The following is a 72,089-nucleotide window of genomic DNA, read 5'->3' as shown; positions in this document are numbered from 1 at the left end:
CTCTAGAGTCACAATTGTCACTCCTCTAGTGGCTTACAAACACCAAATAGCAAGGAGGATGATTTGAGAGAGAGGAGAGGGGAGGAATTCGGCCAGGGGTTCTCTACTTTTGATCAAGTGCCGATTTCCCTTTGCCATAGGGTCTATTTATACTTGTAGACTCCTTAAGGGTTACAGCTTAAACCCTAATTGGATAATCTTTTCTTAAAGCAATCCAAATCCATTCCTTAGATAGACTTGGACGATTTTAAGCTATCCTTAGCTTCTAGAATTCGTTCAACCCCTATCCAATATGGATATACAGTCTAAAGTTTAACTATCAAACAATTGACAGTTTATACCCTCTTATTTAATTAATCTCTTTAAGTCACCAAATTAATTCTAATTAATTCTATGACTTATATTAATCAAATAAAAATATTATTATTCTTTATATTATTCCCATAATATATTAATAATATTTATTCTCTCTTAATAAATCATCCTATCAAGTTGCTATGGTGAAGGCAACCCAAAAGGACCATGCACAACCGGGTTAAATATTTGCCTAATATAGTTGTAGCCTTAGAAACTATTCCAACAGGATCGTGATCCGGAACATACAACATACAGTGCCTAAGGCTAAACTTTGGGTTTTCCTACTATATACAAACATAATGGGCCGACATTATAGCCTTATACCCATGCACACAGTGAGTAAACTCACCTTGCACTGCTGAAGTACTGCTAATTCCTCTCTGGCTGCTATCTGACAATCCCCGAACTGCTGATCCTTCGGCTCCCCGAGCTACCAATACCCAAAATATCACTTAGTCCAAATCAATAATCCTTCTTAGGGTAAAATGACCATTTTACCCCTAGTCCAGCTTGGTCCATATCTAAGGCCCAAACCATGCTCTAAAAATGGCTCAATGCCAGGTAGGCTTCCCAATCCCACTAGTGGCCCACTAATGGCCTAATTTGCCAAATTGGGCCCAAACATCTTCTTGGCCCACATTATCTGACTTCTGATGACCCATTAAGGCCTAGAGAACGAAAATCCCATGCATGGCCCAAACCGAAGCCCAAAACAAACCAAGCCTATATCTGATGAGTACGTAGGGCGTATTCCTCTGTACGCTAAGCATACTAGCTGAAGGTGGTGTACGTTGCGTGTACCTACATGTACGCCAAACGTACTCCTCTGTTAAGCTACTTTTCCCATTAAGTGGTTAATACTCCATTCCAGAAGCTACAATTACATATCCAAGTCCTCTTCGACGTCTTAATCTATAAAGTTGATTAATTGGTGGCTTGCAACCCACCAAATGAGCCCAAACTTGAAATATGACAACAAACTCCCATGGAAAGGGCTAGATCTCATTTATGGTGTAATGTCTCAAAAATACAGTCTAAAAATTTCGATTTAATTTAATAATAAAACCATAGTCATCAAACATCATATAAAAATCATAAACATTGTATCTCAAAATATCGTAACGATCGTCAAAATATAAGAGTATAAACATTCCAGGCTGAACATATGGTGTGTGCATTGCAATCTTCCCGAACTCCTCTTTTAAAAACTGAGTACCTGAAACCAAAACTGAAACTCTAAGCACAAAGCTTAGTGAGCTCCCCCAAACTACCACATACCATACAATAACATATAAAGCACCTACTAGGCCTTGTCTACTGCATCGGACCGAAGTCCGGACTAACTGGGTCCTTGCCCCCTACATCAGACCGAAGTCTGGACTAACTGGGATTTTGCCCCTGCATTGGACCGAAGTCCGGACTAACTGGGGCATTTCCCCCTACATCGGACCGAAGTCCAGACTAACTGAACATAGCATAACATGATCATAGCATATAACATAAGCACATATACTGCATACTGCATCGGACCGAGGTCCGAACTAAATAGCACATAAACATGCCTGAATCACAAAGACATCAAGCATACTGAACTACTGCATCGGACCAAAGTCCAGAACTACTGCTATCTAATCGGGCCGACATTGTGGCCATAGACCTATTCCTACTGGAAGGAAAACTCACGTGTACTGCTGAACTCTACTGATAATCCTCTGGCTGCTAATCGACTATTCTCTGAAGTGCTGCTCTCCTAGCTCACCGAGCTACTAACACCAAATAATAGAACTTAGCCTCAACTGTCTTACAGAGGTCAACTAAGTCAACTCTGGTCAAGGTCCTGGTCAAAGTCAACTTTCCAATTGACCTGACTCACCGAGTTGTTCTACCAACTCGCCGAGTCCATGCCCCTCTATCTCCAAAACAACCCCGACTCCACTCGTCGATTCTGGCAATAACTCAACGGGTTCTCCTTCAACTAACCCTTCGGGACCATCTTCAACTGACACGCCGAGTTCTTCTTCGAACTCGTCAAGTTCATCCTCATCGCATGAAAGTCTAGGCTTTGACTCGCCGAGTTGTATCAACAACTCTTCGAGTTCATCTTCATAACTAAGAAGATTGTCTTGGACTCGTTGAGTTCCTCATTGAACTCATCGAGTGCTATGATCTTCATAACCATTATGTGTCCTGACTGACAAAATCCTCCTTAACACCACTCATTGATCCGACTTATAAACATAAGGATTTGGGATAGCAACTCGACTCTCCGAATCCATAAACTGACTCGCCGAGTCCTCCCTGAGACATCTCTACTCTGTCGATTTCAGTCCATCCCAACACCTCCAACTCATAGATCTGGACTCCTTATGCTAGCATTGCACGTAAAGTTGCTAACTTTACATGCATGCAAGGTGTTATGAGGCTAGAACACCAAATCCAAGATAATTATGAAGGTCAAGGCCAAGAAATGGAGCCCTAACTAGATAAAGCAAACCATTTTGAGCTTTTAAAGCTCAAAAGTTTCCAGATCTACAGTCCAATCCATCCTCAAAGGCTTATCACCCGAATTCTACATGGAAATGGTCCAATTGTGACAAAAGGCAAAGCTAGAAAGAGATCTATCAATTGAAAGCTGAAGATTTAGACTTTTACCTCCTAATAGATGCCAAATTGATATGGAGGCTGGATCTGCTCTTACTTCCTTGCCTTTTTCCCTCCAAGCTTCAAAGATGCACTCCAATGGCCCTTAATCTTCTTCAAAAGCTCAAACAATGGAGTTGGGTGGCTAGGGTTTTGGGTTCTGGACGAGAGAGGCTTAGAATGAACCCTAGGGAAGAGAATAAGATGCTTAAATAGGGTACCAAGTCCCAGAATTAGGGTTTCCCAACCCAGATCAGACTCGCCGAGTCCATTTGCCGACTCGTCGAGTCAGTCACTTACTTTTCCACAAGGATCCCGCTCCGACTTGTCGAGTTCTTCCTTGAACTCGACGAGTTGACTCATTTGACTAAGGGCTTTTCTTTCCTTTCTTGGTCTCTCGGATTCTGGGTGTTACAAATCTCCTCCACTTAAACTAGACTTCTTCCTCGAAGTCCGCTATGTCCAACTATTCTGCAATCTACTTTCAACACTCCAGTCGAAAGAATCTAACTCCCGCTGGCCACTTCCTTTGACCTTTCATCCGGTCATTCGGAATAAAACTATTCCTCGCAAATAACAATCCTCAAGTGCACTCTAATTCCCCTAACGATCCTGGGAAATCATTTTACTCAACTGGCCATCCTTCGCAAGGCCCTAAATTCTACAGATGAACGAATTCCTTGCAACAAGATCACATCTACTCCGTCTGAAATCTGTTGTCTCAAGATGGTCTGAATCCCCGACAGACCACTCATACTAAATCATTATAGATTAACCCCGCGGGGGTGACTTAGCATTACTCAGCAATCTGTTACGCTTACTGAAACAACCCAAAAATACCACCCAAAATTTTCGATTTTTATTATAACAAAAACCACGAGACTGAGTATCACATAATAAAACCATATGCTGCGTGTTTCGAAAACCATAATAAAATACTGTGAGAAAAACTGTATCACAACTGTTATCCAAACATATCAAGAAAACTAAATCAACTCCCAGGACAAAACTGAAGTTGTGGTGTGTGCGATGCCATCATCCCGAGCTCTTCCCTTTGCTTGTGGAAGTACCTGAAACCAAAACTGAAACTGTAAGCACGAAGCTTAGTGAGCTCCCCCAAACTACCACATACCACACAAACATATAAAGCACATACTGGGCCTTGCCCACTGCATCGGACCGAAGTCCGGCTAACCGGGGCCTTGCCCCCCTACATCGGACCGAAGTCCGAAGCTGACTGGAACATCGGACCGATGTCCGAAGCTGACTGGGACCTTCGTCCCCTACATCGAACCGAGTCCGAAGCTGACTAGGACATCGGACCGAAGTCCGAAGCTGACTGAGACATCGGACCGAAGTCCGAAGCTGACTGGGACCTACGTCCCCTACATCGGACCGGAGTCCGAAGCTGACTGGACCTCTGTCCCCCACATCGGACCGAAGTCCGAAGCTGACTGAACATAGCATAAACATATCAACTGGCATAAACACATATATCCTGTCTAAACCACGAAGGCATCAAACATACTAACTACTACATCGGATCGAGGTCCGAAGCTGACTGCTAGCTAAACGGGTCGGCATTGTGGCCTTAGACCCGTTACTACTGGAAGGAAACTCACCTCGTGAACTGGATGTTGTGTGAATGGCTCTGGAAGCTAACTGCTGCTGCTCCGGTATCTCCCCGGCTACAAGTCCGTAAACACACTCAATCAAATGCTAAACACTGCACTGGGGTAAAATGACTCTTTTACCCTTGGTCAAAGTCAACTCTCTTGGTCAAAGTCAACCCACAATTGACCTGACTCGCCGAGTTGGGCCGCCAACTCGCCGAGTCTCTAGTCTCACTTCTCAGCCCTACTCGTGGCTACTCGCCGAGTATGGCATCGACTCGACGAGTACCCTCTCGATCCAAGAACTCAGACAATCTTCATCTGACTCGCCGAGTCATATGAACAACTCGACGAGTTGTTCTTGAGCTAAGAAGATTGCCTTGGACTCGCCGAGTTGTATGAAGAACTCGTCGAGTCCCTCCATTACTGAGCCTGCCCTCCAACTCACTGAGTCCACTCTACTACTCACGGCTTCCACTTGACAACACTCAAAAAGGGGAAAAACGGGACTCGCGACCTGACTCACCGAGTCGTTCTTCCGACTCACCGAGTCACATCCATGCAACTACTCTAAACTCGATTCTACTTGATTCCAACGCATGCAAATGATAGATCTGAGTCCAATAAGCTGATCCACCACGTAAAGTTTCTAACTTTACGTGTACATACACATGAAAAAGGAGATATAGGCTAAAAAGGCACTTAGAAGAGTAGATCTAGGGTTCTTATGCAAGGCATCTCCAAAAAGGCAACAGATCCGGGCTCTACAACTCCTAAATGAACAGATCTAGGGATATCTCGTCCCATAAAGGCATCCATACAACTATAGGGCTTAGAAAATGCATCAAACTAGCCCTAGAAGAGTTCTAATGAAGATTTAAAGCATAAAATAGAAAGAATCCGAGAAATACCTCAATGAACTCTGATTTTGCCCTTGGATCTTTGCTCCACACCTCTTCTCCTTGCTCCTTTCTTCTTCTTCTTCTTCAAGCCTTCAAAATCCACACAAAAGCACTTAAAACCAACAAGGGATGGATTAGGGTTTTCTCACAGCTCTCTGAGGGTGAAGGAGGCGAGTTTGGGGTACAAAGCATTGCTTAAATAGTGAGCAACCCGGGGATTTAGGGTTTCTTCCAGGCAGGCAGACTCGCCGAGTCGCCAACTAACACGTGCACGAAAACTCGACCCTACTCGACGAGTCAGGCCATAGACTCGCCGAGTCCCTCAATAAAACTTCTAAATAAAAGCCACGAAAGCATCATACCAAAGACGGGGCGTTACACTTACCGTACATGAGATCCTCAAATACCATTACCGCTGGAGACCCAAAACTGTCTGAAACACCGAACTGCCTGAAACACTGAACTGCCTGGAACACTGAACTGCCTGAAACACTGAACTGCCTGAAAACACTGAACTGCCTGAACACTGGACTGTCTAAAACACTGACTGCCTGAAACACTGAACTGCTTGAACCATCATGCTGCTACATGGCTGCTTTCCAACATCTATCGAGACCTTCCTAGTCTCAATTCATTCGTCAGTCATCTGAAATATTGGGTTCCAGCTCGGCTATGGAGCCAAAGGACTCCCTATTTAGTCGCCTCACACGACTTTTGAACAAAATCCTTCTCTGGAACTAGTTGCTACTAGTTATCATGCCACTGAGGCTCTAACAACCTCCTGATCCAACCGATCGGGTCCGTGCGTCGAATCCTGATGTTACCCAAACCACGACTAAACGTGACTGCTACATGACCAATTGTAGCCTTATCTAACGAGTAACCTGAAGTAATCCTGTAACGCCCGCAAATCCGGGCTAGTCAATTTAGAGGCAATAGGGGTCGAAAATGACTTTTCGAGAAAAGATTATTTAGAATAAATAAATCTTAACCAAGTTGTAGAATATGTCACAATGTTCCCGTACATATAAAGAACGCCGAAATTCGAGGAAGTTATGACCCGTCGAAGTTTCGCGACGGAATCGGCACGGCACCGGGAAGCGTAAATAGTGAATTTACGATAGAGCAAGATTTAGCCTTAGCGCTCTAAACAAAAGTCGTAGAATATGTTAAACTAAAAACATCGATAAAAAGAACGCCCGAATCTGACTTCGTATGAAGAAGTTATGATTTTTTGAAGTTTCGGACTAGCAGTGTACAGCCCGAAATTCGAATAATAGATCGAGCGATTTTTAGCTGACACGACCTAAACGGGAATCAAAGATCTCATTAATAGTAGCATAACGAGAAAAAGATGGGCAAAAACGGACGTCAGATGAAGAAGTTATGAGGATTTAACGGATCAATCCTGTCCCGGCCTGTTAATAATATAAAATTTAAAATCGAGCCAAAATTAGCCGACGGAGTCTAAACAAAAGTTGTATAGTACGTTCCCACCTTCGCGTGGATATAAAGAACGTAAAAAACGAAGCTCATATGCGAAAGTTATGATTTTTAGAAGTCAGAAAGTAAATTTGTGAGACCTGTTGCGAGGTTGATGACGTGGCTGCATCTGGGCCGTTGCTTGTTGACCGAGGCTTCGCTTCGGATTGTGACACGCCACCCTCGCAGTACGCCCCGTGTCCAAAGAAGTTATGCCCCGAGTAGGTCCGATCTAATCCATCCGACGGTGCGAGACAGCTGGCTTCGGCTGGCAACCTTATCCGAGGCTACTGCACCTATAAAAGGGGTCCGAACTCCTCCGAATTTCTCACACATTTCTCATATCTCTCTCTCTCTAAACTTTCTCTCTCTAGCTCATCTAAACACCCTAGCCCTAGTTAAACCCCTTAGCTCCCGAGGGAAGCCCCGAGGCTCCCGAAGTCCCGAGAAAATGTGTCTTTCGGTTTCGAAACGCTGCTCCAAATAAGTTCCGGTTTTCGATAAAATTTGCTGTAAGTGTGCTACGCTTATGCAATTTTTAATATAGCTTTCAAATAATTATAGGAATGTTATTAGGTCCTTAAAATAATTATTTGGGCTATTATTATGAGTTATATTGAGTGTTATTAACGCTTATATAATAATAATAATAATAATAATAATAATAATAGTCAGACTATTAATTTGTCGCGGTTATCGTTAGACTAAACCCTAGTGGTATTGGTACTAGGTTTTATCGAAGGAAATTGTTTTGAGAGTATCGAAGCGCTGTCCGAGTGCTGATTCACCACCTTTCAGGTGAGTGCATGGTCCCTTTCATCTTACACATAGATATGAAGTATTTTATATAAACTACGTGCTATGTGTGCATATTATCTGAATACTTGCTGTCTATGCTGGATGAACGTTTTATACATGTTTTAAATGATTTAAACTGTATACATATTTTATATATACGAATATGTTGGGTATGACATGGTAGATGAATGATGAGAGATATAAGATGATGAGAGTATACATTGGCAGCTATAGACTTAGTGCCTATTGGACAAACACCGGTAGCTATGGACTTAGTACCTGTTAGACGTTGGTAGCTATGGATTTAGTACCTGTTAGGAATTGGTAGCTATGGACTTAGTACCTATTAGTTAGACGATGGTAGCTATGGATTTAGTACCTGTTAGGAATTGGTAGCTATGGACTTAGTACCTATTAGTTAGACGCTGGTAGCTATGGATTTAGTACCTGTTAGGAATTGGTAGCTATGGACTTAGTACCTATTAGATGAACACTGGTAGCTATGGATTTAGTAACCGAAGAGTAGACTATAGCAGCTATGGAATTAGTGCATTACGAACGAACATTGGCAGCTATGGATTTAGTGTCAGTCCTATGACCCTGGAAGTAAGGGACTTCGGAATAAACGAATGCAGGATAGATGACTCTTAGGTTAAATCCTTAAGAGTAAAGAAGATATTGGGGATGGGTAATTGGGTTGATTGTTTGAGTGTTTAAACATAATAATTATATTATTGTGGCTTGAAACCCCTATGTACTCACCAGGTTTCCCAACCTGACCCACTCAGTTTATTTATATCACAGGTGTTGATATGAAGTCACATTACACTGAGAGATTTAAAGAGATGTAGATCACTAGTGTAAATAAATGTAAGTTCTGTTTATGCTTATGTTTCTGTATTAACGATGACATCCCAAACGTTTTAAAATGAATAGAATACGTTTCTTCGAAAATGTTTTAATAACGTATTTGATCATGTTTTTCTGGGAACAAATTCCGCAACATTTTTATTAAAAGAAGTACTTTGATTTTAAAAAGCATAAACAAAATCGATCTTTTCTGGCCGTGATTTTGAGGATGTCACAAATCCATTGCTTCCCCGATCTCAAAACTGCAGTGACATTCCTAGTGTAACAACGTAAATTTTGCAAAACAATTTTTCACTTTTAAAAATATAATTTCATTCATAATATCATCAAATCTCAATGTATCATATGACAACTCCATAAAACAAATCCCAAGATCAAAATACATAAAATCCCCCAGTGTATACGACTCATGCCAGTGCCTTCCCGTGATCCTTGCTGGTACCTGAAACACATATCACATAACACGGTAAGCATAAATTCTTAGTGAGTCCCCTAAAATACCACATACAACACATACGCCACTCAAGGCTAGAGTACGAACCTCTATTCAATGTGTCTCAGCGGGACCCTCCAGTCCCGTAGTTCGTTGGACTGTCTGGTCCGGTCATAGCTCGTTAGAGCCTTCGGTCCGGTTTGTATTGTTGGACCCTTCAGTCCGGTCTATCTCGTTGGACCTTCCGGTCCAGTCTATACAACACATAACATACATATATCAAAATGCACATAATCTCATACATACACATAGCACACAAGACCCTCCGGTCTACACATAGATACCACTCTAGGTAATGTATAGTGAGAAGGCTCACCTCGAATGAAGTCGGATAAACTCTCGTGTTCGACGTCTCGACCTAGCCTCCTCCTATCATCCGAATAACATTCCTGATCAATAACCTCTCATAGTCTCATCTCTAAAGATTGGGTAGAAGGCCATTCTACCCCTCCCTAAACTCTTTTGAATCAGTCTTGACCACTAAGGTCAACTGAAGTCAATGATCAAACTTTGACCCGACTCGTCGAGTGCACATGGGCGACTCGACGAGTCCATGCGGGGTCCTCTGAATCCTTCTAGCCTCACTTGGCACGTTGAGTCATCCCTTCACTCGACGGATTACTCCTGAAGAATCGTGGGGCAACCCCGACTCGACTCATCGAGTCCACTTATGAACTCGGCGAGTTGCTTCCATGACAGCACTCAAATGACCTTCTGAGGTCAGATCTGCTTCTCTATCCTATAGATCTGACCTTCCCAAGCACGATAATCACGTAAAGGTTCGACCTTTACATGCATACAACATACATAGGGCTCCTTTTGGTGAAATCTTCTATAAAATGGCCACCTAAGTTCATTTCCCCCATGGAACAACATAAAGAAGGAAGGATAAGGCTCTCTGGACCTCTAAAGGTCCAGATCCAGAGTCTAACACTCAAAGGGACAATAAACCCAACAAATCAAGCCAATAAAGGGTATAGAAAACCCTAAAAATCAAGGGTCTTAAACAAAACAGAGAAAAGATCGATTTGCTACCTCAACACTGAAGATCTAAGCTTGGAAACCACAGATTAGCAACCCTCTTGACCTCCTCTAGCTGGAAACACCTTCTTCTTTTGCAAAGCAACACCAAAAAGGATTAAAATAGCTTTCTCTCTCTCACACAACTTGCTCCAGCTCTCTAGGGTTTCTCCCTCTGGATTGGTAGCCAAAAATGAGGGCTATAAGTGCCTTTAAATAGGCCCCCAATCCCCGGGATCTAGGTTTTCCACTTACAGCGCCTACTCGACGAGTCTACTCTTGGGCTCGTCGAGTAGTTCATTAAACTCACGTGGGCACCCCGCTGCTATTCGACGAGTTATGGCACCAACTCGTCGAGTAGATCAATGATTCTCAGAATAAATCATTTAAAATAATATACCTGGAGATCTGGATGTTACACCTACAGTCTCATCACTGGCTCAACTAGGTCTAATCCATCCAGATAATTCCGAAATCCAATCCACGGATTTCCATATCCTTACTGCTATGCATGAACTGGTGGGTACTATTGTCCTTCCTGCGTTCTAACAACGCACTCACGCTATCTACCAACTTAGTGAATGTTGCGGCTACACCCGCAGACTTACAACACTCTATCACTACCTGGCTGCTAGTGAATGCTACGGCTACACCCGCAAACTTACAACACTCTAACATCATCTGGCTGCTAGTGAATGCTACGGCTACACCCGCAGACTTACAACACTCTAACACTATCTGGCTGCTAGTGAATGTTATGGCTACACCTGCAGACTTACAACAATCTAACACTATCTGGCTGCTAGTGAATGCTACGGCTACACCCGCAGACTTACAACACTCTAACACTATTAGGCTGCTAGTGAATGCTACGGCTACACCCGCAGACTTATAACACTCTAACACTATCTTCATACCATACAGCTGCCTGGGCTGTCTTCTTTTCTGACAAGGGTGCGAAACTTAATCCAGTTTCAAAACTACTCCTACTTCTAAATCCTTGGATGAATCTCCCCCACTTAGATTCGACTAACGTCTTATAGCACACAATACTGGAAGGATTCTCAATCCTTCTTACCATTCTATGCGCAATCTGCTGAAAACCACGCTTGTAACGCCCGTAGATCAGGGCTAGTCAATTTAGAAACAATAAGCGTCAAAAATGACTTTTTGATGGAAGATTATCTAGAAGGATTAATCTTAACCAAGTTGTAGTATATGTCACAAGGTTTCCGTGCATATAAAGAACGCCAAAATCCGAGTTATAACGAAGAAGTTATGGCGCGTCGAAGTTTCGCGACAGAACCGGCACGACGCAATGCAACGTAAAAAGTGAATTTACGTTAGAGCGGTATTTAGCCGAAGCAATCTAAATGAGAATCGAAGATCTCATTGTTGGTATCGAAGCGATAAAAAGTTAGGCGAGAACGGACGTCAAACGAAGAAGTTATGAATTTATAACGAAAGTTTATGTCGCGGCCTATTAAAAATAATTAATAAAAATAAAGTCAAAATTAGCCGACGGAGTCTAAACGAAAGTTGTAGAGCGTAGTCTCACCTTCGCATGGATATAAAGAACGTCGAAAACGGAGTTCGTATGAAGAAGATATGAATTTCCGAAGATTATTAAATAATTTGTATTTATTTTTAATCTTTAATTCGGAAGCATTATCCGAAGGAGTCACCGGTCTGATCCGAGGTACGCGCCGCGTACTCGAGTACGCCCCGCGTACTCCGAAAGTGTCGACATCGCAGCAAGTGGCTTCGGATGACGAACGCAGTGACGTTTTTCGGACCAGTACGCCCCGCGTACTAGCGTACGCCCCGCGTACGTGCGAGGCTCAGCCTCTATAAAAGGAATCCGAAGGCAGCCGATAGTTTTGCCAATTTCTCCTCTTCTTTCTCCCATTTTGCATCGGTTTGCGTGCCAGAAATACCCCGAAGCCCCGATATTGTTCTCAAGCCCCAAAGCAAGTCCCGAGATCCCGAAGATCCCGAGAAGTGCGGTTCCCGAGCCGAAGCTCTGCCCGCGAGAAGTTCGATTTTTGAAGAGATCTTCCAGATCTGCTGAGGATTACTACTTCTGCAAGTCGTAGTGCTGTCCGATCATCTTCTGATCAAGTGAGTGTATACTACCTTTCATAAACACAATAATAATACGAGTTTGGTTTGAGTGTATTAAGAGTATTGTTGTTTATAAGTGTGAATGTGTAGTTATTTTCTTCTAACGCATAATTATTAAGTATTTTCGTTGAAATACGTGCTACGTGGATAATATAAAGTTGTTTATATGGATGGATGTATAGTCCCTTTCATAAACACGGGTATAATACAAGTATTGTTTGAATGTATTAAGTGTACGTTTGGCAGAGTGTATGGTTACTTTCTTCTAACACATAAATATGAAGTATTTGGTATAAAATACGTGCTATGTGTTTATATATTGTTGTTTATTTGAGATGAGTATGGCATGAATGTTTTATATAGTTTTAAAATGAGATAAACTGTATGTGTATTCTAGATCTACAAATATGTTGGGTAGAACATGGGTAGATGAGATAGTTGGTATGTGATGAAATGATGAGGTATGAAAGATGATTAAGAATGATATTGGTAGATGCACCAATTAAAGAATGTCATAAGACTAGCAGATGTGCTGTAGAATAATATCGGTAGATGCACCAAGTAGTGAATGTCGTAATCCTAGCAGATGCGCTTATAGGATAATGTCGGCAGATGCGCCAAATAGAGATTGTCATAATAAAAGCAGATGCGCTTATAGAGTGATCCTAGCAGATGCGCTTATAGAATATTGTTGGCAGATGCGCCAAATAAAGATTGTCATAATAATAGCGGATGCGTTTATAGGGTAATCTTGGCAGATGCGCTTATAAGATAATGTCGGCGGATGCGCCTAAAAGAGAATGTCATAAACCTGGCAATCGCGCCTCATAGTGTATGACGTAATCCTGGCAGAGGCGCTTAAAGGATAATGTTGGCAGATGCGCCTTATGTAGCAATGGAAGTTTGTGTAAATCCCTTAGGTCAATCCTTAGGAATGAAGGAATGACGAGTAGTTGAATTCCTAGGGTAAAATCCTAAGAAACATAATAGGGATGAATAATTGAGTTGATTGTTTGATGGTTGAATATAATAATTGTATTATTGTGGGTTGAAAACCCTATATGCTCACCAGGCTCCCAAGCCTGACCCACTCAGTTTTCTTTGCATTACAGGTAATGGCACAAGAGTATAAGTTGGTGGACTTGACGAGAGATTTTGGATTATAGGCCAGTAGTTATGAATAACTGTTGTAAGGTCTATTTATTATTGTTTATGCTTTTGGTCTGTATCGGAACATGACATCCCGAGGTTTTATTATTTAATGAAAATACATTCTCTATGAGAAACGTTTTGATAAATGGTTATCATATTTTATTTTGGGAACAAATTCCGCAACCGTTTTCTTTAAACGATCACTCTGATTTATAAAACAAAGCATAAACAAATCGGTCTTTTCTGGCCGTGAAAATGGGGATGTCACAGTTGGTATCAGAGCATTAGTTTAAGCGAACTAGGAATTTGTAGGAAATTTCTAGACTTAAACTTAGAATGCTAAGTAATGATTGTGAGGAGTGTGTCTAAAATATGTTAGGTAGTACACCTAAATTGACACAAGCACTAGTTCATTTTAGGAATGATGCCTAAAATGCTTTTATGTGCTAAATGTTTTGTGTGATAGCTAAATTGATGCTATTATTTGTTCGGATCTATGGTCTGTTGCCGACCGGATCTGGAAACCTTATGTGTTTAGGATTCTAAGCGTACGTCTACGATATTAGAACTAGCATGTAAACGTTTCGGAGTGATAAGGGCGATGTGAATATCTATCGTGATTGAGGATATAATTTCACCTTATTTGGTGTGTAGAACAAAAATGGTGAGAACAAGAAGTGGAGTTGGAAATGCTGATGAAAACAGGAATCAACCACCAGTGATTGAGCAAATACCTGTCGTAGCAGCAGCACCTGAGCCAATAACCATGGCTGGTGTGCAAATGATGATTCAGACGATGTTGGATCGTCAGATGGATGAAACTAGACGGTTGCTTCAGCAGAATCGTGAAGAACTGTCAATTCGAGTGGAAGAGCCTGAATTAAATGAAGGGCACTCGGAAGGTGGAAACTTCAGTGGGTCTGTTGGTCAAGCCAACCCACCGATAGTTAGGCAAAACAACCAGAATGGAAGGAACGATGGAATGGGATGCAAGTATAAGGATTTTCTGACTTGCAAACCATCGACCTTCACTGGAAAGGAAGATCCGATCGGAGTTATGGATTGGATATCGGAAATGGAGCTAGCCTTCATGACTTGTGGCTGCAGAGGCAAGTTGCAGACTACCTATGCAGTGCGTCAGTTCAGGGGTGGGGCTGTTCGTTGGTGGAACACTTTGGGGAAGATCCTAAGTCCTAATGAGCCACTGCAACTGACCTGGGCAGAGTTCTTGGTGCAATTCAAGCGCAAGTTCTGCTCTGCTCAAAATCTATTGGAGTTGGAGAATAAGTTTCTGATATTGAAGAAAGGCAGCATGTCAGTGGATGAATACACTAATGCTTTCACAGACAAGATGGAGTTTGCTTTACGCATCGTTCCAGACGAACTGACAAAAGTCGATCGGTATGCCAAGGGACTCCCTTGGGAGTATGCGGTGCCAGTGCGTCAGGCACCTACTCTAGAGGTAGCTATTTGGGCTGCCAAGTCTGTTGAGAATATGATCAAGGGGAGGACTGACAGTAAGGTTGAAGTTGGTGAGAAGAGAAAGTTAGAAGGAACTTCAGGTTCTAATGAGAAAAGAAAATCCTCGAAGTCTGGAGGAGGAGGAAGGGATGAGGCACGGTGGTGCGATAAGTGCAAGAAGAAGCACTCAGGAAAATGTGGCGTGGAAGTGACATGTTTCAAGTGTGGAAAGCATGGGCATTACGCCGATGAATGTATTTTCAACAAAAAGGTATGTTACGAATGTAACGAAGAGGGGCACTTCAAGCAAGACTGCCCAAGGAAAAATCAAACAGCAAGGCTAGAGGCGCCGCCAAAGCTAAAGGCAAGAGCATTTCAAATGATCCTTGATGAAGCAGATGGCAATGCAAGGAATCAGGAATAAGGATCTTATATCTAAAGATCAAGTTATAAAGTAGCGTTATGAAAAGTAACATGTGGTGTAGCCTATTAGAGGCATAGTATAGGGTGAACTTGAACTTTTGTGTAACCGTTTCAAGGAATTAATATAAACCCTAGTTTTGTTAACTGATGTGTTGAATGATTGTCTGATTTTCTTGCATGGTGACTTGGTCGACTACGAGGCAATACTTGGGACGAGTATGAGTAGGTGTGAAAGGTAGTAGATGCATATACTACCGGAAGCACAGGACTCGCACTTGGATCAGGGAAAGTCGCAAGGTTACCAAGAAACTAGTGATTGATTCCATTTTATTCTGGTATGTCATTACCATTGTTTCGGTGATGACTAGTAAGATGGTTCTTGTTTCGACCCTAGTGGTCATGTTTAATTTGAGTTCGACGGCGAGGAGTATGTACGTGGTCTAGAGGACCGAGTTAGATGTAACATCTGACTTAAGTCAGAAGGTTGAAGTTAATGCGATTGATAGTGTCGCTCTCGTTGTTAAAAGAAGTTTGTAGGCAAAAATGCTACATGCTGAAATGTGATTATATCGCATTAGAATATGAAGGAAGGTATATTCCATTCTGGAATTTAACTTTATTAAAGACCGAGTCTAAGCGTCGCATCGTGCGATGAGAGGTCAATAGAGCACGACCCATCGGTTTGTTACATTGGATAAAGGAATATATTTATCCTAAGAAGAAGAAAGAGTTCGCAATAAGGACTTATTTTGTAACTCGAAGGTTATGATTGAAAGTCCAAGATAGTACGAAGAGCAGATGCAGGATTGAGCATCAAGGTTATTACTTAGAATGGAAAGATAACTTATGGAGTCAATATGCGAATCCTATTTCGTTGATGATTCCGGGATGTAATCATCCTAAGGGGGAGATAATTGTAACGCCCGTAGATCAGGGCTAGTCAATTTAGAAACAATAAGCATCAAAAATGACTTTTTGATGGAAGATTATCTAGAAGGATTAATCTTAACCAAGTTTTAGTATATGTCACAAGGTTTCCGTGCATATAAAGAACGCCAAAATCCGAGTTATAACGAAGAAGTTATGGCCCGTCGAAGTTTCGCGACAGAACCGGCACGACGCAATGCAACGTAAAAAGTGAATTTACGTTAGAGCGGTATTTAGCCGAAGCAATCTAAATGAGAATCGAAGATCTCATTGTTGGTATCGAAGCGATAAAAAGTTAGGCGAGAACGGACGTCAAACGAAGAAGTTATGAATTTATAACGAAAGTTTATGTCGCGGCCTATTAAAAATAATTAATAAAAATAAAGTCAAAATTAGCCGACGGAGTCTAAACGAAAGTTGTAGAGCGTAGTCTCACCTTCGCATGGATATAAAGAACGTCGAAAACGGAGTTCGTATGAAGAAGATATGAATTTCCGAAGATTATTAAATAATTTGTATTTATTTTTAATCTTTAATTCGGAAGCATTATCCGAAGGAGTCACCGGTCTGATCCGAGGTACGCGCCGCGTACTCCGAAAGTGTCGACATCGCAGCAAGTGGCTTCGGATGACGAACGCAGTGACGTTTTTCGGACCAGTACGCCCCGCGTACTAGCGTACGCCTCGCGTACGTACGAGGCTCAGCCTCTATAAAAGGAATCCGAAGGCAGCCGATAGTTTTGCCAATTTCTCCTCTTCTTTCTCCCATTTTGCATCGGTTTGCGTGCCAGAAATACCCCGAAGCCCCGGTATTGTTCTCAAGCCCCGAAGCAAGTCCCGAGATCCCGAAGATCCCGAGAAGTGCGGTTCCCGAGCCGAAGCTCTGCCCGCGAGAAGTTCGATTTTTGAAGAGATCTTCCAGATCTGCTGAGGATTACTACTTCTGCAAGTCGTAGTGCTGTCCGATCATCTTCTGATCAAGTGAGTGTATACTACCTTTCATAAACACAATAATAATACGAGTTTGGTTTGAGTGTATTAAGAGTATTGTTGTTTATAAGTGTGAATGTGTAGTTATTTTCTTCTAACGCATAATTATTAAGTATTTTCGTTGAAATACGTGCTACGTGGATAATATAAAGTTGTTTATATGGATGGATGTATAGTCCCTTTCATAAACACGGGTATAATACAAGTATTGTTTGAATGTATTAAGTGTACGTTTGGCAGAGTGTATGGTTACTTTCTTCTAACACATAAATATGAAGTATTTGGTATAAAATACGTGCTATGTGTTTATATATTGTTGTTTATTTGAGATGAGTATGGCATGAATGTTTTATATAGTTTTAAAATGAGATAAACTGTATGTGTATTCTAGATCTACAAATATGTTGGGTAGAACATGGGTAGATGAGATAGTTGGTATGTGATGAAATGATGAGGTATGAAAGATGATTAAGAATGATATTGGTAGATGCACCAATTAAAGAATGTCATAAGACTAGCAGATGTGTTGTAGAATAATATCGGTAGATGCACCAAGTAGTGAATGTCGTAATCCTAGCAGATGCGCTTATAGGATAATGTCGGCAGATGCGCCAAATAGAGATTGTCATAATAAAAGCAGATGCGCTTATAGAGTGATCCTAGCAGATGCGCTTATAGAATATTGTTGGCAGATGCGCCAAATAAAGATTGTCATAATAATAGCGGATGCGTTTATAGGGTAATCTTGGCAGATGCGCTTATAAGATAATGTCGGCGGATGCGCCTAAAAGAGAATGTCATAAACCTGGCAATCGCGCCTCATAGTGTATGACGTAATCCTGGCAGAGGCGCTTAAAGGATAATGTTGGCAGATGCGCCTTATGTAGCAATGGAAGTTTGTGTAAATCCCTTAGGTCAATCCTTAGGAATGAAGGAATGACGAGTAGTTGAATTCCTAGGGTAAAATCCTAAGAAACATAATAGGGATGAATAATTGAGTTGATTGTTTGATGGTTGAATATAATAATTGTATTATTGTGGGTTGAAAACCCTATATGCTCACCAGGCTCCCAAGCCTGACCCACTCAGTTTTCTTTGCATTACAGGTAATGGCACAAGAGTATAAGTTGGTGGACTTGACGAGAGATTTTGGATTATAGGCCAGTAGTTATGAATAACTGTTGTAAGGTCTATTTATTATTGTTTATGCTTTTGGTCTGTATCGGAACATGACATCCCGAGGTTTTATTATTTAATGAAAATACATTCTCTATGAGAAACGTTTTGATAAATGGTTATCATATTTTATTTTGGGAACAAATTCCGCAACCGTTTTCTTTAAACGATCACTCTGATTTATAAAACAAAGCATAAACAAATCGGTCTTTTCTGGCCGTGAAAATGGGGATGTCACAACGCTTACCATTGCTAGTGTGACAATACTAACCAGTCCAAAAGATCACACCACCTCCAAGGACCCGAATACATCTCCGAAAATAACCCGCTAGACCCAGGAAGCTTCGAATCCTAATTGGATACCTCGGAAACTCCCACTATATCACAGCTTTTATCTTAGCCGGAACGACTAGAATACCTTTCTGATTGACAAGGTACCCAAGCAATTGCACCTCACACAACCAGAACTCACATTTGGAGTACTTTGCAAAAAGTCTTTCCCTCCTCAAAGTCTCTAGCACCACCCTCAGGTGCTCCTCATGCTGGTATATAACCAATCTATACCCAAACCACACCTTCCCGAAGGTAGTGAGATGCTACCGAGTCTCACACATACTTGTTTCCGCTACTGCGTCCGAAGTAACCTGCTCTACAGGGGACGTCCTCTAACTATCATTCTAAAATCCAAGATATGCAGATGGCATATCACTCAATCACAAGCAGACCACAAAACTCCGAAGTATCATTACCATTACCGATGCAGAACCTTAACCATAGAATTATTACAAAAGGGAGAATTCAAATGACATACCTGTGATCTAGTGCGGCTCGATCTTGACTTCCTGCGGGACAATGGGCACCTGAACCTGGACTCTCTCCACCACCAAAACCGGACAGCAAGACTTGAAATGACCAAGCTGGTGGTAATGAAAACATATATGATCCTTCTTACAATCCCGATACACGTGCCCCCTTTCCCCACACTTGAAACACCTGAACTTGTGACAAGCAAACCCATGAGTTCCTCCACACTTACCACACACCTCAAGGTCCTCCCGAATTCCAACACCCAAGTCAGCTGAGTATGACTCCTCACTTTTTCCCAATTGTCCTGAAATAAGTGCTTGCTTCCTTTTACCGCGCTGCCCATCCAAAATAATCTCCTTCTCCCGAGCTACTCGACTACCTCATTAATCGATTGAGTAGTCGCTAACTGACCCTGGAACTTAGCTGCTAGCCTAATATTGTCGGGTAGTTCTTCGCGTACTACTCGCGACTCCACTACCAACAGCTGAAAAGCCCTGCTTCCCACCGTAGGCGCCTCTACCCGACCCTGATGGCTGTTGGTGATCCTTAAAGTGGAAGGGACAGGTGATATCATCTATACTGCCAGAAGCAAACTCGGACACTGGGCCTTCCTGTGGCCCCACCGACTGCAAAGGAAACATATCAGATCTGACCCCTGAGTGGTGGTAATAGTACAATCTCAACTAAAATGACCAGTCCGACCACACCTGAAGCAGCCAGAATCACCACCACTACCACTCTTACATGCACCCTCGTGCGTCTTGCCACACTTTCCGCATCGGCTGTGGATCTGGTAATCCCTTGATCTCGAATCTGACCCCTTGGGCCTTTTGCCCGAACCCGTGGTTACCTGAACCTCATCCGGATTCCTCTTCCTGATCTGCTCCAGATCAATTTCCTTTTCTCTGGTCCAAGCAATCATACCCTCTAGCGTTTTGCAGCCGGACCTGCTTACAAACTGGATGATGTCATATCTCAGCATTTCATGATATTGAGCTTTCTTCATCTCCTCGTTCGCCACATACTGCGGAACCAAGAGAGCCCTCTCCCTGAACTTGGCGGTGATCTTAGCCACCGTCTCAGTAGTCTGCTAAAGATCCTGGAACTCTCGTGCCAACTGTTGCACCTCAATAACTGGTGCAAAATCAGCCCTGAACCTAGCCGAGAAATCACTCCATGACATCGCGTCCAACACGGAATCATCCCCCAAGGCATGAACAACCTCCTCCCACCAATCACGTGCTCTGCCCTTCAGAAGACAAGAGGCGAGTCTGACCTTGTCCCCCTCGGGACACTGGCTCGTGCGGAAAGCGTTGGCAACATCTACCAACCACCTGCTGCTAGCAATGGGGTCCCTACCCCCATGATAATTTGGTGCTCCTCAAGCTCTAAACTCTTAAAATGTCAACGTACGCACTCCTATCAAAGCCATCATCTCTGCACGAAAGGCTCAAAGCTTCTTGTGACAACCTATAATTTTCATTTGTACAAACTCTAAAGTCAAGTACTTCAATTAAAAGTCAATTACATTTCTGATAACTGTTAGCCAATTTGAAATCCATTTGAGTGTTTTTAGTAATTATTCTTCAAATGAACGAATGAAAGGAAGTACTATCTCGGGTCTTGGAGTTGCAAAACCACACATACCACCCTAATAAGGAGTTCACGGCCAAACTTTTGGAGTTTGGGCCGTAAACTCCCATGTGGCTATGAACTCATGGCTTAGACATGAGTTTACTGCCCAAAACCCACATTTCTCACTTCCACCCTCAAGTTTACTCCCCATTCTCTCTCTACTATCATCCCGTTCTTCGCCCGATCTTCTGAAAACGTAAGTATTTCTCGACTTGACTTGTTGTTATAACCTAATATCTATTATTTATACATCATTTCATCCATTCATTATTTTTTTTTCACTTAGATCTTCAAAACACCAAGAACACCAAGCACGCACACTAGTGTTCTTGGACCTTAAACACCCAATCGAGCTTCTATCTTGTAAGTACACTTGCCCTAGCTTCTTGTGTGCTTAATATGAACTTGATAACACTTGAAAATCATCAAGAATCATAAGAACAAAGGAGTTCATGGCCAAGGATGTTCTTGCGCCGTGAACCCCTCTTAGGGTGGCTAAATGGACCCTAGTTCCTTCCTAAGCCTTGGATGCCAACCTAGATCCTTCCTAGAAGTGTTTAAGACTTAAACAACAAACAAAACAAGTCACCATGAGAGTTTACGTCCGTAAACACCTAAGGATCGAGTGGGGTATTGTTGCTGCGAAGGCCGTGAGTGACCGGAAAAATCGATGGTAAGCACATCTACCGCCTCTCCCTCTCCCCTCCTTCGTTATTCCTGGTTATCCAGCGTCGTATATATCGATTGTTGCCGTTGGCAACCTTGTGGTCGTCGTTTTGGGTCGCCGCCGCCATCTGTCGCCACCTCTGTGCATTCCGGCGATGTTCTGCCACCTTGTAGGTGGCTGATTATGTGTGTGTTCACCTTTATGGGCTGATTTTGGGGCTAACAGTGGAATGTGTGTGTTGTTTTGGGTAGGGAAGCAAGGTAAACCGCCACCACCACCACGTGAGGTGTTGGCTGTCATCACAACTGCCGATGCTGCCGCCTCGAGATGTGCGTGTTGGTGACTTAGTGTGTGTATGAGCGTTTTTGATGAGTGTAATATTATATGTATTAGTTGGTTGGCTGGAAAACTAAGAACCGCCACCACCACCACCATGATGTGGTGGCTGCCACTATGCACCTCTGTGTGTATGTGTGTGTGTTTATTTGAGATTTAGCATTGTAAAGTGTAATTACAAATGGGAATAATGAAAAGAAATTGAAAACCACCACCTTAGGGTGGTGGTTGTCGCCTCTTGCCACCACCGGGCGTCGTGTCGGGTGGCGGTATGCTTAGTTGTGTTGGGATTGCTAGTGTGGGATGTTTGGTCAAGGGACTAAAACCCTAATGGGCCCAATGAGGCTTAATGGACATAAAAGCCTAAACATGTGATCGATGGGCTTAAGGAAACCCTAATGGGTCTAATGGACCCTAATTGACCCAAAGAGACCTTAATAGGCCCAATAAAGCCCTAAATGACCTAAAAGCCCAACAAATTAATAAATGGGCTAGTATTTGGGTTGGAAAACCCTAATGCCATCAAAACCCTAATTTTGGGGAATTTAATCGGAACACACGGGAATTATTAATATCATGGAATAATAAATAATAATCATTGGCCGAAATTAATATAGGCAATATTCGGCTTAATGGATTAAGTCCCTAATGGGTTAAGTGAGAAACACTTAACCCTAATCATCATTTTATGTGAAACCCTAATTTCTCTTGGGTTTATTGTTGGGTCTTGATGGTTGGATTATTATTGGGTCATCCAAAGTCAAACAATTGGACTAGAGTAATTAGTTGGGCTTTCGGGTAAGGCCCATATGAGGAGTTGGGCCCAATTTAGAAAATTGGGCCATAGATGGGCCATAGTTTGGGCCTTAATGATTATATGAGGTTGGGCTTTAGAATAAGACCATGTGTAGGCCTGGGCCCAATTTGGAAAATTGGGCCATGTGTTGGGTTTTGATTCCTAGTTAAATTTGGGCCTATGGATTGGGCCTTGGGCTTGAATAAAGCCAACCTGGGGTAATGTAGTAATTATCCAAGTATGTGTTTATGATTATGTGCTAGGACCCAATTATTAATTGGGTGTTATTTTGGTATTGACAGTTTGGGAACCTGTCATCCAGCAGCTGGGGTTGAGTCTGCGGGACTACAACATTGTGGAATTGTGTCTACGGGACTTCAGCAGTGTAAGGTGAGTTACCTTCCAGTAGGGGTGGGTCTAAGGCCACAATGCCGACCCACCAACGTGGGTAGTTGGTTGTCTTTGTGATAATTATCTTGGTCTGTTTATGTGATATGATCATGTGATATGCTTATGAGATATGCTTATGTGACATGCTTATGAGATATTCTTATGAGATATGATTATGTGATATGCTATGTGTGTCAGTGGTAGTAGCAGGGAATAGTCCTTCCTTGACTCGGTCGTTAGGATCGAAGGGTAGGTCAGTACCCCAGATATGCCTGACTGTATGATTATATCATGTTATTATATGATAGTGGTAGGTGGTGAAATAGTCCCCGGTTAGCGGTTGAAAGATACCGATGGCAGATACCGGTTAAAAGATATCGATGGCGGACACTGGTTAAAAGATACCGATGCCAGTTACCGATTGAAAGATACCGAAGGGGTATACAGAACCCATGCAATGCTTATCTGTCTGTTTATGATATGTTAGTATGTGATCAACATGTTTATGATATGTTAGTATGTGATCAACATGTTTATGATATGTTAGTATGTGATCAACATGTTTATGATGTTAGTATGTGATCAATATGTTTATGACATATTATTATGTGATAGTGGTAGAGGTGAAATAGTCCCCGGTTACCGGTTGAAAGATACTGATGGCAATTACCGATTGAGAGATACCGATGGTGTTATGTGGTATGTGGTATGATGGGGGAACTCACTAAGCTTCGTGCTTACAGTTTACAATTTTGGTTTTAGGTACTTTGTTTCAAAGGAAAGGAGCCGGCTTGGTCGCAGCGCATCACACTATGTTTTCCGCACATGAGATCCTTGGGATTATACTCTGATATGGTTTCATAATATTATATTCTGATTATTCACACTTTGGTTTTATGTAATAACCTAATTAAAAATGAAATTTTTGGCCTTGAATTTTTGGACATTACAAGTTGGCATCAGAGCCTTGGTTTGAGGGATTCGGGCACACTCTCGGGTGTGTCTGAACTCATACTGAGGGCTTGGCATGAAAATTTTCAAAAGAAAATCATTTTTATAAAAGGAATTTGAAAAGAATTTGGGAGAAAAGAACTTTAAAAAGAACAAGGTGTGTGATGCGTGCAATCAGCCGAGCTCAAGTAAGTTTCCCCAAGATACCCATACATGTTGTGTTATGATATGATATGATTATGAGAAGTGCATGCTAGACTAGGGCTAAGGATCTAGGAAGATGCCTTATGTGTCTGTTGTATGTGCTTGTTGAATTACATGATAGTACTGATCAGTCAGTGATAGGATAGCCTGTTTAGGTTATGCCTGATTGTATGAGCCTTTGGAGTTACATGCTAGTATAGATTCCTGATAGGAGGATAAACTGATTTGATTGGAATGTTGTCTGAATGTTGCTTGCTTTGTGCTTCGAGGGACTCTTGGTAATGTGAGTTAGATACTAAGTGAATATGCTAAATCGCGTGTGGCTGTATTCATGAGGTAGCTAGTTGACATTAATGGGAATCTTTCAGCAGCTGAGGACTGGGTGAGTGTGGAACCTAGGAAAGCCTGGGATATGTTTCAGTGAGTTAGTAGTGAGGCTCAGTGAGACTTGGGTGTACCAGTTTGAGGAGGTGACTTAGAGGATTCAGGAGGATTGCTGAGGAAAGTATGGATAGGTGTGGAAGGTAGTATTGGGCTCGTACTACTGAAAGCACATGGTCCATACTCAAATCAGTGAGAGTCTTGGAGAATATGAGAAGCTTTGGGGAGAAGTTTGTGACCCAATTTAGGGACAGAGGATGTTCTAGTTGTTGCAGATTAGCCATTGGCAAGTGAGCTAGTGAGCGTGGTAGGGTGTTAGACCCTGAATGATATGATTTCCAGGAAGTTGCAGATGCGAGATCGATTTGGAGCACCCTGGAAAGAGAGGGTTGTGCCAGGTGCGTATAGTAGAGGGTCTCAGGAAGAGACCCATGACTTCTAATCATCGGGTGAAAGGCCAGCAGGGCCGGAGTCAGTGCAGCACGTACAAGAAAGTGCACAAGGGAATTTGTCACTCCAAGGGTTTAGGCTGCTACGGGTGTGGCAGGGTCGATCATGACAGTTGAGGGTGATCAATATTCCTCCATATGTTGTGGGTATGTCATATTCTACTGCTAATAAATGGATGATGGGAATACGTATCACTGTGGGATTATGAACGAGTTTGGGTAAGTCAGATCTCGGGTTGGTTTTCTGCTAGTGTTTGGGTTATCAAGGATCACATACGCCATCCAGCATGCTGAAAGGTCCTTGATGAACCCACAGAGGGACGCACCTTGTGGAGTGGGTTCCGCGTGTACCGTTATCATTCCGGATCTTGTCGAGATCTGTGCAGGTGTATTATTTGGAAGATCCCCGGTCAGGGTTAGAGTGATAGTTCTCCAGTGGAGTTAGTGTTCAGTGGTAATGTGAGACTGGAAGTGGAAACGAGGACTCGTCAGCTAGAGTGAAGATTAAGGTCTTCAACTGACAGCATGTGAGATTGATTGAGGTCTCAGACTGGATCAGATTTCAAGAGTACTCATCAAGATTTCCGAGGATGGGAAATCTCAAGGTTTAATTGGTGTTTAAACGCTAGCATTGGCAGGCTCGGGTTGTCAATAGTGGGATATTAGAAAGCGAGAAGGATTGGGAATCCTTCCATTCTCGTGCGCTGTGAAGACTTAGTCGGATCTAAGTGGGGGAGAGACTATTTATAAAGTTCTCCAAACGTGAGTTCTGGTTGCGCAGGGTGCGATCTCTTGGGCACCTTGTCAACCAGAAGGGTATTCTAGCTGATCCGGCCAAGATAGAGGTCGTGATGTAGTGGGAGATTCCGAGGTCTCCATCAGAGATTCAGAGTTCCCTGGGTCTAGCGGGTTATTACCAAAGATTTATACGGGAATTCTTCGAGATTGAGGTTCCTTTTGACCCGACTTACCAAGAAATCGGTGGCCTTTCGCTGGAGGCCTGAGCAGCAGGCAACCTTCGAGACTCCTAGACAGCGGTTGTGCGAGGCATCGATCCTCACCCTGTTGGAGGGTGTAGATGATTCCATGGTTTACTGTTACGCTTTGACCACGAGCATGGGTACGATACTGATTTAGTGGGGTCATGTGATAGCAGGTCTCGGGAACCAGGGTAGAGTTTGGGTTAGGACTCAGGTTCAGTGGTGTGTTAAGTCGAGTGCGTGTTCGACCCGGTTTGGAAAGTGTTGTACGACTACGGAGGTAGTCATAGCATTCACTAGCAGTCAGTTAGTATGGAAAGTGTTGTAAGACTACGGGGGTAGCCTTAGCATTCACTAACAGTTAGTTAGCATGGTAGGTGTTGTAAGTCTACGGGTGTAGCCGTAGCATTCACAGGTTGGCAGAGAGTGTGAGGAGTGTTGTAAGTCTGCGGGTGTAGCCGTAGCATTCACCAGGTTAGCGGATAATGCTAGAGTGTTGTAAGTCTGCGGGTGTAGCCGTAGCATTCACTAGGTTGGTAACTAGCATGAGCACGTGGTTAGTGATGGGTTTTGGTCATAAGACATCCTATGTGCTCATACAAACCCTAATGCTTGGATCTAGGTTTCTCTATTGTACATGCTTTGAATCCAAGACTATAAACCCTAATTCTAGCATATGGAAATCGATATTAACATATAATTAGGTTTATGATATTACCTTGATTGTTATATAGCAATAACAATCCCAATTCCTCCTTGAATTGACTTTGGATGGCTTAGAGTCACAAGTGTCACTCCTCTAATGGCTTACAAACACCAAGAGCAAATGGAGAAGGTATAAAGAGAGAGGAGAGGTATAAGAATTCGTCTTTAGGACTTCTTGGGAAGGCATGGACGAATTCATGAGCCTTGGGGTCTTTATATAGGTGTAGAGATTAGGGTTTTAGTCCTTATCCTTATCTAGTTGCTTGCCCACCAAGTAACCATAAGATAAGCCTTTAAAACCCTTATCCTAGTAGAATTCTAAGGCCTTATCACCTTAGATTCGTCCAACCCATTAATAAGATAATCCTTACCTTATTTTGTAACTATCACATAATTACAATTCAGCCCCTCTAGTTTAATTAATTACACTTGATCACAAAATTAATTCTTAATTAATTATTGACCAATATTAATTAAACAAATATGATTTCTACTTTAATATATTATTCTTATAACATATTAATAAATCATAATAACCTCTCTCTTAATTTATTTCTCCAATCAAGTTGCTTTGGTGAAGGCAACCCAAAAGGACCATGCACCATCGGGTCAAGTACATACCAAAATAGTTATGGACTTAGACACTAATCCAACAGTCTCCCACTTGGATAAGTCTAACAACTATTCTTTGTATGACTTCAGATCCTGATCTGCAATCGTAGCTTTCCAAAGCCGCTGTCAACTCTGATCCTATCAGATACGCGTGTCCTTAGATAAGGGATCATATATTCCTCCATTCTAGATATCATATGATTTCAAATCATTCTCTTTTTACTATATCTCGATTCCCGATTTATGACGACTGACTAATTGAACAAATCAAATTAGCCCTAGCTCGGCCGAGCATTTATGTTTGTCATCACTAAATCATCGAGGGGCCCAAAGATATCGCTTTTATCCTACTTTGGATAAAAGGAACGGATAAACTTTGATACAATGCTTGCTTTCACTCACTCATCGAATCACACACAACAATATGTTTTATAACACCAAGTTACTAGTGCGTTTACATATTATCAATGTGCAACTGATTTGCAAGATATAACTCACACATCTCGGTTTCAAGAATATAAGATGTTATCGTCTCACCAATCACTCGTGATACAATTCATGGAGTGATCCAAGTGAGTGTGGGTTTGATCCAATGCTCAAGTTCATATTCATAAGCACTCATGAACGTTGTAGCAAACGTTTGCTTATGTCTAATGCTCTTTAGACAATCCACACACCAATTCACGACAGTCTTCATTCATATCTACTTCCAACATATGAACGACTGTGGCCCGTTTGAATAATTCGATTATTCTTAATAAACTCAATTATTCTGGAAGTCAAAACATGCACATGTGAAACACAAGAATAATACTAATCCCATATGGCCTCAAACCTTTGAGTATAAATAAAACGCCTTTTATTTATCACCATATTGATTACTCATTATTTGTCGTTTCGGTTAATCAACTTCTTACTTGAATTACAACACTTGTCCCATGCTCCTAGCATGCACACAATGTTTACCTATGGTTCTTACTTTGTGAAATAGATCACATTGAACACATTTCCAGTCATTCTCATTTCACAACTCCAAATCCTTTTTCCATAAGTTAAAGAATATCAAATTCTTGCTACTTATAGAATATGCCAGATTCTAACATTCTATGCAACTTATACTTTCGTAATGTCACTGCACCAAAGTCACAAAGACTATTTCCAATTATATTACAAAGTCTTCTATCGGAGATTGTTACAAGACAATTCCTTAGATACGATGTCTCTCACTCAAAGTACATTCCTTTGAACATCCTTTTGCATAAAAGTTTCTAATCTAGCCATAGATTTTTTTCAATATTCAATTCCCATTATGGACACGCTTCCATATTTTCCATATGACAACTTATTCTTAAGAGAATCTTGTCTATTCATAATAATGTCGATATGGTCCATCCAATACGGAAACATTTCCATATTTTCCAATACTATACTTCCAACTACTCATAAGCGACCAATCCTCGTCGAACTTTGGATTGTCCTTTGATAGTTGTTTAATTATTTTAGTCAAAACCAATTCTAGTCCCTTTTCCCTCTAAATGCGCTCGACATTTGGAAAATTTTAGAATGGTCAAATATCAAAGCATTTGCAATCGATCCTATACCCGAAGCGTATGGGACACGACGCATAATGTTTTATTTGCTATGTTCTCAAAATTCGAATTGTGAAGAGGAGTGCCGTAATCATAATCAAAATCTTAAGAACACACTATGTACCCTTGACTAAATTTATTAACATTTCTCAGCCTAATCCTTTAGATTCGAAATGAAGCATAATATTCTCTCCCTTAATTATAGCAAAACAACCTTACAACCCTTACGACTTTGCAAGGTATAACTCTTGTTTTCTATAATTAATATTGGCAACTTGCAATACGTGCCTTAATAATCATACAATCATAACATTTATGCTCCCACTATCATGATGATTATTATAAAACATAACACTTATGCTCCCACTAGCTTCGACATGTATTAATAAACATCTTAACTTTCAGAAAAACAATACCTATTGAATTTCTTAAGTCCATGTTTCTAATACTTAATGCTTTGATAATCTTTTATCAAGGCTTCTTGAACTTATACACCTTTTCCTTAGATAATTCATATGCGTGTCTAAACAATTAAGACTAATTGCCAAACCTCACAATTCAAATCATGGAAAGGGATACCGTAACCATAATTGAATTCGAGAATGCAATTTTACAATCACTATCTTCTTAAAATCTTTCTTAGTGAAAGCATTTCCTCACAATCATTTTCATGAAGGAGGAAATCTTATGACACTTAGATTTTAAACAGTGTATGTGTTCCTATCCATGTGAATTTGTTGAAACTAAGGTTTACGACAAATTCAAACTCATATGGACCGATCTTTCGTAATCTTGATTTCTTGCCTTATGGTAGCACAACTGCCCACCATGTCTTCCAAGTAGTTAAGCAGCTCACCCTTTCCTATCAATGTACCTTTCATTGATTAAGGTGCTTTGCCTTTTATGCGTTCAAAATGAGAACGCATAGAACTCACATGCATAATTAACTCAATTGGAACAGCACAGAAACAAAATAATGTCAACACGATAGGTTGTAAACCTCAACTCGTGTGCTAGTGATGATCGATAAGGTTTATTTGATTTGTTCTTGAAACCTTTCAAGACCATTAAGACTCCCACTTACTCCTTGTCATATAAGATTCTCTTGTCAATAAACATTTCTTGACAAACAAATATTCAAGAGTTAGTGTAGTTTTTATCAAACACTTCATAAATTGGTCCTAGTTGGTCTTTGTCTTATCCAAGACATCACAACTTTCCACATTTGATGAATGTTATAAACCTTTTAATACTTGTCACTCATTGTCACAATCTTAACTCTAAGACTTGTTTTGGAACGAAGTATGATTGACTTCTTGATTTAACCATTTCTTCAATTCTTGATTCCTCTTCTTAGACATACAATTGTACTAAGACTCATTTAGAGGATCAATTAAGATATGGTTCTTAATCATTAAGACCTATCATAAAGCATAAAAGGTACTCTCCCATCTTCTTAGAATGGAGAAACTTTTATCTTTCTGCCTACTTGATTCTTCTTATTCGTTCTGCTATTGATTTAAACCCTTTAATCGATTCAGAATTACACTCAATCTTGTAAGTATAATCATATTTACTAAACCTTTAGTAAATCCTGACGAATATCTTTGTTACTCTTATGGTGGACTTGATCAACACATAACATTGTGTACTCGATCTCCTAGTCCTTCACTTGACACTTTGTCAATGAATTAGTCTAATTATCAAATATGAGATTTCTCATTCATCGTGCAACCAAGTTGCATGATTCCAAATTTCTGTCAAATTGAAACTTGGGCGATGAGAAACTCTCCCTATTTGGTAAATTCTCGACTTTTCCATAAACACCATAAATAAGAATCATATCCATTTGTTGTTGAAATATGCAAACACCAATTTTCATAATGATTTCATTGCAAGGAAATAAACAAATAAATAAATAAGTCAAACGAAAATTTATTTTATTTATAAAAGCAGCGGAAAACATTTGTCCTTACAATGCAAAATCCATTGAAAACTATGTATTTCAAAAGAAAATTTCTAACAACTCTATCATAACTATCTAAGCTCAAAATCTAATCTTCAAGTCCATGCGATCAAGATCCATTCCTTGTGATTAGATTCATCTTGCTCTTTCACCAAGCTTCCTTTCTTTTCACCGATCCTGTAAAACATTCAAATGCAATCTTATTACATTATGTATTAAGAATTAATGAATAGGAACTTAATGGAGTTAGATAGTGGATTTTACCTGAAGCGCAACCATACTCTTTGACTCTCCCATCTTCTGGACTCTTTAGGCTCTTTAGACAGACTTGTATCCAACGCCCTTTCTTTTGGTAGCAAACGTAGGTCGGTTCTTCTAGAACGTCCTCGGAAGCATGGTCGGTTGACTTTTCCAACAGATACGCTCCATTGTTTCGCCAAATCATTTCTGATTTAGCAGCAATGAGCATGTAAGTTAGGTTAATGAGGTTGTCGTCATGGTCCATCATATAATACTTTCTTTTGAACTCATTATATGATTTAGGAAGTGACTGCAAAACCTAATTTACAGCCAACTCATCTGGGAATGACACACCCAACATTATCAACCTATCAATGTGTGATTTCATTCCTAGAACGTGGGCACACACGGGTTTACCATCTTCATGTTTCATTTCTAATAGGGCCTTAGTGATATTGAACCTTTCAATTCTTCGATCTTGTGGGTTGGGGAGAACAATGGGAGGAGGAGGAGGAAGTGAAGCATGATTTCTCGTTCCTCGATTGAATCGTGGAATACCATCTTCATGTGGAATGCTTGTTCCACGGGATTTGGGAAGACCATAGTTGTCGAACTTTGACATCTACAAAACGGGAGAAAAAATAAATTCAAGTTAGTTGATTGATTGAGTCCTTAGTAAATCACCCAAATGAGATACTAAGGCTAGGACCCAACACAATATTCTACAACTCGGGAGAGGGATGCCGTAACCCTAATTGAAGAATATTTGAAGGTAAGTGAATGACGATTCACTAATTTCCACCACGAAAAACGAAAAAGAAATTTAAGTTTTAAATCTATAAAAACTCCTAGATCCTTTGAGATTCATTGAACTTTCAATGGCATGTTAATCTCGATATGCCCCTCTTGTTTGTGACTGGGATGCCGAGGATCACAAAGCGGGTGTGAATAACCATGCAAACTTACGTGGTGCCCTCACATGTTACAGTTACCTATTCGATGTGCCGGTAAACCACACACGCTCCACCGAACTATGACAAACATTGAGTCACCCTTTGCTACCTTTGCTTAGAACCATTTAGTGTGCCGGTAAACCACACACGCTCCACTAACGTCTTCGCAAGGGCACAAAGTGTAATTTCATGGAATTGCATCAATTCACTTTTGCCTAAGTAACTAAGATTGGGAATTTTATGAAAACATTTAGTTACTTTGATAATTCATTATACTTATAATGGAAGGTTTCGTCCTATCCTACCTGTTTGGCTAACAACCCTCCACTAGTCAAGAGTGCGGTGGGTAAGAGTGGACACCCATTCAATCGCCATTTTATAGGCAATTTCCTTAAACACCCCTTATAGACCAGCTTCGTGAATGAGGCCTACTAACGGTAAGACTGACTTTTACTCATACATATATATAATGTTAGACCTTTAATGCTATATATATAGTATAGGGTGTATTTTACACTTTTAAAAATATTAGGTGGTCTAATTTAATAATCATACTTTTAATTCAATTAAATTATAAACCTAAACTTTTATGGATTTATTAAACCTCTTTTGATTATACACCTTAATCAATTAATAAAACCATAAGGGTGTGATTTGAACATTTTCAAAACTATACTAGAGTTTTAGAATTTAACATTCCTAATTAAACTTTTAATCAACTTATAAATTCCAAAACTTGAGGGCAAGTTTTGAAACATTTCAACACATTAGGGTTTAGAATTTAAATATACATCAAAATTAAACTATTAATCAAAATTTAAATTCCAAAACTTGAGGGCAAGTTTTGAAACCTTTTTCAAAACATTAGGATTTTAACTATTTAAATTTCAAAACAACAAAACTATTGGGTTCAAATTTAAACTATAAAACCTAAGGGAAAAATATGAAACTTTTCATAACAACAAGGATCAAATAACAAATAATCTAAAATTAACATTTAATCACATAATTATCCATATTTGATTTATTTAATGATTTCTTGCAAGACAATTTATCAATTTAATCAAAATAATTAAACAATTATCACATAAGGAAACAATTATTTTATTAATTGATAAATATCTTCAATTAGATCAAGAATGTAGTCAAATATATCATAAAATCGGATTTATATTGATCTAATATGATAAGGTAACTATCCATAAGCAAAAATAGCAATAAATCCTGAAGTTTGCTCCATCTGACGCTCGAACCCGCCGAGTACCCCCATGGACTCGCCGAGTAGGGGCAACTCGCCGAGTCCACAGTGGGACTCGCCGAGTCCATCAAGCAGAACACCAAAAAAATCGAGTTTTTCAAACATATCAAGCATCAATACAATAGAAACCAATCAAGGCTCTGATACCACTGATGGGTTTTGGTCATAAGACATCCTATGTGCTCATACAAACCCTAATTCTTGGATCTAGGTTTCTCTATTGTACATGCTTTGAATCCAAGACTATAAACCTAATTCTAGCATATGGAAATTGATATTAACATATAATTAGGTTTATGATATTACCTTGATTGTTATATAGCAATAACAATCCCAATTCCTCCTTGAATTGACTTTGGATGGCTTAGAGTCACAAGTGTCACTCCTCTAATGGCTTACAAACACCAAGAGCAAATGGAGAAGGTATAAAGAGAGAGGAGAGGTATAAGAATTCGTCTTTAGGACTTCTTGGGAAGGCATGGACGAATTCATGAGCCTTGGGGTCTTTATATAGGTGTAGAGATTAGGGTTTTAGTCCTTATCCTTATCTAGTTGCTTGCCCACCAAGTAACCATAAGATAAGCCTTTAAAACCCTTATCCTAGTTGAATTCTAAGGCCTTATCACCTTAGATTCGTCCAACCCATTAATAAGATAATCCTTACCTTATTTTGTAACTATCACATAATTACAATTCAGCCCCTCTAGTTTAATTAATTACACTTGATCACAAAATTAATTCTTAATTAATTATTGACCAATATTAATTAAACAAATATGATTTCTCCTTTAATGTATTATTCTTATAACATATTAATAAATCATAATAACCTCTCTCTTAATTTATTTCTCCAATCAAGTTGCTTTGGTGAAGGCAACCCAAAAGGACCATGCACCATCGGGTCAAGTACATACCAAAATAGTTATGGACTTAGACACTAATCCAACAGTTAGGACACGAAAGGAACAAGAGTACACACCAGTCAGGTGTAGCAGTGAGGGTGTGGCAAATCCACGTATTGGTTTATGGATTTTCCCAGACGGAGTAGATCTGTTTGGACCAGTGATAAGACTATAGGAACTTCACTATATTTATGAGATCAGGGAAGTAATGGACCGAATAAGGTCATTTGTGATATAAGGCTACCTTTTGGTCAGGTAGCAATCACTTTTAGCCTTGGATTCGATGATGACAGGATTCGACGCATGGACCCGATCGTTGGGTCGGGAGGTTGTTAGAGCCTCAATGACATGATAACTAGTGGCAACTAGTTCTCGAGAAGGATTTCGTTTAGAAGTCGTGTGATAGGACTATGTGGGAGCCCTTTTAACTCGGCGACTGGGCTGGAACCCGGTTAAGTTCAGAAGACTGACAGATGAATTGAGACCAGGAGGGTCTCGATGGATTTTGGGAAGCAACTATGTAGCAGCATACTTCTTCATGCAGTTCAGTGCTCGGACAATTTTAGCATTTGGGTAGTGTTAGCATTTACATTTTAGGTTGCATACGGACGGAATAGCTGGTTGATTGGGAAGTGGCAAGTCACTCGTAGCGGGATTAATTGAGCCTTAGCCGAGTATAAGTGACCTGCAGAGATAATTTGGCTTGTGATCTTGTTTTATAGTGGGAACCTCGAACTATCAGAAATTGAGTGAACAGTTGAGGAATAAACAGACTGGATTTGTCAACGATGATTCAGTATGAGCGGTCTGTCAGGGAATCAGACCATATCATGGTAGTAGATTCAGACGAGTGGATGTGATCCTGTTGCGAGGAATTCGTTCATATGAGGATATTAGGGCTTTGCAAAGATTGGTCACAGCTACCCTGCGAAGCCTATGGTGTGCCCAAGATGGTGATCATTTTACTAGAAGTGGTTTGGCATATAAGATATAGTAAGAAGTGATTTCGAGGACGAAATCTAATTTAAGTGGGGGAGAGTTATAACACCCGTTTATTTATTAGTTAAATAAATAAATTAGTGAACGAATGGTAGCCTAAAATAAATAATTATATATGCAGGGTGTTGGGTTCGAGGAGTTAATTGCCACATTTCTAGAAGTCGGGGGTTAATAGTGTGTGTTTGGGACTCAATTTATAATTATTTATGAAGACAGGGGTTCCGTGGTAATTATTGGGAATTAATTTAAAAACAAATGAGGTAAAAGGGTTGAATACGTCATAAATAAGATATTGGGGGCTAAAGGGGTAACATATGAAGCTGAATTGTCAAGATTTTAGAAGTTGGGGTTGTTTGGTAATTTATGGGACTTGATTTGAAAGGGATTTTCGAGGTCAAGGTTTAAAAGGTAAATATGGGATTTATTTTGAGATGATTTCTGGATGGCGGGGCTAGATGCGACATTATGGAAGTAAGTTTAGGGGATCGGAGTATATAACCGTCACCCCTCTCGCTTCCACCCTAACCCTAATGACACGAGTAGCTGCCACCCTTATACCTCCCACCTTAACAGTCGCTATCTCCGTGCTGTGCTCAACCCCCCCCCCCCCCCCCCCCCCGATGATTCCATCGCCGGCGAAGATGTGGACAATGTAGCGGCCGTCGGGAGGAACCGCCAAGACCGACGATCGAGTGGGGTATTGTTGCTGCGAAGGCCGTGAGTGACCGGAAAATCGATGGTAAGCACATCTGCCGCCTCTCCCTCTCCTCTCCTCCGTTATTCCCGGTTATCCGGCATCGTATATATCGATCGCTGCCGTCGGCAGCCTTGTGGTCGTCGTTTTGGGTCGCCGCTGCCATCTGTCGCCACCTCTGTGCATTCCGGCGATGTTCTGCCACCTTGCAGGTGGCTGATTATGTGTGTGTTCGCCTTTATGGGCTGATTTTGGGGCTAACAGTGGAATGTGTGTGTTGTTTTGGGCATGGAAGCAAGGTAAACTACCACCACCACCACGTGACGTGGTGGCTGTCATCATAACTGCCGATGTTGCCGCCTCGAGATGTGCATGTAGGTGTTTTAGTGTGTGTATGAGCGTTTTTGATGAGTGTAATATTATATGTATTAGTTGGTTGGCTGGAAAACTAAGAACCGCCACCACCACCACCATGAGATGGTGGCTGCCACCATGCACCTCCATGTGTATGTGTGTGTGTTAGTAGGTGTGTGTGTGTTTATTTGAGATTTAGCATTGTAAAGTGTAATTACAAATGGGAATAATGAAAAGATATTGAAAACCACCACCTTACGGTGGTGGTTGCCGCCTCTTGCTGCCACCGGGCGCCGTGTCGGGTGGCGGTGTGCTAAGTTGTGTTGGGATTGCTAGTGTGGGATGTTTGGTCAAGGGACTAAAACCCTAATGGGCCCAATGAGGCTTAATGAACATAAATCCCAAACATGTGATCGATGGGATTAAGGAAACCCTAAAGGGTCTAATGGACCCTAATTGACCCAAAGAGACCTTAATAGGCCCAATAAACCCCTAAATTACCTAAAAGCCCAACAAATTAATAAATGGGCTAGTATTTGGGTTGGAAAACCCTAATGCCATCAAAACCCTAATTTTGGGGAATTTAATCGGAACACATGGGAATTATTAATATCGTGGAATAATAAATAATAATCATTGGCCGAAATTAATATAGGCAATATTCGGCTTAATGGATTAAGTCCTTAGTGGATTAAGTCCCTAATGGGTTAAGTGAGAAACACTTAACCCTAATCATCATTTTATGTGAAACCCTAATTTCTCTTGGGTTTATTGTTGGGTCTTGATGGTTGGATTATTATTGGGTCATCCAAAGTCAAACAATTGGACTAGAATAATTAGTTGGGCTTTCGGGTAAGGTCCATATGAGGAGTTGGGCCTAATTTAGAAAATTGGGTCATAGATGGGCCATAGTTTGGGCCTTAATGATTATATGAGGTTGGGCTTTAGAATAAGACCATGTGTAGGCCTAGGCCTAATTTGGAAAATTGGGCCATGTGTTGGGTTTTGATTCCTAGTTAAATTTGGGCCTATGGATTGGGCCTTGGGCTTGAATAAAGCCAACCTGGGGTAATGTAGTAATTATCCAAGTATGTTTTTATGATTATGTGCTGGGACCCAATTATTAATTGGGTGTTATTTTGGTATTGACAGTTCGGGAACCTGTCATCCAGCAGCTAGGGTTGAGTCTGCGGGACTACAACAGTGTGGAATTGTGTCTACGGGACTTCAGCAGTGTGAGGTGACTTACCTTCCAGTAGGGGTGGGTCTATGGCCACAATGCCGACCCACCAACAGGGGTAGTTGGTTGTCTTTGTGATAATTATCTTGGTCTGTTTATGTGGTATGCTCATGTGATGTGCTTATGAGATATGCTTATGTAACATGCTTATGAGATATTCTTATGAGATATGATTATGTGATATGCTATGTGTATCAGTGGTAGTAGCAGGGAATAGTCCTTCCTTGACTCGGTCGTTAGGATCGAAGGGTAGGTCAGTACCCCAGATATGCCTGACTGTATGATTATATCATGTTATTATATGATAGTGGTAGGGGTGAAATAGTCCTTGGTTACCAGTTGAAAGATACTGATGGCAGATACCGGTTGAAAGATACCGATGACGGACACCGGTTGAAAGATACCGATGGCAGTTACCGGTTGAAAGATACCGAAGGGGTATACAGAACCCACGCAATGCTAATCTGTCTGTTTATGATATGTTATTATGTGATCAAAATGTTTATGATATGTTAGTATGTGATCAACATGTTTATGATATGTTAGTATGTGATCAACATGTTTATGATGTTAGTATGTGATCAATATGTTTATAACATATTATTATGTGATAGTGGTAGGGGTGAAATAGTCCCCGGTTACCGGTTGAAAGATACCGATGGCAGTTACCGGTTGAGAGATACCGATGGTGTTATGTGGTATGTGGTATGATGGGGGAACTCACTAAGCTTCGTGCTTATAGTTTACAGTTTTGGTTTCAGGTACTTTGTTTCAAAGGAAAGGAGTCGGCTTGGTCGCAGCGCATCACACTATGTTTTCCGCACATAAGATCCTTAGGATTATACTCTGATATGGTTTCATAATATATATTCTGATTATTCACACTTTGGTTTTATGTAATAACCTAATTAAAAATGAAATTTTTGGCCTTGAATTTTGGGACGTTACAATGTTACTTATTAGATCAATCACATGTGATTAATAACTAGCATACAAATGGATTTTCTATACTTTAAATTGTTTTACCAAACAAATGACTTCAAACTGCTTATCAAACTATTTTACATGTCAAACTCTTTATCAAATTCACTTTTGTATACTAAACCTTTCTTTTACAGTTTTCAAACTTATATATTGTTAAAACTATGTCTACTACATGTATAGTTATTAAATAAGGTTTGAAGGACTTAGGAGAGATAATCCACTTTATTTCCTATCCTTGTTTGGTTGTGGACTTAAAGTACTCGGTTGTTTGTCCGAGTGTCGTTGAATCCTTACTTATATATTATGTATATATGTATAGATATAAAGACTTTTATCTCAATTCAACACATTCAGTCGTACAAACAAGTTTACTAATAAACTATAATAGGTATAGTTTAGGGTTATACTACTTACTACTTCTAGTCCAATGAAGCATACAGGAGTCAGTTCATTCATTAGTCATTACTTACTATTACGAGAATTTATACAACTATGCTACTATGAGAACATATACAACTATACTATGATGAGAACTTATACAACTATACAAGGATGAGAACCTATACAACGATACTATGATGAGAAACAATACATTCATTACATATACAAGTATACTATAACATAAATGTGATCCACTGTATCGGCGCATGCCTTCATCGTCATGGCCTGAGTTGTAACCATAATCTCTTGGAGGGAGAGCGTGAGTTTTCGTATAGATCTATACTACATTGACTATCCTACACCTTGTTGCTAGCTACAGTGGGACCGGCAGGTCTTCGGGTGCCAAATGTCATACCTTTTGTCGACTTACATTGTCGTGTTTCATAGTCGATAGTATGGTACAATTTATCATATAATACCTTGATATAAATCCGGTTTAAGGTAGTTAGTACAACAGTAGTTCCTATAATACAACACTACAGTACTACATTAATTTACCCTTTACATTTATTTGGTGATTACTTCACTTAAACATTAATGTACAAACTATATTTTGATAATGATAGTTACACTTGGGAAAATTACACACTTTTACAAGAAACAAGCATACAAAACAGTTGTGCCTTCGTAGAAGGTTGCTTTTAGTAGAAAATATAGGATTTTCTAGGAGTTACAAACTTTTACAAACACTTCCAAACATATTCATACTTTTACTACAAACGTTTACAAATTCGTACTTCAAACACTGTTTCAAACATTTTGATACAAACATAGACACTAAATACTTATGAACTCACCAGCTTTAATGTTGATAAACCCTTTCAAAATAACTTGTATTCTCAAGTCATCAGTAGATAGGTATCGATGCTAGCTTTTGAGAAGATGGAGCGCATACAAGACTCATCTTCTATTTTGATTCATGTTTTGGTGTTTTATAAACTACAGAACACACTTGTATTAAAATTATATATTTAATGCAATGGATGATGTTGTTTACTTGTTTACTATTATACTGTGTTGTGATACTATAAACGTCCTCCGCTCCAGAACGTTTCCACCGTTCTTGGTTTTGGGGTGTGACACCTCTCATCCAAAATCTCTAGTATATCCTCCTTGACCGTGCCAAAGATCACACGAGTCTGGTCTAAGATACTGCATGTGATCTCAGCTGATACAAACTCTCTCATACACTCCTCGAGCTACTCGGTCACTGAACCCTATCCTGATCCCTCTCCGGCGCCTGATCCGCCCACTGGCCTTTTACACAACATCACCATGTTGAAAGCATATCACAATAACTATCAAAATACACTTCACTACTGAGGGATTACATATACACACTACAAGTTCCATGGCTTTGTCTTGGCCCCTCTTGAATCGAGTACGGATCCTCTGCTTTCAGTAGTATGGGCCCATACTACCTTCCACATCTATCTGTACTTTCCTAAAGAACTGCCTTGACTCTACCAAGTCCCTTCTACTGCTACTGATCTCTGTTACTCTCATCCTAGGCTTGCCCTATGGAAAATTTCTGACTCCACCCAAACCAGTCCTCAGCTGCTGAAGGCCTCCTTGTAATGCCAATTAGCTATCGCATGAATACCATCACATGTGACGAGGCTCAGATAATCCTTCGAGTAAAAGACTCGTCCCTACAACGGTTAGACTCAGACGAGAGTTGCGCAATAGGGCCAAATCCAGCACTCTGAGATTATTCAACCCTGATCATATGTGACGTGACGTATTCACCTAATGGCTAACTCTCATCACTCAGAGTCCCACTAAGCACAAAGCAAGCAACATTCAGACACAGGAAACTACTCAGACAAATCTATCCTCATAACAAGAAACTATACTATCATACAATGTTAAGCTCATACTATCATGCATAACATAAATAGGCTATCCTACTACTATCTACTAAATACTAGCATGCAATTCTCATAAAGCTGGAAAACATATAGCAGGCGCATAAGGCATCCTCCTATATCCTTAGTCCTATTCAAGCATGTTGTCCTACTGAAACTGAAACTGATAGTCATAACATAAACTTGCATGGGTAATTTGGGAGTACTTACATGAGCTCGGTTGATTGTGTGCACCACACCCTTTTTCTTTTTTCAAAGTTCCTTCCTTTCTAAAAATTCTTTTCTCTTTTCTAAAACTCTTTTCTTTTTGAAATCTTTATACCACATCCTTAGTTTGAGTTTAGACACACCCGAAAGTGTCCCCGAATCCCTCAAACCAAGGCTCTGATACCAACTTATTGTAACGCCCGCGTTTCCAGGCTAGGCATTTTCGTTGATGTAATAGTCTAGGTTAACCTTTGTAACCCATTTTGAAATAATAGAAGTATATTATTTGAGTATTATGTGTTTTGTGCTTAATTGCTTAATTATGTGATTTGATTAATTAAGAATAAAATGAGCGTCAAAATTTAAGTGTAAAATAAACTTGATATCTTTGGATAATGTTGTAGTAGTTGAAACGAGGTTTCCGAATATATAAAGAGCGCCAGAATTTGACTTCGTATGAGGAAGTTATGATTTTCTGAAGTTTCGACTTAGCGGTATGCAGCCCGAAATACTCGCTTTGAGATTGAGTGGTTTTTAGTCGAATCGATCTAAACGAGAATCGAAGATCTCGTTGTTGGTATCGAAGTGATGAAAAGTTGGGCGAGAACGGACGTCAAACGAAGAAGTTATGAATTTATAACGAAGTTTTTCTGTCCCGGCCTACTAAAAATAATTAATAAAAAATAAAGTCAAAATTAGCCGACGAAGTCTAAATGAAAGTTGTAGAGCGTAGTCTCACCTTCGCGTGGATATAAAGAACGTCGAAATCGGAGTTCGTATGAAGAAGATATGAATTTTCGAAGTTTATTAAATAATTAATAATTAAATTTAATTATTAAATCCCGGTATTATCCGAAGACGAGTCGTCGGACTCATCCGAAGTACGCCCCGCGTACACCGAGGTATGTCGACATTCGCACTCGAGTATTTCGGATACGTAAGCCATGACGATCCGAGGCGTACGCCCCGCGTACTCCAAGGTTCCAGCCTCTATAAATAGGATCCGAAGGCAGCCGACTCCTTTGCTATCTTTCTCTCTTCTCTCTCCCGTTTTACCTCGATTTGTGTGCCAGAAGTACCCCGAAGCCCCGGTAATATTCTCGAGCCCCGAATCAAGTCCCGAGATCCCGAAGATCCCGAGAAGTGCGATTCCCGAGCCGAAGCTCTGTCCGCGAGAAGTTCAATTTTTGTGAAGATCTTCCAGATCTGCGGAGAGATACTACTTCTAGAAGCCATAGTGTTGTCTGATCATCTTCTGATCAAGTGAGTGTATACTACCTTTCATAAACACGATAATAATACAAGTATGGTTTGAGTGTATTAAGTATATTGTTGTTTATATGTGTGAGTGTGTAGTTACTTTCTTCTAACGCATAATTATGAAGTATTTTATACGAAATACGTATTATGTGTATAATTTTGTGGTTATGTGTGTGAATGTGTATTCACTTTCTTCTATCTCATAGATATGACTTATTCTCTATGAAATACGTGTTATGTGTGTGTGCCTCATCTGTTATGTGGAATATGTATTGATTAAAGCATGCTATACAGTTTTTTTAAACTATGTAAAAAAAAATGTATATTTTTATCTACTAATATGTTGGGTAGAACATGGGTAGATAGTTGGTGTGTAATAAACAGATGAGAGGCCTCGTTGTTGTTTGATTTAGTCATCTAGCAGAGTTTAGATGACGACCACGGACTTTTCTAGACAGTCTTGTGGAACATTAGCAGGCTCGCCACCTGTAGGTGTTAATGAACTTGGGTGTTCATTCGTTGTACTCCATCCCCCTCATGGTTGCCTTATTTGACTTATATTGCTGAGGAACCCCCAAAGCATGTGTTGTCGCCCCGATGAAATATTCTTAGACTAGGTCCCTTGTGTTAGTTATTTTAGGGACATAAAGTGAGAATAACGAGAATGGGTAATTGGGTTATTGTTGGTTGGTGGAATTAAATATAATTATTTATTGTGGGTTGAAAACCCTATATGCTCACCAGGCTCCCAAACCTGACTCACTCAGTTTTATTTGTATTATAGGAAGTGGCGCAAGGGCATGAGATGGATGAACCATCAAGTTGTTTTGTTTACAAGTCTGTATACGTATATATTTGTTGAATGACTTGTAATGTTATCGTTTATGCTTATTGGTCTGTATCGGAACATGACACCCCGAGTTTTGATTATATAATGAAAATACATTTCTTTTATGAAATGCTTTGGTAAACATTGTTTTATCACGTTTTGTTTTTGGGAAAAAATTCCGCAACTCTTTCAAATCAACAGGATTTACTCTGAAATTATTTTAAAAGCATAAATGAAAATCGGTTTTTTCTGGCCGAGATTTTGGGGATGTCACACTTATAACGTCTCAAAAATACAGTCTAAAATTTTCGTTTTAATTTCATAATAAAACCATAGTCATCGAACATCATATAAAAATCATAAACAGTGTATCTCAAAATATCGTAACGATCGTCAAAATATCAAAGTATAAACATCCCAGGCTGAACAGATGGTGTGTGCACTGCAATCTTCCCAAGCTCCTCATTTGAAAACTAAGTACCTGAAACCAAAACTGAAATTGTAAGCACAAAGCTTAGTGACCAGTGAGCTCCCCCAAACTACCACATACCATACAATAACATATAAAGCACATACTGGGCCTTTCCCCTTGCATCGGACCGAAGTCTAGACTAACTGGGGCCTTGCCCCCTGCATCGGACCAAAGTCCGAACTAACTGGGGCCTTGCTCCCTGCATCAAACCGAAGTCCAGACTAACTGGGGCCTTTCCCCCTCCATCAGACCGAAGTCCGGACTAACTGGGGCCTTGCCCCCTGCATCGGACCAAAGTCCGGACTAACCGAACATAACATAACATGATCATGGCATATAACATAAGCACATATACTGCATACTGCATCGGACCGAGGTCCGGACTAACTAACACATAAACATGCCTGAATCCCAAAGACATCAAGCATACTGAACTACTACATCGAACCAATGTCCGGAACTACTGCTATCTAAACGGATCGACATTGTGGCCGTAGACCCGTTCCTACTGGAAGGAAAACTCACCTATACTGCTGAACTCTATTGATAATCCTCTGGCTGCTAATCGACTATTCTATGAAGCGCTACTCTCTTAGCTCACCAAGCTACCAACACCAAATAATAGAACTTAGCCTCAACTGTCCTATAGAGGTAAACTAATTCAACTATGGTCAAGGTCCTGGTCAAAGTCAACTTTCCAGTTGACCTAACTCACCGAGTTGTTCTACCAACTCGTCAAGTCCATTACCCTCTATCTCCAAAACAACCCCGACTCCACTTGTTGAGTCTGGCAATAACTTGACGGCTTCTCCTTTAACTAACCATTCAGGACCATCTTCAACTGACTCGCCGAGTTCTTCTTCGAACTCGTCGAGTTCATCCTCATCGCATGAAAGTCTAGGCTTTGACTCGCCGAGTTGTATGAACAACTCGTCAAGTTCATTTTCATAAATAAGAAGATTGTATTGGACTCGCCGAGTTCCTCATTAAACTCATCAAGTGCTATGATCTTCATAACCATTATGGTTCCTGACTGACTGAATCCTCCATAACCCCACTCACTGATCTGACTTATAAACATAAGGATTTGGGATAGTGACCCGACTCGCCGAGTCCTCCCTGAGACATCTCTACTCTGTCGATTTCAATCCATCCCAACACCTCCAACTCATAGATCTGGACTCCTTATGCTAGCATTGCACGTAAAGTTGCTAACTTTACGTGCATGCAAGGTGTTATGAGGCTAGAACACCAAATCCAAGCTAATTATGAAGGTCAAGGCCAAGAAATGGAACCCTAACTAGATAAATCCAACCACTTTGAGCTTCCAAAGCTCAAAAGTGTCCAAATTTACAGTCCAATCCATCCTCAAAGGCTTATCACCCGAATTCTACTTGGAAATGGTCTAATTATGACAAAAGGCAAAGCTAGAAAGAGATCTATCAATTGAAAGCTCAAGATTCAGACTTTTACCTCCTAATAGTTGCCAAATTGATATGGAGGCTGGATCTGCTCTTCCTTCCTTGCCCTTTTCCCTCCAAGCTTCAAAGATGCATTCCAATGGCCCTTAATTTTCTTCAAAAGCTCAAACAATGGAGTTGGGTGGCTAGGGTTTTGGGTTCTGGACGAGAGAGGCTTATAATGAACCCTAGGGAAGAGAATAAGACGCTTAAATAGGGTACCAAGTCCCGGAATTAGGGTTTCCCAACCCAGACCAGACTCGCCGAGTCCACTTGCCGACTCGTCGAGTCGGTAACTTACTTTTCCACACGGAGCCCGCTCCAACTCGTCGAGTTCTTCCTTGAACTCTACGAGTTGACTCCTTTGACTAAGGGTTTTTCTTTCCTTTCTTGGTCTTTTGGATTCTGCGTGTTACACATGGTCACAAATGAACCAAAAGGTTGAAACTTTACTGCTTATGCGACTCGTATGATAGTAAGGGTGGCAACCTTGGACCTAGAAAACGAGTTGAGTCATCATGGTCCATTCTTGGGACCCAAAACGTCCAAAACTCCATTAACATAGATCTAAGCATACTTGAGGAAAGTTTTAGACTTTATACCTAAAAATGATCTGAAATGGAACCACAACCTTGGATCTACTACTTTCCCTTTGATCCACCGCCTTGTTATATTCTTCACTTGCTTGAAAAATGGCTTTACAACACCAAAATGCTCTATAATGACCTCCAAAACTCCAAGAACACTCAAGGGAGGATTAGGGTTTCATGGTGGCTGTCTAAAGATGATAAGGAGGCTGGTCCTTGAGGGTATAATGTTCTTAATATAGTGGCATACCCTAAAAATTTGGGTTTGGGGACTCTGAGCGTACGCTAGGCTTACTTCTCATACGTTGGGTGTACGTCTCTCCGCACCCGCAACCATATATCCTTATACGTTGGGCGTAGCCAACTAAACACACGCATGCATTCCTTGCATGCATGGACTGCCTTGTCACAAAACTCCATTAGGGGTAAAATTGACAATAACTTCAAAATGTCATAATTCCTTCATTCTAAGTCCGATTCCGACGAACTTGATATCCATGAAATGGTGGCGGGAAGCCCTACGCTCCTAGCCACACCCCCAAGCCTAAAACCTTCCAGATAAAACCTGAGACCCCATAAAAGACCGAATCACTTATACCCTAGGTCTTTGAAACCACAACCGAAGTAATTTTCAAAATGGGGTGTTACACTTTAAGTCAAGTATGAGTTGATAATAGTGTAGGGCTCCTCGATACCTGTGACATCCCCATTTTTCACGGCCAGAAAAGACCGATTTGTTTATGCTTTGTTTTATAAATCAGAGTAATCGTTTAAGGAAAACGGTTGCAGAATTTGTTCCCAAAACAAAATATGATAATAACTTATCAAAACATTTCTCAAAGAGAATTTATTTTCATTTAATAATAAAACCTCGGGATGTCATGTTCCGATACAGACATATAAGCATAAACAGAACTTACATTTAATTACACAATTGATTTATATCTCCTTTAAATCTCTCTGTGAAATATGTCTTCGTACTAATACCTGTGATACAAAGAAAACTGAGTGGGTCAGGCTTGGGAGCCTGGTGAGCATATAGGGTTTTCATCCCACAATGTTATATCATATATTTATAAATATAGAACATTCAAACCTGCACAATTTCACCATATAAAGACAACTCTTAACCCACCCCATTGATCCTCACAATGACACGATCTAAACTCTCGCATCTAATATTTTTTCCTCTTTACCTGATCCCTACTCATGGATCTAAAACTACCCGATCCATACCCACGGATCTAAAACTACCTGATCCATACTCACGGATCTAAAACTACCTCCTGATCTGATCCATACTCCCGGATCAATAATTGTACCCAATCCATACTCCCGGAATAGGGACAATTAACTATACCTTAATCCTGATCTGATCCATACTCCCGGATCTATAATTGTGCCCAATCCATACTCCCGGACTAGGGACAATTAACTTAGTCTTAATCCATACTCCCGGACTAATAGCAAGTTTATCTCTTTACCTGATCCATACTCACGGATCTAAAACTAACCTCTAAATCTGATTCCTACTCACGGATCTAAATTGACCTCTTGATTTGATCCCTACCCACGGATCCAAACTAACCTCTTGATCTAATCCATACTCGCTGAATAACTAGATCAACAACAACAACATCGGGGTCTCTCATCTGCTTATCACACATCAACTGTCTCCCCATGTTCTACCCAACATATTAGTAGATAAAAATATATATTTTTATCCATAGTTTGAAACCTGTATAACATTCTCATTCAATACCTATTCCACATAACAGATGAGGCACACCCACATAACACGTATTTCATAGAGAATAAATCAGATCTATGAGATAGAAGAAAGTGAATATACATTCACACACATAACAACAAAACTATACACATAACACGTATTTCGTATAAAATACTTCATAATTATGCGTTAGAAGAAAGTAACCACACACTCACTTGATTAGAAGATGATCGGACAGCACTACGACTCGTAGAAGTAGTATTCTCCGGTAGATCTGGAAGATCTCTACAAAAAATCGAACTTCTCGCGGGCAGAGCTTCGGCTCGGGAACCGCACTTCTCGGGATCTTCGGGATCTCGGGACTCGCCTCGGGGCTTGAGAACAATACCGGGGCTTCGGGGTATTTCTGGCACGCAAACCGATGCAAAATGGGAGAAAGAAGAGGAGAAATTGGCAAAACTATCGGCTGCCTTCGGATTCCTTTTATAGAGGCTGAGCCTCGCACGTACGCGGGGCGTACGCCAGTACGCGGGGCGTACTGGTCCGAAAAACGTCACTGCGTTCGTCATCCGAAGCCACTTGCTGCGATGTCGACACTTTCGGAGTACGCGGGGCGTACTCGAGTACGCGGCGCGTACCTCGGATCAGACCGGTGACTCCTTCGGATAATGCTTCCGAATTAAAGATTAAAAATAAATACAAATTATTTAATAATCTTCGGAAATTCATATCTTCTTCATACGAACTCCGTTTTCGACGTTCTTTATATCCACGCGAAGGTGAGACTACGCTCTACAACTTTCGTTTAGACTCCGTCGGCTAATTTTGACTTTATTTTTATTAATTATTTTTAATAGGCCGCGACATAAACTTTCGTTATAAATTCATAACTTCTTCGTTTGACGTCCGTTCTCGCCTAACTTTTTATCGCTTCGTTACCAACAATGAGATCTTCGATTCTCATTTAGATTGCTTCGGCTAAATACCGCTCTAACGTAAATTCACTTTTTACGTTGCATTGCGTCGTGCCGGTTCTGTCGCGAAACTTCGACGGGCCATAACTTCTTCGTTATAACTCGGATTTTGGCGTTCTTTATATGCACGGAAACCTTGTGACATATACTACAACTTGGTTAAGATTAATCCTTCTAGATAATCTTCCATCAAAAAGTCATTTTTGACGCTTATTGTTTCTAAATTGACTAGCCCTGATCTACGGGCGTTACAATACCTCTTCGTAGATATAAGTATCGTTGGAATCGGGTTTATAACGAAGGATTTATGGCCTTTAGAAGATTTTAAGGTTTAAGGCAAAAACGTTTGTACACTGAGCGTACTTGTTCAAAGCTTTGTACGTTGAGCGTTCCTCGGAGTACGTTGGGCGTACGAAGGCAAAGGATCGGGAAGTTGGGAAGAGTACGCTAAGCGTATTAGGAGTACACGAGGCATACTCCAAAATCATGCAAACCCTATTTTAGGGTTGTGTATCCTATTTAACCTCCTTATCTTATAACCTAACCCTAATATATTCAGCCTCCATCCCTCTAAACCCTAGAAATCGACCCTTAGCCTCATTTAAGTGATTCTTGAGCTTGGTTTTTGCTTGTTGGGTGCCTTGAGAAGGAGAAGAAGAAGAGAATCATGTGGAGTTGTGGTTTGAGTTTCTAGATCCAGGGGTATCTTTCCATTTGCAAGCATTTAAAGGTAAAAAGATTTGACCTTGATGATATTTCTGTTTGGATCTATTTCTTGGTGTTCTTTGTCATTGTTAAGTCCTTTGATAAAAAGGTGAGCTTTTAATCTACTCCAGGAGTAATGGAGGTTAGATCTAAGTTCCACCAATATCCTTTGTTCATAAAAATGGAAACTTTATGGAAGATTTGTTCTATGCATGTATTAAGCTCTTATTTAGTCCCTTCGTTAAGTGTTGAGTCCCATTAAGTTGTGTTTGTGGGTAAAGTTGGAAACTTTACTGGTTAAGACCTTGGTTAGGGATCAGATCTAGGTGTTGGACATTTTGACTTAACCCATTACAAGTAAAGTAAAGGTTTTTGGACTCCTGACTAGTACGCTAGGCGTACGAGGAGGTACGCTCAGCGAAATGCAAGGTTGTGCTTCAGGTGGTTATACGTTGCACTTTATGATCGAGTATGTTGGGTCAATATTATGGTTTATACTTTGCTTTTCTAGGAAATTGTATTTTTATGTAATATCTTATGTGTTTACGGTCAAGTTTACGGCCAGGGAGGTGTTTACGGCCGTAAACTTTGTTTACGGCCCATGTCCACTGGCCCATATTCTTGTGTATATATATAGGGGTGAGGGGTGTGAGAAAAAGATTGATGAACCCTAGAGATTGTACGGCCAACAGAGAGAGGAAGAGAGAGCATATTGTGTGAGAGAATCTATTGTAAGGAATTTCATTCATATCATCAATACAATCAAGATTCCTAATATTCTCTTCTCCTTCTCTTTTTATTGTGATCTGGCATCATCCGTTTGATTGGGATTCCGCACCATCAAACGAATCTGATTGATACACAGGCGTATTTGGGGATTTACAATTGGTATCAGAGCCAATTGTATCAGTCAATTTTGTCAGATTTGGGCATTATTTGATCTTATTTTCGAAATATTTTTGCGTTTTTGGATAGATCTCGCAAAAATAAGGAGGGTTTGTTCTTCGTGTTTTTCATAAAAACGTTTTTTTGATCGAGTTTTGGAGCAAAAAAGGGCAAAAAACGGTGTTTTTAGTCGTAACTAGCGAGGGGGTGGCGGCGGCAGCTAGGGTTTCCGAGGAGCTACGGCCGGAGTTTGCGGTCTTCGGTTTGCGGCCAGCGCGCACGTGTACGGCTCAGCAACCTCGCACCTCGGCTTCGCAGCAGCATCCTCGCACGTGAAGACCTCGTCCTCGCCTCGCATCTAAGTATCAGCCTTCGTCCTCGCACATTACAAAAAATTAGAGGCGTAACTGGGGGTGCCATGGTTCGAACCTATGACTCTTGCTTCTTCTTTACCAAAGCGTCTTACCACTTGAACTAACTTTAATCTTGTTTTGTTACTCCGAAATATTAAACTTAAACACTTCCAGTCGCATCCAATTTTCGAAATTTTGTCAAATTCAGCCCAAAATTCAATTTCTTTCATTTTTAAATTCCATTTTCAACAAAAATTTTAATTTTTAATTTTTGAATTTTATTTTTGACTTTTTACTTAAAATTTTGAATTTGACTTTTAAAGTTTGACCTTTGACTTTCTCATTTGACTTTTAAATTTTCAAATTTAGCTTTTCGGTTTGACTTTTCAAGTTTGACTTTTGAGTTTGACTTTTTAAATTTGACTTTTGAGGTTTATAGTCAAAGGGCATTTTTAACTTCTAGTTGTGCTTTTAATAGTTTTTGAAGTTTACGAGGGAATTGAAAACATGAAAGAGAGTCATCAGGAGAAGTTAAGACAAAACTTCAACATATTCGATTATATCCCTGGAGAAACTCTCGAAACTCAGTTGCAACGATTTACCAGACTCTCTACTGAGATGAATATAGTTGGGATCGTCTTGACCAAATCTGAGATAAACAAAAAGCTGTTGAATGCACTTCCGAAATCATGGGATATGGACGTGGCTGACATCAAAAAGACAAAAGATCTCAATCGTCTTAGTCTGGCTGATATAATTGAAGAACTTAACGTTTTGAATTGTCAAAAAATAATGAGTTCTACAAACCTCCCGGTCAATGAAGTTTCATGTTCTCAATCATGTGAAGTTTCGTGTACGCTATCTAGTGAAGATACAATTAAATTTCTTCGGGAACAAATTGATTTGCTGAAAAGGGAAGTCGAGGACCTAAAATACGAAGGATATCAACTTAGGAAACGACAGAAACCCCTGAAGGATGAATTAGAAGCAAAAACCAAAGACTTTAGGAAGCTTCAGGAAGAGTATAGCAACAAGTGTGAAAATTATGATTATATTAAGAGACAACTTGCTGCTGTAACTGAAGAACTTGACGCTTTAAAAATTAAGTGTGGCAAAACAGATGTCAGTTTCAAAAATTATACTGCGTCAAGTTAGACAGTCGAGTCCTTATATGAAACCCAATTAAAATTCAAAGAAAATCAAAACAAGGGTCTAGGGTATGATAGTGTACCTCCTCCTTATAATCATAACTACACATCCATCCCTATAACACAGGATGAAACTGACAGGGAGCCACATCTTCAATATGGCAAATGAGCTAGATTTGTGTCAGGAGGAGTTATTAATATTGAAGATACTAATGTTGTTACTTCTTGTGCAGGCAAAGTAACAGAGGATGAGAACAAGGAGAGTTCTTCTGAACAAACAAACGACCCCTTGAACTCTAAATCTGTTGCTTCTAATCAACATGTCGTTGGTAAATACAGGCCACCATTTCAAGCTAAACAGAGTGCCTATTGCAACTGTGCGTGTGGGAAAAATAAGAGACAAGGCAAGGATACGCCACCAGGGGTAGGAAGAAACAACTTCACAGTGAAGAAAAAGACATGTTTTCACTGTGGAACACCTGGTCACATTGCCCGAAATTGTCCAAATCGCGCATACGTTCCTTACTATGCACAAGGCTGGTAGAACACGCCAAGAGGGAGATACTCCAAAAGAAACCCCTTAAGGTCACGTTCAGACAATGATGACTGGAACGCGCAGAAGGCCAAGAATCAAACCCACAAGGCCAAGAATCAAAATCCCAAGGGCAAGAAGGGAATGTCGGCCAAGAAGTCCAATCCAGGAGATGCTCCCGTGAAGCCAAAATCAAAGTCATCTCAACGGTCGACATCAAGTTTAAAAGCAAGTACCAAGCCACCCAGCAGATCGAAAAAGAAATGGGTTAAACCCAACTACAAATGGGTTCCAAAGGCTCACTCTCCCAAATCAACTAATGACTCTAATATTTCTACATCTTCTGTTTGTGATAAACAGGATATGTCATGGGAGAATGTACCGTGCAAGGATGACAAAGGTCGACCCAATTTCAAAATGGACTGGGTTCCAAAGACCAACTGATCCCGCTCTGTGTCGGAGCAGCTATGGAGGCATATCATCAGACTTCGGTTTGTTGGTAGTAGCTGTTCCAAGCACATGATAGGATGCATCTCTCAACTATACAACACTCAGAATTTTGTTTGAGAGTATGTGTCCTTTGTGGGAAAGGAAGAAAGGAAGAGATCACAAACGAGGTTAGTGCTTAATGACATGAAGAATTTACGGATATGTTCTGAGATTATGCGTGTTGTTCTCAGACCTTCTGATGCAAATTCAATCGGTGACTTATGGTTTGCGTTTTCTTCTCTATACTCCTGATTTTATCTTATTCTGATTCTCTTCAAAGACAAATTTTTGTTTTAGGATAGTTTAAATTTGCGCATTTATTTTCATTTCTCTCCTATGCCCAAATTTAGGGGGAGAAATAAAAAGAAAACAAAAATTAGAAAATTTTCAAAAATCCAAAAACATTAGAAAATCAAAAAATCAAAAAAATATGTTGGTTATGGAATGTGTTTGTAGAAGATGTTTTGGGAAGTGATATTATCAAGTGATAACAGGCAACCTGAGTCTGCGTAACGTACCCAAAGTTGAAGGGTCTATGCTCCGGTTTGATGCGTTGGTAGACACGAAAGATTCTAAATGGACTTGACTAGGCAGAGTTGAACTTGGGAAATTTATAGACTTGACAAATTTTGACCTAGTTAGATCCGTTCAGCCTGACAATACGACGCTCGGATAGGTTGAGCGGGGAGATATATATGGGAATCTACTCGTCACATTAAATGAACCCGTATTTGGAACCGTGGTTTAACTTTTCCTCGATGTGCGGATTCTGTCCTTAATTCCGGTTGGATGGGGTGACTGGTAAATTCCGATAAATTAGGTTTGTAGAATATCATTTTCTTTCTTTCCGTCTGTTAGTCATATGTTGTCTCCTTTGCGTAACTTCCAATCCGACCTGGTACACAACATATGAAACTCTATTTCTTTGCATGTTATATATGTGAAATACCTCTTATCTGTTAGCCATATGTTGTCTCCTTTGCGTGACTTCTAATCCGACCTGGTACACAGCATATGCAACCTTCTACTTCTCAACCTTTCTGAAGTAATAAGTAATAGAATTCTGAATCTATCCTCTCTCTGAATGGTTGTCTGCTCACCCGGTGTAAGGAGTACTCTGGAAGTTCTTGATGGCTGGGGCATATCAGGAAGCGGGAAACACGTTCTAGTACACTTAAAATTGAACACATACAGATTGTCTATAGATCTCGCTGCTCAATTTAGGTGGACAACAATATCCCTGGTCGTTGTCAGCTGAATGGTCCTTAAGATATAGTATCTAGGAACTTAGGATCAGATATAATATCTAAGAACTTAAGTTCACCTGTCTTGTAACAAATAGTATGTCCTAAATTTGTCACAATTTTTCGTGTTTAAGTGGACAACAATACCGGCGATCGACCAGACAAAGACGTGAAGATAGAAGGTACCGACAAGTGGACAAAGGCTGTCTAAAAACTTTGATCCCAAATCACTCTTAAAGTTAGATATCATTTTTATTTTTGTTAAATTTGTCATAGTTTCTTCTAATTTAAATATTAGGGGAGAATTAAAAATTAAAAATAATGAAAATAAAAAAAAATCAAAAAATTCAAAAATCAAAGAAAAATCAAAAAAATAAAAAATCCAAAAATAGTGTTATTTCTGTTTTATTTCTTGTTCAGAAAAAATTAAAAATCCAAAAATAGTTTTATTTCTTGTTCAGAAAAATCAAAAAATCCAAAAATATTTTTGTTTCTGTTTTTAATTTGTGTGCTAAGTTTTCTTTTAGTTTTGTTTTGTCTTGAAAAGTGATTTTAGGTATAGATAAGACTCATGGAGTTTGTGTTGAAGATTTCTGAGCCAAATATTCGTCCGTGAGCATCGAAGAATTCGCATTCGAAGGAGCAAGAAATGAAGATTATTCTTTCGACATTCAATCTTTCAACCCCAGAAGCAAGGTGAAGCTGAAATTGAAGAATATGTGACGGATTGCATTGAAGCCTCCTCAATCAGTTTGCTGCTATCTTAAACCTGCTGAAGTGATCCAGAAGATTTGTTCTCTCTGATGTTCTCTCTGAAGATTCTAAAGCTGAAAGCGCTATCTTTCAAGAATCAGTACATCAAGCCTCCTCACCCAACGTGCGTTCAATGCCAAATTTTGAAGAAATGCCCAACTGCTCAAGATGAAGTCATTCATTGAAGATAAATGTTGAAGCCAAGCTCTCGATGAAGATTAACAAGATAAGTCGGCTACTTGTTAGGGGGAGCTTGTTGAGTCATTTAAGAAAAGAAAAGAAAGCTATAAACCAAGGGGGAGATTGTTGGGTCAATATTATGGTTTATACTTTGTTTTTCTAGGAAATTGTATTTTTATGTAATATCTTATGTGTTTACGGTCAAGTTTACGGCCAAGGAGGTGTTTACAGGCGTAAACCCTGTAAACGGCCCATGTCCACCGACCCATATTCTTGTGTATATATATAGGGGTGAGGGGTGTGAGAAAAAGATTGATGAACCCTAGAGATTATACAACCACGAGAGAAAAAGAGAGAGCATATTGTGTGAGAGAATCTATTGTAAGGAATTTCATTCATATCATCAATACAATTAAGATTCCTAATATTCTTCTTCTCCTTCTCTTCTTATTGTGATTTGGCATCATCCGTTTGATTGGGATTCCGCACCATCAAACGGATCTGATTGATACACAGGCGTATTTGGGGATTTACAGAGTACGCGGGGTGTATATCTTCAGTACGCTGGGCGTACTCCCTAGAATGGTGTTTTGGGCTTTTGAGGTTTGGGCCATTGTTGGGTTTTCATAGTTTGGGTCTTGTTGGGCCATTAGATCCGTTTTGGACTTCTGGTTGGTACCTTTTACGCTCCTTTGGATGTTAGGCTCATAAAGGGGTTTTGGGGGCCCAATTTGGGAAATTGGACCATAATTAGGCCTTGGATGTTTATATAGAAGTTAGTCCTTTTGGATTATTAGTTTGGGCTTGGGCCTTGGACAAAGCATAGGGAAGGGTAAAAAATGTCTTTTACCCTAGATTGGACTCTTAAGGTAAGTCGTGACCCAATTATTAATTTGATGTTGTGGGAAATTGATAGCGTGTGATTGTTAGCGGGTCTGTAGTCAGAGGGTATTCGTGGGTCTCAGCTAATCAAGGTGATTCTTGTCACTATATCCATGGGTCGAAGGCACCAATGCCGGACCATTACGTGTTATGTGGAATGCTAGTTGTCTCTGTGATACTTGCATGGAAGACCATGGGGGAGCCCATGACATTTTAGGTAAAGACCATGGGGGCCCATGGCATTTAGATATCAGACCATGGGGGAGCCCATGACATTTGTAACGACCCAAAAATAAAGGGTGACAGGTTCATACCCGATTATGCACATATTCCCCCATAGTTACATTTCCAACCCCCAACCCAATTCTCTTCAAAACAAGTCCTTAATTTACAATCTAAACCCTCCCTTCTGAAAATCATTACTCAACAAGTCCGAATACTTACCATATGGTCCCTCCATGACCAATTATTTTCAACTTAGGCACATAATTTACCCTTTTTACCCCATCCATCCAAGATCCTTTCAAATTATATCTGATATTTATTCTTTAACCCCGAAACTAACATTTCGATAATTATTATTATTTGATTTTGGACTATAATAATAAAATTACTTCTCGTGGTTCCGGTTTTATCATTAATTATTCAATTTTAAACGGGATGTTACAACATTCCAAGTAAAGACCATGGGGGAGCCCATGACAACTATATGTATGTTGCATGATATTCCATGGTTGTATGTTATGTGGTCTTTTGGGAAACTCACTAAGCTTTGTGCTTATGGTTTTCAATTCATGTTTCAAGTACTCCGGTTTTCAAATCGAAGGGCTCGGGATGATTGCAGAACACACACCACATTTTCCGTATTTTGTGAATTACTCTGATTTGTTGATGTTTTGTTAAAACTTAGTTACCCTGTTTTTATGGGAATATATGTATTAACGATTTATTTATCTAAAAACAAAAATTTTTATGTCATGATTTTGGGGACGTTACATACAAGAACGAAGTTGATATCATAACTTGAGTAGTAAACACAACTGCAATGGTGGCAACCACAAAAATCGGCCAAAAAGTCCATCGAGAATGGAATCGTAAAAGATTCTAGAGGCGAAATCAAGGTGTTTTAAGATACACAGCTTGACCCATGTAAGCTAACAGAAGACATGGAAACACCACAAATGAGAAAATAATATGTATGGATGGAACAGTGAAATGCCCTAAATCGGCAAATGTAACAATTGGTAAAAATAGGTCAAAGTTCGTAGGTCAAACAACCACGAACACTACTGAAAAAGGACCTATTATGTAGTATTCCTTGTTATTGAGTGCAATTGAATTCATTATACTTAAAATTGCATATGGAATACCTTTATTTTTTTCAAAGTTCACAGTCGTTGACAATCGAAAAACAATTCACAAAATAAGTATTTGTTAATGCCCTAAAAATAAAATTTCCGCATTAAGTATACTTTAGAGCTATAGATAAGTAATTTGAATAGATTATGTTCACCCGACTCCATGTATACAAAGAACGTCTAAAACGGAGATCGTATGAGAAAGTTACGCCCCTTTCAAGTTATAAAAACAATATTTATCTGATTTTCCTGAAACAAACTCTGCATTGCTTCGTTTGGAATAGCTACGAACTTTGTAATTTGTTTTTGAGCATGTTTTTGAACTCAGACTATAATCTATTATTTGATTTCATTTTTATGACATTTTTAATCCTGAGCAAAATCAAATTCATAAAATTTGTCGGATCATAACGAATTAATCGCGAAACTTTAAACGACATCTTCCGGAGTTTCGTATATCATGATTGAATTCTATTTGCATTTCTGGAATCATCACGACTTAGACAATCAACAGACACTTTCAGAACAATTTTACAAAGTCGGGATTAATGACATACGAATTGAGGCTTTGAGGGGAGTGAAAAACCCATGCATGACATCATGCATAGTACAAGCAAGTACCATGCACATGTATGTAGCCTAAAAAGGTCTTCCAAAAAGTCAATTGAAGCTTCCAAAAAAGCAACAATGCTCCAAATAGAAGCAAGAGGGTACACACTCTTTCTCTCACTATATATATAACTTCTCATATATATATATATATATATATATATATATATATATATATATATATATATATATATATATATATATATATATATATATATATATCATGATGGAAGAAGCCTCCACCAGAGATTGTTTTTCAATATCAGGAAGACAGTAATAGAGTTCCTCACATTTTCTCATGTGAATCTTTCCATGAACACGTAACACTCGTCATTGTCCATGCTTGCGAAATCAATGTTCACCAACCTCGAATTAATATCGTCGGTGGATCGTATGGGATACTTGGAAAAGATACTTTAGAAGTACACATCCACAACGAGGTAGACAACAATAGTTGAAGAAAGAAAATAGAGGAAGGAATTAGATACAATTGAGTCGAACGAAAAATGATGAATAAAGTATTGTCAATATAGTTTCATTAAAAATCCTAACAAAGAAACACTCAACAATTAGAGTAAATTACACGAATCGTCCCTGGGATAAGTGCCAAATTGCACGTTCAGTCCCTATTTTTAAAAATTAACTCGGACCGTCCCTCAGGCATTTGAATACTACCCGCCCAGTCCCTATTGTCGTTAAACGTTAGATTTCTCCGTTTGGGTGCCCCACGTGCCCTGCACGCAACGGTATTTTTGTTATTTCATGTCTCGTGCCCCTATTAGAGCCGTTGCCCCTCCCCTGCTTTCATTTATCTTTGTCACCCTTCTTCCCCATTACTTCTTCCCCCTTTCGTTCTTCGATTTCCCTTCTCCAACCAACAAAAATGGCAATTAGATGCAATTGTGGAGCTGAAGCCGTGATTCGTACCTCATGGAGCAAGAACAACTTAAGAAAACGTTACTATGCTTGTTCTAACCCGGTTAATTTTGATTTCTTGATAAATCTAACCTAATGTCCTAATTTCTCCTATTTTCTGTAAATTTTAACATTGCTAAATTTTTCTACATGGTATTTTGCAGGCTCGTGGTTGCAAGTTCATTGGTTGGGTGGTGGAGGATCATAAATGTGCTTGTATGAACATAAGGATGAAGCTTGAACAACAAAATCTGAAACTGAAGTTGTATCTAGCTATTAGTTGGTTCCTGTTTGTGTCAATTCTAGTGTACAAAGTATAGGATAAGTTGTTAGACCAAAGTTGGGTGTATCAGTTTAAATGTTAATGAAAATTGGGTGTTTTTTTGGATGTATCAGTTTAAATGTTAATGAAAATTGAGTGATTTTTTAGTAATTGCCAAACATGTATTCAGACCAAAGTTGGATGTATCAGTTTGCATGTATTCAGACTAAAGTTGGTAATTGCCAAACATGTATTCAGACCAAAGTATTCTTACCAAAACAACAATTTATGTCATATCATTAAGTCATCAAACCATTACAAACATGCATCCATACATTAACAACCTAATTAATCATTAAGTCATTCAAACCATTACAAACATTAAGTCATCAAACCATTACAACTATCAAAGTTAAAGAAGTAGCACAACATTAGTTCAAACTGAAATCACAGACCCAAAATACATGAAATAACATTGTTTCAAGCACATCAAAAGCATTAGCATTCAAAAGACAAGAAAGTAATACACAAACACTAAACCATCAGACTTTTCCCCTTGTTCACAGCACCTGAGTTCTGTCCCACACAAGCATTTCGTCCCATATCACTACCACTGGCCTGTGATCCTCCCACTGTCTGCCCCTTGCAGCTCCTTCCATTATGCCCAATATTTCCACACTTTGAACATCTAATTGTTCTGGTCCCGATAGCACTATCATCTTCAGTATCACTATCCTCACTATCAGTTGAATCTCCACTACCCTCACTATCACTAGATCCACCTAGGACTTCACTAAAGGTTTCCATAATAGGGGGTTCCATGTTTGGTTCTCTCACAAATTCAACTTCAATAGGGGATTCCATTCTAGGGGGTGAACTATGTGCAACATCAATATGACTAGGGGATTCCATGTTAGGTTCCATTGTAGGGGTTTGCATTCTTGGTTCTAAAACAGGGGGTTCAACTGTGGTTGTGTCGATCCATTCAAGACACAACCTTCTAGAACAAGAAGAGGGTTCAACAATCTCTTCAATATGAGTTTTGAAGGGTTAGGAGACATAGCATATGTATGCAAGTTGGTACGCCAAAATTCTATATACACATCTATAAGCTTGTGTGAAGCAACGTAGGACCTTAAGTGGTTGACATCTTGATCACTACCCAACACAAACAACCCAAAATCTAAATCCCCTAACGGTTGTTTAAAATGATAATACATAACCTTACCTTCTTCAACACAACCCAACTCTTCCATCATATCATCAATGTCGTGAACAGAGAACAAATCACCGTCGATCAAGTCCACAAAATTTTGTTGTCCCTTGATGTATTTTCTCCCAGGAAATTTGGTAAACTCTACTCCATAGTGCAACCGTATACTAAAAACAGTTGGATTCCCACCTTCACGAGAAAAAAAACAACAATATTTTCAAAATCAGAGACAAAGTGATCAAGAACAGAGCATAAAATAGTTGGCTTTCCTTACCGTAACTTGCTTCCAAATCGATTTCATCCATCTGTGGTCGTATTCGCCACCCACTCATCTTCACTCTTGACGGAAAACTAGGGTTTTTGTGAGACGAGAAAGGTTTTGATCGAGGATTAGGTATGCAACGTTTGGGTGAACTGGATATGGTGCCATACACAGTTGATGATATACACACGACATGAAATGACAAAAAATACCCCTGCGTGCAGAGCACGTGGGGTACCCAAATGGAGAAATCTAACGTTTAACGACAATAGGGATGGGCGGGTAGTATTCAAATGCCTGAGGGACGCTCCGAGTTAATTTTTAAAAATAGAGACCGAACGTGCAATTTGACACTTGTCCCAAGAACGATTCGTGTAATTTACTCCAACAATTACAACAATTACCCGCTCACTACTTAAATGAGCTGGCAAAAAGATAACCGACTTACCCTTTCATTTCTTCGAAAAAGATCAAATAGACCCATTAAAAATAAATTTATTCCCTCCTAAAACAAATAAATAAGTGAAGGGGACTAAATGAACAATTCGAAATACAATAACCGACATGAAACGATGAAATCAAATTCGACAGCGTCTAGCCATCTACCTTTATGATACGACGTTGTTTTGGCAAGCACTAGATAGCGATTGCCGATAGGTAGGCACCTCTCTCGTCTCTTCGCTTTCGAGAGAAATCTCTCGCCATTTTTTCTGCCCGAGTATTGCTTTCATTGCATGCCTACTGAATTTAGGTTTCGTTTTGATTTGATTATCTGAATTGACGAAGGTATGTTGATTTCCATTGTTATTTGGCGTGATTAATGGTTGCCTCTCCTGTTGTTGAAATTGATCGTACTGTTTTTTTTTTTTTTTTTTTTTTTTGTTAAACGCATGTTCTTGAGACGATATGCATATATATCCGCATTTTGTTTTAGTAATTATGAATGTTAATGTTTGAATTAGGGTTTTTTCTGATCAGGCGCTTGCTCTGATAATCCGCTTGCTTTTGTATGAGTTCGCTGTTGTTTAGAAGTTTAATATTTCTTTTACTTTGTAGTGTAGTCTGGGAAGGAGGTTTTGAATATGCAATTGGTTTTTCGTTGATTCTTTTGATTTAAAATCATGACATATTTGGTTTATTGTTTTCCCAATACTAGTTTAGCACTAACTTTCCATAGGAACTGCATATTCTGCATAGAGATTCATCAACTCTGAAATCAAAATCAGGGAATGGATTCTTCAAAATGCCAGATCATGACATATCTGATTTATTATTGACATGTGATGTGTCTAATCTGTAAGATGGCTGTTGTAGCTTGTAGGTTATACCTTTTTTGAAGTGTGAAACTTTTTTGTTTTAGTAACTTTTATGGCCATGGTTGTTTTCTTGATAGATCATGTCAAATGACCTGGATAATGATGGTGAATACATGGGTGATGAACATGAAGCAGAAGATGTAGAAAACAATATTTGTGATGAGTTACATGGTAGAGATACAGATGGTTCAGACTCGGAAATTGATGAACATGATCATATGGTTCGTGTTATGACCTTCAATTGAAACATAAATTTTTTAAAATGTTAATCAAGTGATTAATAATGCAGAATTATAAGTTGGGAGATACATATGCTGCTCAGGTAAGAAAAGGGAAGGACATTCAAGGTATTCCATGGGAGAGGCTCAGTATTACTAGGGAACAGTATAGACAGACTAGGCTAGAACAGTACAAGAATTACGAAAATGTCCCTCTATCTGGACAGAGTTCACAGAAGGTACTAATTAATATTTAATTATTCTTCTATGTACATTCATCATCATACTGAATGTTTGGCGATTTTTTTTTTTTTTTTGTGAAACAGCAATGCAAAGATACAAACAAAGGAGGCTCCTTTTATGAATTTAGATCCAATTCAAGATCCGTGAAGTCAACAATTCTTCATTTTCAGGTATGCTGACAAGTCCATTTTGATCTTGAATTATCTGCCTAACTCCTAAGTATATTATTTTTTGGGTTTAATTAATTACATTATGATATGTTTTTTTTGGGGGGGATTTAGTTGAGGAACCTAGTTTGGGCTACATCAAAGCATGATGTGTACTATATGTCCCATTTCTCTGTCCTTCGTTGGTCTTCCTTAACTTGTAAGAAATCATCAGTCCTTAATTTAGCAGGACACGTGACACCACGTGAGGTGCGTGCTTTTTGTTCCCTTTTAGTTAATTAATTAATTTCTTCTTTTACATTATATTTTATGTTAGGGTAATTAATTAAGTAATTATAATATTACAGAAACACCCTGGAAGTCTTCTGGAGGGATTTACTGAAACTCAAGTTAGTACACTTGCAGTAAAAGATAATTTATTAATTGCTGGTGGATTCCAGGGAGAGCTTATATGCAAGGCAAGTATTATATTATACAATTTTTTTTTATTTTTGTGTAACATTTTGCTCTGTGAAGATATATATATATATATATATATATATATATATATATATATATATATATATATATATATATATATATATATATATATTTTGATTTATGGGTGCAGTATTTGGATCAACCTGGAGTTTGCTACTGTTCGAGGACAAGTTATGATGATAATGCCATCACTAATGCTGTAGACATTTATACCACTCCTAGGTTGGCTTGATATTAATTTTGTTCATTTAACAAATAAAAAAAATAAAAAAAATCATGTGAATTTATCTATCTTTTGATTGTTTTGCAGTGGTGCAGTTCATTTTGCAGCCTCGAATAATGATTGTGGGGTCCGGGATTTTGATATGGAAAAGTTTGAGATGTCTAAGCACTTCCAGTTTCCTTGGCCTGTGAATGTATACACTCTCTTTTCCGCCCTTTGTTTTGTACCTTTTTCTATCTACTACTATTAGGAAAGGAATCGGAATCGTTCATTCCACTGGAATTTGATTCCTTTGGTTTTGTTGGTATAAAAAATTCTTTCTATTCCAAACAATATCATTGACCATAATTATACATTCCATTCCATCTAACCAAATAGTGGATAGAAACTTTTGATTCCAATGTGATAAACTTGAAACTTGATTTATGCATGCAGCATACATCAGTCTCCCCTGATGGCAAGCTTTTTGTAATCGTGGGAGACAATCCTGAAGGAATTTTGTTCGATTCCACCTCCGGAAAGGCAAGTTTTTTACTTTCAACCTATTCTTACATCTTTTTTTTTTCCATTAGAGTAAATTACACTTTGGTCCTTCAAGTATATCTGATTTTTGGAATAGGGACCAAAATTGCAAGAGAAGACTTGTTGGAACCAAAACTTTGAAAAAACCAGCTATACTCGAGGGACCAAAAATGTAAAATTTGACCTTTTTTTTTTTGTTTTTTTTTTTTGCAGAGGGTTGCAGCTTTGAAAGGACACCTGGATTTCTCATTTGCGTCAGCATGGCATCCAGACGGCAACACATTTGCAACAGGCAACCAAGACAAAACATGTCGGGTGTGGGATGTCCGACACCTGTCCGAATCAATAACCATTCTCAAGGCCAACTTGGGGGCAATTCGGTCAATTCGCTACTCATCCGATGGCCAATTCATGGCTATGGCCGAACCGGCTGATTTTGTCCATGTTTTTGATGTCAAAAATGGATACCAAAAACAACAAGAAATCGACTTTTTTGGTGAAATATCGGGCGCGTGTTTTAGTCCCGACACCGAATCGCTTTTTATTGGCGTGTGGGACCGGACTTACGGGAGTCTTCTAGAATACGGAAGAAAGCGTAACTACTCTTATCTTGATTGCTTAATTTGATTTTGAGTGCTGCATGGAAAAATGGTTGGATAACCAAAAACATAGATATATGTGCACAGGGATACTAGGTATGTAGACACATTGGCAATGGCTTATAAATATATACGTCATGGTTTCATTGTTTTTAGTAAATATCAAATAATTATTTACATATTTTATTCCTTAATATTTGATGTTAATATGACTTGTAAATCAAATGTGAGGGTTTTATGTATAGTATCAAACAATAATACTACAATAATTAATAGATGAAGGGAGTTAAGAGGTAGGCAGTCGAAACTGTTTCTGAATATCTAACGATACATATGGTATACAAACTTTGGAAAAAGACTATTTTAAACATTTCAGGAAAAAGCTTTGAAAAGAGCAGTCATCATAAGTCCTGCTCCTGGATCTCAAATTCTCAATTATTTATTTGAAATAGGTCAAACAAAATTGGGTTTAAGTGTTTGGCTTCCTGAGGAATGTTTGTTTTAATCTTGGAAAAAAAAAATCATTTTTTACACATGGAAAATAAAATTCAAAAATAGGCTACTTGAGGCGAACATGGAACATTACAAGAGCGGAGCATCTTGTTAAGTTTAGTGGAGCCATGAACAATATGTTCAAGTCTTTTATGGTTTAGGAGCTGAAATAACATTTACCCAACTTTGTCTTGTTTGGTGTGCTCCTTATCCGGATGCAACACAATGGCTTATTAACAATCCAATTAAGTATTAGTTTTTTAGGCCGTGGAATATGGTGGACAGGCCAAACAACTACACCTCACCACCATCTCATTTTAAACGTGGTCAAAATCCAAACAGCTACACCTCACCATCATCCTCTTCAACACCATTAGTTGGTTGGTGTACTTGCAATGAGAAGAAGAGAAAGGAACCGAGAAGAATGAAGAAGAGAGAGGAGCATAAAAGAAGAGAGTTGAATGATTGTGGTCTTTCGTGGTAAGCACCACATGAGGCCACAATCATGGCTCCAAATCATTATCATAAGATTTTTGGGATGGTGTGTATGGTCGTTGTCTTTTTCTAATTAATCTCCACGAGACCCTTGTGCTATATATATTCTATGGCCTTACAGTTCACCAAACTTGTCTTGTTTTGTGTGTCTCTTATCCGAAGGCAACATAAGTTGACAAGAGTATAAGGGAGCTCCTTTAAATGTGGTCACATGCTCAATACGTCTTAAAAACAAACACGTTCTCATATGGGACAGAGACATTGAAAATAAAATTTCCGAAGAAAAAAAAGATGTTCATGATATTTTTTTCTTTCCCAAAACCAATCATTTTTGTGATCCAGAAGGAAGTATGAAGATCAATGGCGGACACTAGTGGAGCCCGGGGGTCTCGGGCCACTGCTCTGATTCCGACAATTTGTGTAATTTTTTTTCTTAGGTGTAACGTCTTGAAATACCAGTGTCACTACTAATTTAGATTTGTTCGGAAATTTTTTTTGGGTGCCACCACTACTAAAATTTTCTGCGTCCGCCGTTGATGAAGGTATTTACATGTTATGCGGAATTTGTTCTTTAGACATTATAAGCTATCATTTTATGATATATAAGGAGTTTGATTTTTTTCGAAAGGCATGATATCTATCATATATCAGAGTTTTGAGACTTGATACCAAGATAATGGAGTAGCCTAAGTCCATTTATTCATGACATATTAGTTCCATCAGAGAGTACCGTTGTTAAGCAATAGATAACTAAATTCAATAAGAAATCTTTCTTATAACAAATTCTTATATTCTAAAGATATATACAAAATAAAACATGTCTGAGGGGTTTTGTTGTAAGTTGCGAATAGCAGAAATTAGCTTGAATTGGATCAGAAAATGGGAATATTATTTCCGATTGATTTGTTTCCTTAGGCGGTGTGATTGAGGCTCGATTTCAAGTTTATCTGTTAAACCTAATCTTTAAGGAGATATCGAACCAAAATCCTAAAACACTTGGAAAACTTGTGAGAGTTTGATCGAGAATATATCGAGTTTCGGGTACAAATTCGACCTAAATTCTAAAACCTTTCATTGAAATTTGAAAGAATTCAATTGAGGTACTGTATCTAAATAGAGGTCGAGTTGATTTCAACATCAATATACTTCTGACAAAGAAAAATAAGTTAAAAAAATAAGGACCCGATTTAGGATTTGAACCCTACGTGAATCGAACACGCAACCTTCTGATCTGGAGTCAGACGCGCTACCATTGCGCCAAGGATCCTTGGTGATAGTTCCTCCTAATATAATTATATATACAAATACCGTTTGACGAATGTTTCCATATTTTGTCTGTTTTTTGAGCGACATAATTTGAGTTAAAAATTTTGATTTTGCCAAAAAATCCGATATTATTTTCCATGTGCTGCTGATGATGATATACCCACATGTTACATGTGTGGAGCATCTTTTCAATACACGAAGCACTTTTACCAATATTTGAAGGGTCACACTGATCGTGATTGGCTGGAAATTCTGCCATTAGAACTTGATAATCAATAGTCATTGTCTGTTGTAGTCTTCTCCAAGTTTCATTGAAAGACTAGTTTAGATCAGAACACCAATGACAATATTAAGGCAACTGATTATAACAACAACAAAAAAATGATTTGATTTGAACCTATTTACAAGTTGTTTATGTTATATGCCATCCATTCAATTTTCTTTCATGGCGTGTTGATCATATATCATTCATTTACAATGCCTACTATTTTGGGTTTTTTATTTAGACGCCATTTTGAATTTTTTGTTGGTGTTAAAAAAGGTAAAGGGTTGTTTGATTGCAACTACTTGATAGTTGTTGATTGAATTTGATCTAAATGAATCAAACCGGTCAGTCTAGGATCTAGGATTGATAGTTGTTGATTGAATTTGATCTAAATGAATCAAACCGGTCAGTCTAGGATCTAGGATCTGACTGAATAAAAGGCATTTCAGAGAAGCCATGACCGAATCAGAAACTTAATGATATCAAACAGTCTAAATCTAACCGAATCATATCCAACCCGACCGAATAAAAGGCATTTCAGAGAAGTCAAAACCGAAAATCGAGTAAAAGACTTAATGATCAAACAATTTGAATCTTATCGAGTGATATTCAACTCAATAATAAGCATATCAAACAACCCTTAAAATTGATTATTTACTCATATTCAAAAAATTTCATTCACTTTAAAAATGATTTTACAACACTTTATGATAAGTCTGAAACAAAAATTACCAAACAAAACTGAAACATTAATAACAGCTAAAAAAAAGTCATATTACAAACAAAAGATCACCCCCTGATCTATATATATAGTCTATCAATATCTAAACAAAGTGGAAATTTAATTTTAACTAATTATGTAGGTATAACCTTATTTTGGGATGAAAACTGCAAAACAAACACATACACACCAACAAGAAGCAAAAACAACTGAATCATAAAACACAAACCATATCTCCATACCCTATTTTTCAATTTCCATGCTTCTTCAACTTGTACCTTTTCATCTACTTCTAGCTTCTTTTGTTGTACCATAAGATTATTGATTTGATCCATGTGACCCTCCTTCAAGTTTTGGATTGTTTTTAAGATGACTAGATATTCCAGCTCAGCTGCGATTCCTTGCATCAATAGTTCTTCATAATCTTTCTTTATGTCTCCAAGATTCAAGATCGATTCAAGCTCAAAGATCTTTGCGTTCTTGAGCTCGATCATAACCCGAGCCTCCTCAATCTTAATGTTACTGGATTGGAAGGAGTCGTCAGAGGAGAATGTTTCTTCTTTACCAACATCCCTCAATTTCTGGACTTCTGTAAACAATATGATGATGATGAAGATGAAGATGGAGTTTAATTGTGAATGATGATTAGAGGAAAAGTTACATTACCTCTTTCAAGTGCTTCTTGAGCCAAATGGAGTGGAATGATAGAATCTACCAGAGTGTCATGATCACCATTAATTTTTTCTTCCTTGACTTCCCAAGAGTTCTCAGCTGCTAAATCTTCATGTGAAACATCTTCAGAATCAGCTTCGTTTTTGTTGAATGCAGTTTGAGTTTGTGTGTCACCATTTTCAGCATCATCACTGTAATCTTCCTCATAGTTACCCAACTTGACATTCTTTCTACCATTGCTTGTTACAGAGTTAGAACCCTGTGTGAATACAAAGTTTGAGCTTCTGGAATCAGACTCCAAACTGGAAATGGAGTTTTCCTTCTTGAGTTTGAATCCTCTTGGCTTCTTGGTTTGATTTTGATTTTTCTCCGGTTGATCACCAGGTTGTACTGATATACCACCTGAATTCTTCCCATTCGAGCTCTTCATACCTGCTACAGGAAACCTGTGGTTAGGTTTTGGAGCACTAGCGGCTGTGGAAGATCTGCTGTTTTGATCCTCGCTGTTGTCGGAATCTGCCCTAGAAGCAAAATCAGATCCACGTCCTAAATCTCCGTAAAGCAGATTATGATCTAGAGGATTATCGAGAGCATGTGACATAGCGTTTGTTGATGAACTAGATCCTTCACTCCTTTGTTTCATGGCGTTAGATAAACCAATCATACCTCTCTTCCGATTGCTATCTAAACTACTATTCGTTTCCTTGCCAGCTTCTCTAGGAATCCTCCGCCATTTCCGTAATCCTCGCCCTTTCGTGGCCGGCGACGGCGACGATCCTATCGAGCCTCCCGGCAATATCTCTGTTGTGTTCGCTACAGTACCTTCGGCTTTAATGACATCCACGATTTCAGCATCATAATTCCCATTATCTTTCGGTTCGGTATCAATTTCACCGTTTTTTTCCAACCCTTCGGTCTCTATCAATTCATTATCCTCCACTGAACGCTCGCGCCCGAAATCCATAACTAAAATATACTGCTCGTGTATGAATTTCAAACGAAGGTAACAAAAGAGCTGACACCGGACTCCCGAACTCAAATCCAGATCAAATTACGGAAACCAAATCTCGAAAAAGGATCTATATAAATTGAATTCAGGATTTCCAATTGGATATTGACTGGATTCAGTTCAATACTATCTACCTTAGATTGTTACCTCAAAGACGTTCAATTCGTAATTGGTGTGGTGGAAGTGGATCAATCGAAGATAAAGAAAAAAAAACGTATTAACAACGTACCTTAGACGCCATAGATGATAGAAGAGAGCTTCGATTAGAGAAAATATAGTGATGGTTGATCGGATTGAAGAAACAGGAAACCCTAGATTAGAGAAGGATATGAAACTTTATAGCGATGAGACTTATGAAAAAGTAAGTGTTTTGGAGAGGTACAGGTACTACAGTACAGACGAGCCACATGGAGGGCACAGTGACGAAAGAGGGCGATAAAAGATAAAAGTCTTATTCCCTTTAAAACCCGGTTAAAATATGGGTCATGATCGGAACCATTATAAAATATCGAGTAAAATACAGCTTAGGTCCTTGAGGTTTGCATAAAAAATCACTTTTGGTCTTAGTATTGGCATTTTATCATGGTCCTTATTTCACTGTTTGGTATTACCATTGGTTTCTGGGATTGTTACCATATGTTAGGGTCCGTTATTATCAATGTAAAAAGACTAAAATTCCCCAAGCTATATTTGATAACCTTTGCCTCCATTTCTGTTAAATTTAAAATAAACGCCTTAAAAATAAAGTTCGTCGTATTTTGTTGTGCCTCAACAACCGATTGATGGAGGTGGAACCCTCCTAGCATCTCCACCCCCGACCTCGATGGTCGGAAAAGTATTGTCGAAGCTGGATTAGCAATAGGCAGACACATTGGGTGTGGGAGGTGGCTAAAGCGACAAATTGGAATCATCTTAAGAACAAATTGTTCGAGAATGCTCTTGCAAAGTTTGATAAAGATACCCCTTATTGGTGGAAGAGGGTGTCAGAGATGCATCTGGGGTATACAATTATGTGGAAATATATGGAATTGAAAGATGATGTGATCAGTAGTGAAGCAGGGCTATATCCCAAGTGTGGGTATAATAATAACATGTGTGCCTTCACTTTAAAATGGGGGCAATAATCATGGTTTTGATACATCCAGATGTCCACCGTATGGGGCAGTAATCTTGGTTTTGATACATCCTAAATTAACCTTTTCCTCATAAGTATTGTCTCGAGGTTTTCACCCTCGAGGCCATCGATCGACATTTTCAAAACTTGCATACCGTTTACCACATGTTGCCCCCGAAGTAATTTTTGTTCTTCGTGCCTCAAAACTACCTTCTTTTTTTTTTGTAGGGCAAGATGTTCGTCAAATTGTTCCTATATATACCCAAGTCCTTTAATGCGATTTCCTTTTCTTTATTCTTTGAAGAATATGTAGCTCGCTTCGCTTTATTAGGCTAGCAAGCGGTTCATCGATATCTGTCACACCCCAGGCCAAGGCGGCGGAACACATCGGGTCATATTACTAAGTTCATGGATCACAGTGTAACGCTCGATCCAAGTATTATACATTTTTGGTCCCTTATATACTAGGTTGTTGCTTTTTGGCCTTGTTTTGCAAGTTTGAGGGGGAGGAGGGGCTATTTCCATCAAGTTTGGACTTTTGTAAGGGGAGCTCAAATGCGAGGTGTTCCCTTGGGGAGCGTATGACATTCACACGTGGAGCTCAAACCCTAATTTTTAGGGTGGCATATTTAAACACCTTAAGTCCCAAGTGTTGGTCTCATTTCCAGCCTGCATAGTCTCCAAAATCTCGAAACCCTAAAGCCTCCAAGAGTGTTGTGAGCTCATTGTGTGTGTTTTGGTGTATGTTTGAAGCCCATTCAAGGAAGAGAAGCTTTGTGCAAGGTGGTGGTTCAAGTAGGAGCTTATAGATCTTGGTTCTCTACTCTATTTCCAATTCATTTGAGGTATAAAGCTCTAACCTTGCTCATTAGGAGCTTAGATCTAAGCCTTAATAAAATTTAGTCCCCTTTTGGCCCCTTAGTGAGGTCTATTAGTTTGTGATCACTCCACAAGCTTTGAGTTGCTCCTAGGACTCTTGGTCTTTCTGAGGTTCTAGACTCATAAAGTTTGCATCTTTAGAGATATATAAGTCTCATGCAGGAGATTAAGCCCTTTTATGGAAGTTGAATGCTATAAATAATGTGAATTATGAGCATTTGATCTGGCATGCGGAATTAAAAAACACACAAAGAACACGGTGATTTGGGTATTTAGGAGACGTATTCGATCATGAAAGGTGTTACAAAAAACTATAATCTAGATCTAGACAAATAAATAGCTCACACTAACACTCTCAATGTTACATCTCTCAAGCACACCTCTATAAGTGGTATGGAACCCACCTTATATAGAGGTGTTTGCATCTCTCTATCTCTCTCTCTCTCTCTCTCTCTATTTTTCATGTTACAAGGCTACTCTACCACATGAAGTGGGTCTACATGAGTCAAACCACAACAAAGTCATACATGGATAACTTTGCATCCCAACATTCTCCCCTCAAAGTTAGGAATGAATGACCTGCTTCAAATCTTCCAAAATTGAGTAACTCCACGAACCAAGCCTCAAGCGTGACACATGTAAAAATGAACTTCAAATCTTCAATTCTTCAATGACCTTCCAATCCGGGTTCTAAAGTGTGAGATCATACAAACCGAGCATTAAAAGGTAATTAGGAGTTTCCAAATCTCCACAATATTACCCAAAAGCTGAGCATAAAAGCAAACCCCAAAAATCTTCAATAAGTCTAAATCCCTCATGAACTAATCACTTTCGAATCTCCAATTGAATCACTTCATAAACTTCGTTGCTCAATGTCACTTCGATCTTCAAGTACGCATAATATGAAAAATTCAACTTTCGAATCCCATATTTAATTCTTTCTTCTTTTTTATAATAAAAAAATGATTACAAAACCAAAACGGAATGAGAAAGCACTCAAATTTGGAAATTTTCTATCTAAATCTCCCCCTTAACACATGGCATAAACATTTTGCAAAAGTCCGGAAAATCTAAAAAATCTTCAATTTTCAAATTCGTTCATGGACCGCCTTTGATAAAATTTCACAAATTATGGTAGAAATTGTCAATTTCGAAATTATGCAGTGACCCGGTGTGCCCAAAACAACCTAAAATGCGAAACACTCCCCCAATTGCGAAATTGGGCATAAAGTGTTACTTCGCATTAACTGCAGGGTCCTGTTTCAAAAA

At 39.4% G+C, this 72,089-nt stretch overlaps 2 protein-coding genes and 1 non-coding gene across 4 annotated transcripts; 1 reads left to right on the top strand and 2 right to left on the bottom strand.

Annotated features, from left to right (window-relative positions):
* Positions 1 to 60,667: 60,667 nt before the first annotated feature.
* On the top strand, positions 60,668 to 64,077 carry LOC111884746 (uncharacterized WD repeat-containing protein C2A9.03). 2 transcript variants are annotated; one of them, XM_023881058.3, is made up of 10 exons: positions 60,668 to 60,796; positions 61,533 to 61,676; positions 61,745 to 61,912; positions 62,000 to 62,086; positions 62,198 to 62,332; positions 62,431 to 62,541; positions 62,694 to 62,785; positions 62,874 to 62,979; positions 63,222 to 63,308; positions 63,522 to 64,077. In XM_023881058.3, the coding sequence occupies exons 2-10, from the start codon at positions 61,536 to 61,538 to the stop codon at positions 63,933 to 63,935; spliced, it is 1,341 nt and encodes a 446-aa protein (XP_023736826.1). In that variant the 5' UTR covers positions 60,668 to 60,796; positions 61,533 to 61,535; the 3' UTR covers positions 63,936 to 64,077. The 2 variants fall into 2 exon arrangements, with proteins under 2 accessions (XP_023736826.1, XP_023736825.1); XM_023881057.3 differs by having other exon boundaries at positions 60,789 to 60,925.
* Positions 64,078 to 66,089: 2,012 nt separating this feature from the next.
* TRNAW-CCA (transfer RNA tryptophan (anticodon CCA)) lies at positions 66,090 to 66,161 on the bottom strand. The gene has a single exon. It is a non-coding gene; the product is annotated as a tRNA-Trp (tRNA).
* A 992-nt stretch (positions 66,162 to 67,153) lies between these two features.
* Positions 67,154 to 69,265, bottom strand: LOC111884724 (WPP domain-interacting protein 2). The gene is made up of 3 exons (XM_023881032.3): positions 69,057 to 69,265; positions 67,813 to 68,784; positions 67,154 to 67,735 (listed from the first exon to the last, which is right to left on the bottom strand). Exons 2-3 carry the CDS (start codon positions 68,780 to 68,782, stop codon positions 67,281 to 67,283), a joined length of 1,425 nt encoding a protein of 474 aa, XP_023736800.1. The 5' UTR covers positions 68,783 to 68,784; positions 69,057 to 69,265; the 3' UTR covers positions 67,154 to 67,280.
* Between the last annotated feature and the right edge of the window lie 2,824 nt (positions 69,266 to 72,089).

The sequence above is a fragment of the Lactuca sativa genome, chromosome 7, assembly GCF_002870075.4.
Source record: "Lactuca sativa cultivar Salinas chromosome 7, Lsat_Salinas_v11, whole genome shotgun sequence".
In the NCBI taxonomy this organism is placed as follows: Eukaryota; Viridiplantae; Streptophyta; class Magnoliopsida; order Asterales; family Asteraceae; genus Lactuca; species Lactuca sativa.
The sequence above is the reverse complement of the archived record's forward strand: the minus strand, read 5'-3'. Positions and strand labels throughout refer to the sequence as shown.

What these genes read in the sequence shown, in the direction of transcription:
- LOC111884746 (XM_023881058.3), top strand. Translation starts at nt 61,536, where the DNA reads ATGTCAAATGACCTGGATAATGATGGTGAATACATGGGTGATGAACAT. An exon ending in GACACGTGACACCACGTGAG is followed by an intron (nt 62,333 to 62,430) that starts GTGCGTGCTTTT and finishes ATAATATTACAG; the next exon opens with AAACACCCTGGAAGTCTTCT. An exon ending in AGTTTCCTTGGCCTGTGAAT is followed by an intron (nt 62,980 to 63,221) that starts GTATACACTCTC and finishes TTATGCATGCAG; the next exon opens with CATACATCAGTCTCCCCTGA.
- LOC111884724 (XM_023881032.3), bottom strand. Translation starts at nt 68,782, where the DNA reads ATGGATTTCGGGCGCGAGCGTTCAGTGGAGGATAATGAATTGATAGAG. An exon ending in TCAAGAAGCACTTGAAAGAG is followed by an intron (nt 67,736 to 67,812) that starts GTAATGTAACTT and finishes TATTGTTTACAG; the next exon opens with AAGTCCAGAAATTGAGGGAT.